We start from the raw sequence: 71,558 nt of genomic DNA on the forward strand, positions 1-71,558 counted from the left end.
CTGTACTCAAGTTTTTGACTCATTACAAATCATTACATTAAAAACAAAAATCATAATTTATCTTATACAGAAATATTACTTATTTAGAAAAACTCAAACCCTTATTCACAAAGTTTTTATACCAAAAAAGCCTGCTTTTAATGTACATGCCAGTTGAAGGCAGATCAAAATTAACAACCAAATAAATATGTAGACAAACAGATAGTAGATATATGTATGTTTTAACTTCAGCTACCCGGAAATAACACAGTTACAAATTTTACTTTTGGTATAAAGCTTTGTTAAATAGGTTCTTAAAGTAAAAATACAATATGATATGACATAACATAACATTATGCAAAAAAAAAAAAAATCAGGTAAATATGAATGTAAATATAAAGAGAGTGTTTTCTTGTTAAGTCCAACAAGTCAAGTTTACTGCTTTATTTACAGCACCAGAGATTTTTCTTTAAATGACAGACTGATTCAGCCAAAGGCTCTTAGCTGCTAAAAAGATGTCGTGGCGTACAGCAGGACAGACTGAGGAGATTCCTCTGTCTTGGCAGGCATATGGAGTAATACATCTCTGTATTAAAAACACATGAATACTTACTATTTTTGTCATTTCTATTTGGCAAACATGGGAAATTCAAATCCATTCTTTATAATTTTAAGATATTAGTTTTTTTCAGGTCTTTCTCCACTTAAAAAAACAACAAAAAACTTATTTCCTGAAGTGATGCGACCTCAATAGCACAACGGTTTGATATCAGGCTGTTGAGAATTGGTTGTTCTGCAATCACTGATAAAACCAAAGGACTGACCACTTCAACAAATCAACAACCTTGCCCACATCTCCACATCCCCCATTTAAACTCGACATGAATCAGAAACGTAGAGACGTGCTTGGAGATGTGGGTAACATTTGTAGACTTGTGCACAAACACATTTGTGTGTTTGCTTTCTGTCCACATATCTTCTGTTCTGTTTTCTTTTTCTTTGTAATGTAGTATTTCATATTTCTATAAGTGTTTAGATTTAAGGGTTTCAAAGATGGATCATTTTTCATATGAGGCATGATCTTCACTTACATACATTTCCCTCTGTAAAAAGCTCTTTCAATTAAAAGATGTTTGACACATTTTGTTTTATCATGGTCGAAACATTTCACCTCTTTTGCCATCAAGATCCTTGGTCATGGCCTAGTGATGGGCCTTTTTCAGATGGCAGGTGCAGACCGGTTGACTGGAGCTGGTGCTGGGGCTGGAGCTCTGCTGCACCTCCTCCCTGTGCTTCGACTGCTCTTTGTGCTTCGGCTCCTCTCTCCGCTTTTCCACCTCCTCCGCCTCCCGGACCTTTCTGACCTCCTGGCGAGGTGATGACCTGACGTCTCTCCCTCTCTCCCCCACCAGAGCCTTAGAGGGCATGCGCAGGTTCTTGGGGGAGCTTTGAGTCTGGACCCTCTTGACGTGGTCGACGGCGTAAGGCCTCTCCTGGACCTCGCTTGAATTCTTGCTTCCACCAGTTTTATCTGCCATATACTTCCTGGGTGGGTGAGGAGGGGGCTTGTAGGCCTCCAGCTTGCGCTTATGACTCATGGCAGAGGCACAGCAGATGATGAAGACCATGACGATGAGAAGAGAGGTCACCACGATGATAATGAGCAAATTCTCCTGCAGGAAATCCACCACCCGGCTCAGGACAAAGTCCTTCAGGCGGATCATGGTGGTGGTGATGGTGTTGGTGAGGGTGGGAGGTCCAGTAGCAGTGGTGATTTGAACAGGTGCTCGGGTGGAGAAAGAAATTGGGAAAAGGAGCTCCAGCTCCGCGTCACCACTGCTGTCCATGGATATGTTGTAGAACATAGGAGCGGAGTGACACACACTACACCACAGTGAGAGCAGGGTCACACAAGTGACGTGAAAAACCAAGTGAGACTTCATCTTCTGAGTCCTGCAATAACAACAAAAGGCTGTTTTTAATTCAGAAAAAAAATTGTATGTTCAGACCTGATCTTTAGGGATCCACTAACACGGTGGTTTGATGCCACTTTAAGAAATACTGTTTGGGACATACGCTTATTCACTTTCCCACGGAGGGTTAGATGAGAAGATTCTGTGCATTAATTATGAAGATAGAGTCACGCTGTGATTAGATTATCTTAGCATGAAGACTTGAAACAGGGGGAAGCAGCTAGCCTGGCTCTGACCAAAGGCAACAGTCTGCCTAACAGCATCTCTAAAGCTCACTGATTAACACATTGTGTCTTGTTTGTGTAATCCACAAACTAACAGTTTAAAAAAAGTGAAGATGAAAGGTTGTGGTTATATGGGGAGACACGTGTAACTATTTCTTGGCAACCACCTCACAGCAAAGACTCAAGCTTTAGAGGTGCTGACAGGGGTATTTTCGAACAGAGCCAGGCTCGATGTGTCCCCTACTTCTAGTCTTTATGCTAAGCTAAGCTAACTGCCTTCTGGCTCTAGTTTCATACGTAATGGGCAAGCCAGAGACAAGACAACAAACAAGTTTTTTTTTTTCCAAAAGTGAAGCAACATTGCATAGTGTATGTGAGTTTTGAGCAGTTCAACTAAAGAGGTTGTTTCTCTTTTAGAGGCGGAGAGAGGCAGTAGTTCACAACTGTAATGAGCAAAGAGTAGAGAAAAGTCAGTAAGGAGTAAACATAATTTGTGCTGCAGATATGTTTTACTTATTTTAATCATCTTGCAACCCCTCAGATTTTTATTGCTACCCGTTGAACCACAATGCTAACTAGTGTCAAGGAGTAACTCATGCAGCAGACACACACTGATAAAATAACACAATGTTTTAAGGGCTGCTTCCATCTGAAATGTAACTCCAGTATCCATCTTGACTCAAGTCTTGCACCAGATCTATTTTAGCAGGCAGCAGAGTAGCCATTACTTATTTGGGGTGGAGACAGTGAGTTTGGTGCTGAAGGCCTTATAATTTGTAAAAAGGAGGGCGGCCACCCATCCACCACACCAAAGCCAGTAGGAAGCTATATACCAGAGGGAGCACAGAGGCGTGGGAGACCTGTGGCTGTGGCCTCTATATTTACACTGGGCACCAGCTGCTGTACACCAGCCCACAGCAGCACAGACCTGATGAAGATATTTCTGCCTCCAGGGAAACCTGCATTTACTTACAGTACAACCTACAAAATAAACTTCCCGACCCAATTCTTCCATTATTCGGTCTCCATGTCTCAATGTGAATTCAAGCTTTAACAAAGAAAAACTGAAACCTTTAGTGCATAGTTCAGTCTGTTACCAATAAAAACTCTTAACACAGTGTGTAATTACACCATGCTAAACTGTAAAGACAAGCTTCTAATCAGCATCATGCTATAGTGAACCTGCTGCTGCTCTGTTTTACACTGTAGTGCATGTTCAACCCCCCTTCTTGTGTGGTCGAACATGCACTATGCACTCTGCTGGACCAGATGGTAGGCCGGGTCTTCATCCTTGGATGTACAGCTATAGGACAGCACTGCCCCTTGAATCCCCATAATTACAGCCATAATTACATTTCCTGTGTTTTACCGCAGGGTCGACATTACCTTCGACTGAAGGCCATCCAGACACTGATATGCAATTAATCCATTTCATGACATCCCCTTGAGTGTCTTTAAATTTACAAAAAGCTTTTACCACACTGTATGATGGGATCTTATGTGAGCTTGTTCACTAACGCTTAGACTGAGTGAAATATTCTAACACCATGTTTTTATGGCTGCATCTTTGAAATGAACATGTCCTGAATGTTTTGGCTATCTACTGAAAATTCAGTCTGATGTACATGGTGGTTTTAAAAAGTCTCAATTAAAAAGTAAAAAGAGGCACATTTTAACAATGTTTGGCCAGACAACACATTTACAATGGTGGAGCTGCTGGCAGAAAACATTTCTTACATAAAACTTTGCACACTCTAAACTACAGGTCAAGGCTCTGAGAGTTAAAAAAAGATTAGTATAGGATAAAGGTCAATCATGTTATTGATCATTTAGATTAAGAAAAACATCTAATGTTAGTAAGGGAGGAATAAGTATCTGCATTTTTTTACGGATTATAATCACAAGTAAAAGTTCAGCATTAAAAATCTTACTCGAACTAGTATTATTATTATATTATTAAGTATTAAAGTATAAATATTAAAATATTATTATTATTATTATATATTATTATTATTATTATTATTATTATTATATATTATCAGCAAAATGTAGAAAGTATCAAAAATGGCCCCTGTGAGTTATAAAGTCATATATCATTTTATTATTATTACAGTTGTGGAGATAAAGCTAACTTTATCTACTTAGGAGAATTTGAATCTATTACAATGCATCATATTTTTTAAACTGACCATATGTTTTGAATGTAAAATCCCAATCTGCAAATTAACTATTGCTGTGAAATAAATGTTAAAATACAATAATTGTTCAGTACAATATTTCCAGCTAAAATATGATGGAGTATAAATGTAAAATCAAAGATATGGGAAACACCCAAGTGAAATATAAGTTCCTCAAAATAGTAGTTTTATCTCTCCAGGCCTCTAAAAACCGTACACGTACTCTACATGTAGAGGCAGAAAACTTAAAATATGAACCAAACGCATCATAAAATCTGACACTTACTAAACATATCGTCAGTTTGGATAAACAGACTGGGCTTAAATTCATAACAAATCTAAATATATACTTACAGTATGTGTTATCCTTGGTTTATCTTCTAGACAGCTCAATGCAGTGCAGAAGACAGAGAGGGAAAAAAGGGGAGAGACAGAGTGACGAGAGGAAAGTAAGAATGAAGAGAGTTTCCGAGCGTTCACCCTCCCTGCTGTGTTATACTGAGAGTTTTTTTTACTGAGCTCTAAAAAGGCTTCTTACTGCAAACTGATGTTCAGCCCTCTATTTTCAGCCTCTCCTCCCTCTTTCTCAACCTCCCATCCTCAGTCTTCATCCTCCTGCTCATATGAAGCGGTCATTTTTATTCTGCCGTTTTTGGGAATTATTATGGAGAGAACAGCCATGCAGAAGTGACCCTGTGTGCATGATGACATTTTATAATACATAGATCACTGAAAAACGTTTATCTGTAGAAATGGCCAGTATTTGGAATAAAAGTGTAATTTACCAGAATATGTGTTGACTCGTTCAAAGCTTGGCTCATTAAACTGACAGACACAGCTCAACCTGAGCTTTCTGCTTTAAAACTAATGGCAAAAATGACCTGCAAAGACACTGCAGTTGGTACAACAGTCCCATGTTTTAGGGAAATGGGTATTTCTGTACTTGGTGGGGCGAGTCCTAAGACTTCTCTGCCTCCCACTGAGTCCTCTCTAATTTAGTCCACGTTGATTACAGCCTGTCTCTACAGGGCATACAAGACCAGCACAGAGAGAAAGCACTCTTTTCATCCCAAAACACATGTACAGAGCGAACATATAAACTCCATGGTCTTTCAGGAGCACTCATCTCTGGGTACTTCTCTAAATATGCGGGGGATCTATTTAAGGCTGCTCATGTCTCCTTTCTTATTTCATTCAGTTATGAATGACAGGTGGTGTGAGATGTTGATATCATAGTTGGTCAGCTGTGAAGAAGGTGACAATTTATAAAACTAGAGGACATAAAAGTACCTTGGCAGTACTGAAAACTAGAGGGAGAGATTCTTCATACCGATGTGCTGTTTCTATGCTTCACACATGGTTGTATCTGCCATTACAGCACATCAAATAGCTTTGTGGCTCACAATAGTCCTGTGTTTCTCATTGATGCTGCAACAGAGACTTGTCATCAAGTGTCACAACTTATGGTGCACCTACTGAAATAGTGTGTTAAGTTATTTTTGGAGGTTCACACAATGAATATGACCAAGCGCAATAAATCAGTAAAGGCAAAACAATACCATTCAAAGTATCATCTCTGCTCCTATTTCTACCAAAGACAGGGTTCCCACACCTTCTTTAACATAAAATTTAAAGACTGTCCAGGCCAGATTTACTCAAATTCAAGAACCCAGCATGACATAGTTTGAGACGCATTTACAGTTTTTATGAACCGGGTGTCTGATGTGACTTGCACCAGAGTCACTAACACAGTTAGTGATGTCTGTTCTCCTCGGTGATGGAACATGTGTGGTTCATAAACGAACATGCAATTACCATGCATTGCCATAGGTGCCACCAAAGATAATGCAACTGATCTTGAGATTGCTACTTTGTTACAAAAAAACATACAAACTTCAACTTCTATTTTTGCACAGTCTTATCCTTTAAAGAGTTTTCTGTAAAGACAACTGTTATATCTGTTAAATCTAAACACACTCATGACTGCATGAAAAGGATACACCAACAAATCAGTACATTTGCAAATTCAAAACTGCAAAATGAGCCCGTTTTAAAAATTCTTTATTAATTTTTCTTATAATCAATGTTTGATACTTGAAGCATGAATAATGAACAAAAATGCTGAGCAGACCTCCACATGAGGTTTCATCCTGGTTCCTTTTTGTCTGATTTTCTTTCTTGATATTCATACGACCTCCAATATAACAGAGGTTCTGTTGTCTCATGATGCATTATGGCAAGGTGCAGGGAACAAAGACAAGGGGAAACATTTATAACCCACCTCCCTAACAAATACCCTCTTCAGCACAACCACAAAACAAAAATGAAAAAAAAAAACAAAACAAAACAGAAAATATGGTCATGTTATTTACACAGCTTTCACTCATTTTTCTAGACCTTAATTACAAACATACATCTATCTTTCAACTGCACATTTCTCCAACCTACAGTGTCCCTTTGGATCGCTATTCACTACTATTCCTCAAAACACAGCTCTCGTGCCAACAGTGCTATAAAGAATCCATAGAGTGGCAGTCTGATATACAAGATAGGGCAGTATAATTTGTCAGATCCACATTTCTGTAGCACTCTGTAGATTTCCAGTCACTAATATTCTAAGACTCACTGTTCAAATGCATCTTGAAGCCACAATGACTGACGAAGCTGTGCGTTCGGCTGACAGCTTATCGGTTTGACATCTTTTTTTTTTTTTTTCTTTTTTTTTTTCTGAATGTTTTGAATACCCGTACCGAGGTGGAAAGTGTCAAAATGTCGGTGGCACGATGTGTCTTACAAACCCCGACCAGTAATGCTGCCTGGTGCATTGTGGGATATCATCCAGGCGGCCAACATACAGTACTTTAGGAACAGGGTCCTTTGAATATAGTGTTTGCACTAAATATAGCACCTCAAAGTGGTTTTAAATTCGGGCACCTATCAACGCTTCCTTTTACTACACAAATCTACTCTCACAACAGTCCCCTACAAACACTTCCATGGTCACCTCTATGGCACTTTCAGGTCTTTACAGTGGTAACAATTGTTGAAGGCAAATAACAGACTGAACCATTACCCGTCTCAGCTTCCCACTGGGAAACAAATCTACAACATCAAGAAAATAGAGCTTTTATCATAGCAAAACAGCTCAGGTTGGACAATTCAATGGTTCATTTTCTTTAAGTAACTAAACTGAATGGGGGGAAATCTCAGAAATAACCATTAAAAAACCCAGAAGTGGAAGTGCTAAGAGGGATATAAGCACAGCTGGAACAAGAAACAGGCTAAAATCAACAGTGAACTATTCAATTCATCCAGGATAGAGGCAAATCTTGGACAATCTACTGTGAGTCCATTTCAAGACAACCCACCAAAGAAGAAACAAAGCAGGAACATCCATAGTGACAAGTACCAAAAAGGCCAAAGACATGAGGCACATATTCACACACAATCTTGGCCTTAAAGGTCGATCATGAACAGTTTCTGTAGCAATCTCCAGTTTTATCACCAGATGGTTTTAAATAGTCAAGTCAATGTGTGATTACTTGCTGCCACTTTGTATCGATTCCTGTTTGGTTTTTACAGAAAACACAAATCTGAGATGGCATGTAATGCAAAGCAACAGTGACAAAAAATAATCCCACTACACTTGACTACACTTGTGTGTTGGGCTAACCCATGAATACTAAACACTGAGGTTGGTGACTGAACCTCTCACAAAAACAAAGCAGGGCTGACAGATGATTTTCTGCAGAAAGGTTTAAAATCCACAAAGTTGGTCTTTTCCATGGGCAGCACATAAAATGTCACAATAACAACCAACCAGTGTAACTGAGTCACTACAGTAGCGTCTTTACAGAATGAGGAATGTTATAGGAGCATTTTTTCCCCACACCGAGACGAGCCAATCAATCATATTTGTGGAATGCATTTGTCATTTTCTCCAATAAGCACACAGTGCATGTTAATGAAGCACAAGACAGAGAGGAATGCATGTTTACATGGACTACTGTGTCCACAGTCAGAATGATGGGAAGTAAAAGGAATGAAAAAAAAGCAGAAAGCGGGTTTTGTGCAGCTTCAACACAGACAGAAAGAATTTGTTATACATGATTTATCTGAGGGCTTGGTGTAGACTGTGGCAGTTAAATGTGTCTTCAGTCAGAATTTATTTCCGTACAGAGTATTGCCATGTCAATCTTCATTTTCTAACGATTCAAATCATTTTAATTTCATAGTAAATTGATGAAGTTCTTCTCCTTGTATAACCTGCACTGAGCTTCCCTGTTTGTATTTTGAATATTCCCACAACAGAGAAAAAGAAATACTGTTAAGGAGGTGTAAACAAAATTTCAATTTTGGCAAAATTTTGGAGTATGCTAACATGGTACAATGATAACCTATTTAAAAAATATTTGGGTCTACAATAGTAAATGAGAGCTGCTGACATTGCATTTTTCTTGGTCATTATTCTTAAATGAAAAGAATTATGTAAGACCTTTTTGTACAAGTAGGCAAAATAAAAAAAATGACTGCCACAGAATAAAAGGAATAAAGTCCTCTGTCACCAAAAAGCAAAGAGTATTTTCTGCTAAATTTGCCACACGTCCTTCTTATTCCACCTGTGTTAAACTGAGGGTCGGGGGCTGGCTAAGAAAAAGTTCATCTGGAATGTTGCTAGGGATCGTTGCTGGGCAGGACTCAGACAAAACACTGTCACTGAGATAGGCAGTGACCGGTCCTGCCCACCCCCCAGCCAAAGGAACGTCCTGAATTGTAACGGGTTGGGTAAAGGGTCTTTAAATGGCAATTTTGGACATTTGCTCTTCAAGGTTGATGATTCGCTTCTCCTGACTGCTGACCAGGTCCTTGAGGGATTTGATTTCTTTCAAGATCTCCTCCAGCTTGGCTTCAGATTTCTGTGGGAGACACAAGAGATGAGTGAGATTTTTTGGCATGTTTGTACACATTGCTATCACAATACTGCTGCAGCCACTCTACTGTGAAACAAACTCAACTACAGTCACATGTGAACCAATTTCAAACCTAACATATGTCTCAATAGTACTCAAGACACCACCCGTGTCAAAAGCGCTCCCTAGTCTTGGACTGCCAAGTGGCAGTGCCTGGTACTCTGAGGGTTAACATGTTACGCCAGCTCTGAAGCCGAGTGGGCTGTGATTACAGAGCAGAACTGCAGAGACACACATGGGCTGGGTCCCAGGCGGGAGGCTGTGTTGTGGGTGAGGTGCGGCAGGACGCCCAGCAGCAGGCGCCCAGAGCAGCAGCAGACCCCTCAGTTTGTGGGTCAGAGAGTGGGTTGAACAACATCTACAAACCACCTCATGAAGACAGCCAGGAATCTGCCTTGCTTCTTCCACATACAATCTGTCTGTCTAACACTATGAGCTCCAGAGAGCCGCATACAAAGAGACAAAGTCAGCAATGAGGGGCATTAATGACTGAGATGGAGGTGGGAGTCAGGAGGACAGACTCTGATGTCTGATGATGTCTAAATATAAGAGTATTAACTGTTTATTGTCCAGTATCCTAATCACATGGGGGGATTTTTGGTGGAGAATCATGAGGCAAAACTTATTCTTAGACAATGATTAATCTTAATAAACACTACAATTTATATATTGTAGCTGCAAAACATGTCATGTCCACTTAGACTTCCTGCTATAATACAGTCTAAAGCTGGAACTATTGATTGATCAACAAAAAAATTAAACAGCAAAATTTGATCAATCATTTGTAAAGTAATTTTTTAAGTAATACTAAACAATTCCTAGTCCCCAAGTCTCAGGTGTAGGGATCTTCTCTTTTTTATTCTTTGATAGTAAAACGAGTGACTGTTTCTGGACTGTTGCTCCAAAAATACAAACTATATTAAGACATCACCCTGGGCTTTGGCGAAATTGTACTGGGCTACAATAATCAGACACTCTTGAAAGCTTAGGAAAACCAAATACTCACAATCGATGGAGTCGGGGAGGCAGACTTGTTGGCAGGGCTTGAGTTCTCTGTGTTCTTAGTCACCTTGTTGTCCAAAATGTTCTTTTTGACCACCTTGAACTCACGGTTCTTGCCCGGGACATAGCCGTTCTTGAGGGAGATAAGTATGGGGTCTCCATTCTTACCCTCAAACCACTCCTCAGCCTCCAGGGCAGGGTCTGGTCCGGCTGTGTCTGGGTACAAGTCATCCTGGAACAGGTCCGACTGACGGGGAAGGAAAGAGTGACAAGCTGTGAGGAAAAGTCTATAACCAGCACATTGTAAGACAAGGCCTCACTACGCTGCCTGTGATTCAACAAGTAAATTAGTGCGTGCAAAGTGGTGACTTAGGATGAGGACTCACCTTTCTAGGCACAGTCATCACGATAGGCTCACACTTCCTTTCATGCAGTTTATAGAACCTGGAAACAGAAAATTCAAACTAATTTCCCAAAAGTCAGTGAATTATTAAACAAAAATAAACACAACTGTCCCCAGTTAGATTAGTGATTGTGTTCTGCCTCCTAGTGGTGAAGCTCGGAGTTCCATATTAGATGTGGTTGACTAAAAATCTAACCCCAAAACAAATTCTGTCAGAGATGATGATTAGCCATACATCTTAGTCTGGCTTACCTTGCAATTTCGCACTTATTGACATCAAGGCCCCTTTTGGGCATGTAGCCCATGCCCCTCTGGGGCTCCTTGGTGGCAAAGGTGTTGAGGAAGTGAACATATGGAGCCTCATCTGTGATTTCAAAGTAACGGATGCTACTGTCACCCTGTCAAGAAATAAGTGTTTTATTTCTGCATTCAGTTATGTGTACATTAGTCATATTTTGCACTGTTATAATAATGCTTGAGTACTTAGAAGGGGAACTTACCTTCCCACAGAGGTAAACAACATTGGTGTCTGGGTCATAGAAGGGCAAGAGCACTCCGTTGCTGGTGTCCATCTCATTAACAGTGATGGGCTCCTCCATGTTTTGCTGGGGGAAAAAGTATAGTGATAAATCAGAATTATGTCGAAGACACTACAAATACAGGAAAGGAAAAAAAAGGTAACGCCTTTAAAAAAAAAAAAAAAAAAAAGGAAGAAGTGGTTGTATTTATTAATAGCTGTGGATAATGGTAATAAAGTTGTGAATATAGTGATAATTTCTAACATGTGAATGGTTACGTTTATACTGTTGACGTAAAGTAAAAGCTTCTTGCTCTACAGACTGAGGTGTAAATCAACTATTGAAACTTCTTCTAAGATCTACATTTCACATAAATTACAAGTGTGAAATGTAGAACCCATAATCATTGAGCAGAAGTAGTGCAGTCAGCATTCATGAAGCAGCTTACCGTGTTCCAGAGGGCTAGCTGTCTCTCACTCATGCGGCTGAAACCTGTGGTGAGGACGTTGCCATCAGCCAGGAAAATGGCCCTCATAGGTCGAGCGCCCTCATGTGCCTTCTCCTTCTCCTGTGAAGTATAGTTTATTGGTCAACATGATGCATGTGTGTCAAAAGTCACTGTTTCCTGAGCAGTTTATTATGCCCACTTTCACCTTAGGAGTGTAGAAAATGTGTATTTTATCTCAACACCTGTTTTAATGTCTTTAGACTATTCTTGTTCAGCCGTCTTCTTGCAAATCACAGTGTAAGCTCTACTTAGTCAGAGTCAGCTACACAGCAATGAACCTAAGTCCAGTGATAATTCAGTGTCAAACTCAAGGACAATTTTAAGGGACCAAGACGCTGACGCCAGGCGTTCACAGCCTCCCTCTATTTCACCACACCCAGATTAATATTTACCTCTCACATAATGTAGATACAACTGAATAAACAAGGAAGTCTCTGAAAACTACTTACAGCAACAATTGTCTCCTTGCGAGGGTCGATGACACGGATGGACTTGTCCTTGCAGGCGGTGCAGATGAGGCTACCGTTGCGGTTCCAGCACACATTGTAAATGACATCAGGGTGCATGTCCTCCAGGGTAATCATGGCCTCACCTGTGCCCACGTTCCAGATGATGATCTGGTTGTCACAACCTGGGGACAGAGAAAGTCATACACATTGTTTTGTGTTTGCTATAGCTTGAAGATTAGTGTTCAAACTGAATTTCTGCAAGCGTTGAAGACTAACTCTGAGGAAAGCTGGATTTCAGTAACATTTTTTAATAACAAGTTCAAGAACACGGAGAGAGTTTTTTTTTTGGCATTTATGCCTTTATTCTGATAGGATAGTGAGAGATAGACAGGGAAGTCAGGGGGAGAGGGGATGACATGCAGCAAAGGGCCATGGGTCAGACTCGAACCCGTGGCCGCTGCGGTTAGGACTAAGCCAATGTGGTACGTGCTCTGCCAGGTGAGCCACCGAGGCGACCCTAAGAGAGTTTTTACCTGCACTAAGAAGGACATTGCGAGCTGTTGGATGCCATGTGATGATCCCAACACGCTTGGAGTGGCCCTCCAGTACCACCACTGGCTCAGACATGGAAGTGACGAGGCCATTCTCAGGAATCTGCCACACCTGTAGAGGACATCAACATGACAGACGTCAGGAACAAAAAACAGAAAGGGATCAAGGAGACTTTCATTTTCACCCTTATGTTCAATAAAATTGAATTGTCAACCCCTAAATATCAACTATTACTGAAGAACAGACACCAGACCCCAATAAATTGTAGTTACTAAACGAAACCTGAGGGGGGCAGCATCAACTCAGAAATCAATGGCAAACTACAGGCTATGATAAACTGACAGAAAGGACATAGAGTCAAATTTAAAAGAACACAGTAAGGTTTGTTTCAGATTCAGTTCTGGGGAAAAGTCTGATTATTCTGGAAGATATGAATGTACATCACAGCATTGTTGCAATATCTGACGTAATTTAATAAATGACAATATTTATGTTTTTCCTTCATTTCATTAAAAAGTTATTTAAATGCAGTACAATACTTTGGGGGTGGCAATTACTGATTGCTTCGTTGAGTTTAAGTCATTATTTATCTACCATTTGGGTTTAATTCATACATGACAGAAGTTTAATGCACAAAACTGACACCGTGTGCGACCTGTGCCGAAAGGAATTCTGAAAAATCCTTCAAATCTGCAAAAAAGACTTTTTGGTGATAAACTGTTGCTTATATCACCATGTCTAGCATCAGCTATCACCTTGCATATCTCACTGATAATCAGTTTTTGCCCAACCCATCACACGACCACAGTTCCATTATTATTCTAAGTGCTAGCTCTTTAGGATCTGTCTTCATTTAATCAACCACTTTTTTTTAGCATGCTGATACATTTTAGAGTACAAGTAAAAAGGGAAACGTATGCTCATGTTTTAAATGGCTTATCAGTGACATGTAATGTGACAATTAAAATAAAACAAAAAAATTCTTTACTGTAAGAAATGGTATAACCATGTACACATCATGGTGCATAACTCTACCAGTCTGTGTCATGGTTGTGAACTTTCCCTTTGAAGATCAAATGTCACAAAGAGCAGAACCATTCATAGTTCCTGTCTCCATAACATGGCTTATACTTCTGCAAACATGAAATAAATAAAGAATTGATTCGGGGTGGGGTAACAGGAAGTCAGGACTTTCAGGTGAGGAAGTGGTAGCCACCTAAACAGGCAGCACACTCAGCTTGGCCTTTCAGGGCCCAAATAAGGACATATGGAGGAAAGTACAACTAGAGTCTCAAAAAAAGTCAGTGACCTCAGCTCAATAAACAGCTAAATCATTTCCCAGCTCTGATTCCTACAACACATATTTGAGCCTAATCTAATCCAGAGGGTGAGGTCTGCACCCATCCCTGAGTTACGACAGTCCTGCCTTTCGCAATAAAAGCGTGTAGGCTCTTGTCACTTATTTGCTCAAGAATGCGTGATGCAGTTTTCCCTCAATTAACAGATCTGAGTTCAGGTGTACAGGCGAACCTTACCATCACTGTGCAGTCCTCAGAGCCGCTGGCAATGACCTGATCATTGTGGGGGCACCATTCAATGTCTAACACCGGGCCTGTGTGACCACACACTGTGGGGTAGGATTTGTCAATGCGTCCCGTCTGTGAAGACAAAGATAAACAACACAGGGTAATGAGATTAGTCTTAGTCTGGACCTGCTTAGAGAACATTGTCCATGCTGGAGGAGTGAGGATGTTTTGAAACAGGACAATTACAGTATAATCCTAAATCCCACCTGCAAAATTAAGCTCTCTCTCAAACACACACACACACACACACACACACACACACACACACACAACATCTAAGAAAAGGCGCTTATACGGATTTATTCTAAAATGAAATTACATGTGAGTGACACAATCTGACAAGAAGTATTACATTTTGAAAATGACCAAAGATCATAATGAAGGCAGACTGAGGCATATTTAATGCATTTATCTATAAAATTAAAGTGAGTTTTTTTGGGCTGTGATTACAATAAACACAGGTCAGAACATTGAGGGGAAAGTGCTGAAGCCTAACATGCATTCTGAAATTCAATTTTAAAGATTTAAGTCTTCTTACATGGCTCATTGATAAAGTATGAGCACAGAAAAGTCCAAACCTTACTGTCTAAAGCCAGAGAATCATCAGTCTTGGTTTGTCCCACCACTGCTCAGCCAAAAAAGAGGCTTGGGTTTTATTGGCACAACACAGAAGCAAAGTGAGATTAGATTTAGCCCCTATTGGACCACCCACAGTAATTAAAGAAAGTTATTAGTGGTGACGTCATTATATAGTAGACACATGCCAACAGACCATCTCCTTACTTTAAAATCGTAACGCTGAATCAAACACTGAACTGTGCCCAGACTAGAAGGCTACAAATTAATTTCTGACGCACAAATACACACATTGGCAAACACACAAACGACCTTTAGTTATGCTGTGCATCCTCCTCTATCCTAAAACCAGCCTGGAGCTAATTTTGACCTCTGAACCCTACAAGCCAGGAGAACCAGGTGCTCTCCCTACATAGTGAGGTGATTTAGCAAACCAAGCTGTAGTGGTTAGGGTGCCTGAGACACACCCTAGTCTGTGAGGACTCCGAGTACCACTGCAGGGCCAGAGAAATGATGTCACTTACTGTGGAAAGAGTCGTGCTGCTGCAGCCCTATATAAAGCATGATGGCTTCCCTAATACTAAAAAAGAAAAAAAAAAAAAAAGAATCACTCACTGCCCACAGCTATTCTGCCATTATACTGGGAATAGCAACAATAATAGGTTGAGAACAACCACTAACTTTAGGACCTGCATTTCCAGAAATGAGTAAGAGGTACAACCAAAACTAGGATTAAACCTAATGAGAACATAACTCAAAGCAATTACTAATGTTAATCCAAACAATAGATGTATGCTCCCGCACAATGCATTGGGCACTAAATAGCCACGCACTATGCCCAAGGGATTTGCAACAGATTTACGACAGTATACTCCAAACACGTTTGGAGATCACACAAGCAAAATGGCATGTTTTGACTAATAAAAGCACAGCATTTGACATCAGTTGGTACGGTGCTTCCAGATTTGCCAGATGAGTTTTTACATTTTTACCCAGCATTTTTCACCAGCCACAATATGCTGTAGCAAGCCACTGCATGTTATGTTATCGTTTCTTTAGTGGCCCCGGGGCACTATTTTTTTCCAGTCTGTTTTCTTGTTTTAAAAAGGTAAGTCTTCTCCCACTGCAACTTACAGATCTTCCGCTTGGTGTGGACGTCAAACAAACTTGACATCAAAGATTGTGCGTATACTAATATTGACTTGCGTTGTATTTTACAGCAGTTTAACAACAAGACAAATTTAATTGCATTTGTCACAGACGTGGGGTGAACTGGCAATAACTGCATGTTACTTTAGTCAGTGAGCCCCGGCTACAAAAGGCAGGGCTCACTGATGCGAGTAGTGACAGTCTCAAAGTTCCAAACAGACCAAGCTCATCCCTAATTGTAAATTATGGCTTTTAAAGCCAAATGATTACATATGTCTTAAAACCTTCAAAAGGACAGAAATGTCAGAGAGATAAATACAGTGGGCAGTGATGATTCTTTACTGCAATTTACTGTCTGCAGTACACTATGACTATGTTCAGAATTTCAAAAGAGCAGAAAATAAAGGTATCCACTTTTGAGGCAAACAGATTCTCTTCACATTTTTAATTTTGGAACAAAACATAGTGAGAAACAAAACCCAGAGGCATGCAGAGGATGGTGGTTTGGGTCTTGGAGGGACAGTCCAGTCCAGGATATGAGTGTCATGTTGCTCAGGCATTCCTGCTCTTAGACATTTCCCTGCCTCTGCTACAGGAGATAATGCAGCCTAGAAGAGTACACTTCAAACCTGCTGCTATTACAGTGCTCATCCACAGTGGTGTGGCTGATGTCACCAAGTAACATGAATCATATCTCAGAGGTCTCATTTTCAGTGAGAGTCAACAGATGTATAAGGTCAGTACAGTCCCTCAGTGGCTGGACATCCATACAAATCAAAGTAGGCGACTCGATGAAAATATTAGGCCTGTAACCATGCAGTCACCTGACTGACATAGAGTTGGGCTGTGACACATACTCCAGATCCAAGTTTAGTGATCAAAGTCCAGTGTATGTGAGAATGTACTCTGTGTGCGTGTGCGTGTGCTTCTACGTGTACTATGTGAAAATCACAAGATCTTGTCTAAACCTCACCCTGACTGCTGAACACACCCTGAAATCTACCCTGAAGCAGAGTGTAAAGAAAGCAGACTTTGACACTGCTGTCAACAGGAATCTATGAGCCACCATCAGTTATCAGATAACATTACCATTAGATATGAGACTAACCTCTCCTATGTAGCTGAGTCCATTTTAAAATTTTACTTTCATTTAGATTACAAATAATTTTCATTACCAGACAGACATGGTATCTGTGCATATCAATTTCATCACATATAGATTTATATCACAGTTTAGTTAAGACTATTCCTGCACATGATTTCCTGAAGTCAGCAGAAACAGGATCTAAAGCAGGAAGTACACAGACTGATGACCAGGTGTAGCAACAGAAACAATAAACAAACTGATCACAGAGATAAGACGAGCCAACACTTCAAATTTATGTGCCACTACACTTAAATTTCTTTAATAATGCTATCATTTTGACTTCACACTATTTCTACAAGATTTATAGATTCAAAGTATTATGAATCATGTTCAGTCAAGTTCAGCATTTACCACACACACAAAACACACTACTCTGAGTAACATAATTGTTAAACAAGTCCTGTCATGTAAAACTGCTACTACCATTTAAACATCAATTGGGGCTGTGCCCTTTTATCTTTTCTAATACCAAGTACTTGGTACATGGTACATTATCCATAGGGGTGTTATACTATGCATTAACACTTAATGAAACACTGTTAATTTATGTTCACATGGCTACTTGTATGCTTTAAACTAACACATGCAACTGTGCTGAAGAATTGCAGCAGATGTTATAGTTTATGTATAAGACAAAAAGGGAGTAGACTGTGACCTGGCCATGTTAGGACATTATCACTGTTTACTGCAAATGCACAGTCAAATCTCATTTATCTGAACCTCAGAGTTCAGTTGGGACCTCAGGCAGACCATGCAGTGCTGTGAACATAGGGGCTTCATTACCAATGGAGGAGTTTAAAGATGGACTTTTCTTGCATGTAATTAGAATCATGTAAACAGAACTTTTATGATAAGCATATTCATGTTTTCTGTCTGTATTTGCAGAAGCCTGGTTGTCAGAGTGCACAAAGATTAAGACCACCTACATGAGCAATCAGCATTTCAACCTCAACACTCCTCAACACTTCGCAGCACATCACACGTTAGCTCCAGTTTAGACATGCTACAAACACTCTGATATGACCTCTTACATAAGTTAAAATTTTCTGCAATTCTCCATTAACACTATTTAATCACCAGAATAAGCTTAAAAAAAAAAGAAAAAAAAAAGAAGAGGAATTCTATACTTCATTAATAAATTGTAGCTGCTACGGTTGACTCATAGCAATGAACCATGAAGCCCAAGTAACACTCGAGTTAAGCTGTGGAGCTCGACCTCCTGATCAACCCGAGCAGGGCAGAGGAGACGACAGTTCGTCCAGAGAGAGACGCGTTCTTTACATTCCACACCTTGGCCCCGGGGAGCTCTGGTATGCATATGGCTAATGAGAGCAAGAGGGCTCCTAAGGTGTCAAATATAGCACCCTTTGAGGTGTTAATAGTGTTTGTGTCTGATATATGATTAGAAATGCAAGGGTCTGAAAAGTGAATAGAATTGGATTTTGCCTCGAGCCTCCATAAACATCTGATAAAATGATACACAAGACGGGAATGCTGTTTGTATGAAGTAAGATCACTGTAATTGTTAGCACTGCCAATTAGGAGTTTAACTGAAAACAACGTCCAAAGCTGCACACAAGGTAGCTCACAACAAAAGCTCACTGCAATGGGATCAGCTGTGCAGATGGGTTAACCTATGGCAACCTACAGCATTCACCCCTCCGTCCCTTCGGAAATGCAGCCCATCAGGTCAATTTGCAAGTCTGAATTTGTCTCAAAATTTGACTAAAACATCTACCAGAACGTCATGTACCAACCACAAGCTTAATGAGATGTCACTCAGGAGAGGCAGATACAGGGTTATAAATCAGACAAATTAATCACAAGGGGACAAAACAGTCCATGAGCCACGTCAGACATAGAAATTTATTTTAATGCTACTGACATTTTGAAGTAAATTTATGTAACTTCTTCCTCAGACTATAGAAAATTGTAAAATGAGAGAGAAAGGGACAGGACAAGAGAGCGTTGTCAAATCAAGCCAATTAGCTACTTGTGCATTTCCTGTTTGTAGCAATTCGAACCTTAGCAGAATATAAAACATGTTTATTTGACAGGAACTAGTTCCACTCTTGCACAGAATCAGCTGATGCTCACCTCTCCTTTTATTAGAGCACAGGAAAACATACATTGGTTATATCAAGTGTAGTTTAAAGAAAACCCGCCTTTGTATTCAGCAGATTTAACCTGCCATAAATTTTTACTTAGTGCTTTGATTAACCAATTGGAGAAGATTCCTCATGTTTTGTAATCAGATCCAAGGTTTGCAAAATACATCAGGATCTTCCACCTTGCCTGACAGAACAGACTTTTACAATACTGCTAAAAAAATGGGCTTTAACAGACTAAACCAGCCAAGCAAGAAAATCATCTCCAAGGGAACCAGCCTACAGGTACAGGAAATGTGTTTAGCAAGACACACAACGTAGAAGTGAGCATCATTTTGTCCAGAGCAAGGGGAAAAAAAACCAAACAAACAAACAAAACAACACCCACACCAACAGTAAGGAGCTAAACTCAGCAGCTGGATACCTAACATGTCCATAACTACACTACAGACATTTGTATCCTTCGAGAGGAATGTCTGACGCCTAGAAAAACAACCAGTTGCATAGCAACAAGTAAGACTGCAGAAAATGTGAGTGAATCACACAGTGATAGATACAAAGCACAACACTGAAACACAAAAAAATGGATGAACAACATTCTCTCAAGGCAAGAGAGAACATTCTTTTCATTCACACAAGAGGCCAGCACACTTCATTTCCTTGCAGCTCAACATGTGATTCACACATGCACATCACTAAAGGGTCTTCCATGCCTGCTGTCCAGTGCTGCTCAGAGCTCCATGGAAATTTCCACTTTAACAAGTCTCTGCATCTGTATGGTTGAGACAAACAGCTGAGGCAGTAGCAGCAGCAGTGCTGTCACACCCCGAACCTTTTCTTAAGATTTACAACGTCTATATGATAGGGCAGGAACAATACAACGGCGCACTACAGGCTGAGTGGAAACCTGAGATATATTTAGCTGGAGAGATTAAATAGACATACCTATACAGATATATACTGTTGTACAGCACATTTCTGGTAGATGGCTAGTGAAACTATATCTGTCGAGGTCCACTATTTCTGAAAACATTTGAGACCAGCCACTCTAGCTGAAATTTTGAACCACAGTTGCTATCAGTGTCCAAGTGCTCCTGCAGAACAAGATATTTGCTAACAGGCCACTGTCCTCATAGTCTAAAAGGCATGATTAGTTAGTGGGTGGTTACTAATTACTGATGACAGAGAAAAACATATTTCCAGTATGCCTAGCGTCATAGCAATTAGGTTCAACAAAGTACTTTCATACACTGTAAGAGGAAATCTAAAAAGAATCAGGAGGGTCATTAACTTCTGTCATCTCTTTGATGACACTGCTCTGAATAGATATTGTATTCCCTTGTGGAGGATGGCTTCTGTACACAGTGTCTCCACATCTTCCTACTGTCTCTCCAGTGCATGCTGTGATACAGTCCAGCACCTGTGGCATGAAAAAATGATCAACTGGAGAAACAGACAGCATATGAAAGAACAGATATTTTTAGAAAGAACTTGGAAGATATCAAAGACAACCCAACTAAAAAGATTATTTTGCGATTTGGTCTGCCAGATTGGTGCATTCATGTGCAACCACAGTTAGTTTGTGAATTAACTGCTCTTTTGCTGCCGACATTTAATACATCAAATGGGTGAAACCGATGCTGTACACACCATCCCTTATTAAAAAGTATCATAGCATTGTTCTAAGGTTCACAGCTAAAAAAAATAGTCTGGTTTATTTAACAATGCTATCAGGGCTCACAGCTGTATATTAATAGATTAGAAATATTATTCAGTAATCCAGCTGTTAAACTGATTATTTTACCAAAATGATTATTTAAATATGGCACTTATATGCAGTGAATGACTCCGTGACAGAGACAACATCTGACTTCAACCTAGTTCTCTCATCTTGGCCGCTCTTCATATTTCGGCCTATCCCAGAATTCACATGTGTACCGACACTGCATGAAGCAGCCAATGGCAGGGCTGGGAGGAAATGGTCTTGGAAGCCTGTCAGGCAGCGAGCAGTGAATGACCATATATGGTAAAATCTGCAGTCAGCAGGACTGAGCGGCAGAAGCGGCAAAGGCAGAGGCGACTGAGCAGTATAGAGGTCTTGGAACACAAGCTGACCTAAGTATGGGGAAAGACCCTGGATATCATGCACACAAGTATTTTTGTGTGAAGAGACAGAGTGCAGCTTAGTTAGCAGCCAAAGTGGTGTATGAGAGACAGAAGAGAAATAATGTGTCACTGTGCACACACCCAGGGATTACTAACAGCAAAGGTTGAGCACAGGATGAATGGTGCATTGAGGGATTGAATCCAAATCAAACACACACTCCACATCTGATCGTCCTTTCAGCACAGAGGCAGCGTTTGAAGCACTAACGTGGAACATGCCTTCTACATTAGACAATACACTATGTGGTGTTAAGGCTGGAGTTAAGTCACGCTTACTAAGAAATACAAAAAAGAGGAAACTAAAGATGCTAACAATTGACAAAATGACTAACACACGGAAAATAAAGATGGTGATGGCTAAAACAGAATAGAAAGCATGGCACTTTTAACAAGGGCATGCTTTGATAACTCAAATAAGACATTTCTTGTAAAGTGATATAAATCAAAACAACTGTAATGATTTACTGAGACTTCCCTGCTCTTATGCTGAGCAGACAGAGAGGAATTATAAGGAATTTTTCACTGAACACTTGCTAGCTACTGCATTCACTCCCACAGCTTCCTTCATATGGAAATCAGGGAATAAATTAGCAGGCATCCAGCTAAGAAAAAGAAAGGGGGAGATTGAAAGCATGAGGGAAGGGAATGACATGTGTTGAGCAGGACATCTGATGCCCTCTCTATAAATCCCTGTGTTCTGACAGGAGGAAGCAACAATACTCATGGCTGTGCTGAGTCACGAAGGCCTGCCACACTAACCTCACCCTAGTGAGTCACACAAAGAGCCAGCTCCATTGGTTGACTACTCAAAATGAGGCTCAGACCTCAGGTCAGGTCACAGATCCACAACATCGACCTCTGAACTCCAGAAGATCCTTTCCATCCATTTACAGACACATACAATTATGACAAATACTAGATTTGCCTGAATATAAGGAGAGGGAGTACAATGCTTTTTTGAAGGGGTCATAATTTTAATCATTCATTCTCCTACCACTATTGCATCACTACAACAAAGACAGTGCACAGTTGCATATGGTTTAATTGTGAAGGGGGAGCATCATCACACTTCTTCCTCCCCCCAGTCAAAGTGTGGTAATGACAAAGGGCTGCACTGGGAGTAAGCGTAGGACAAAGGGCCTGAGCAGCTGGCTGCCCACAGAGACCGGGAGCAACACAGCATAGGCAGATGGGTTAGCCGGACAGATGCACCCTCACATTAGGGATGGAGAGGGGTTGGAGGGTGGGGGTGTTTAGGGGATGTCTGTCCTTGCAACAAAATTAAATCAGACCTAAGTGATTCATACATCAACTGTCCTTCAATCAAACAGAGTTGTATCCACAAGGCCACAAGGCAAACTCATAAAGTAAAACAGACACTTATAGTATAGTTGCCACAACAGCTGATTCAATTTGTTTAACCAATTTCTAATGAAGCAGCAACATCACAATCCTTTTTTATTCAGTTTATTAGAAATGATCTCAGGTGCTGAGAGTACCTCTGTAATACTGATCCACTGCAGTGCAGTCTAGTCATACCATTTGCAAGAACAGACTCGCCCCACTTTTGAGACCTGCATTGCCAGCTGAGGCTATACTGAGATTTCCAGATGGACCTGCTTTGTCAGAAAAATTCATTTGAGAATAGTGTGGTGATAAATTCCAAAAATAGATGTTAAAAGAAAAATGGCAAATAAGTTAAAAGAGGAATGCCCATTAAGTTAAGATTTGAAATTAATGTCATTCCTATGTCCCAGTAGCTGACTTTCATCTTTATGCTAAGCCTTAAAACTGGTTTGGTGGCAATACATACTGGTCACGCTGTCCAAAGTCATAACAGACATACGCAATACAATTCCTAAATAACATGGTATTTCCCTTACGGCTCCAGCTTCTCAATGCACAGTCTGTATAAATGAGGAAAACACTATATCTGAAGGATTAGTCTGTGTCACGCCTGCCAGCTTGAATGTGGGAAGATCTAAAAATCAAGAGAGCTTTTTTTAATCTTTAACTTACGGAAATTGCCTGAGGTTTGCTCTGTACATAAAGATCTCGGACTCCCACCACTTTTTAATTCAGTAGTGAAAGTAGACTTTGTTCAACAGACACACCATTACTGTATTGGGACATGGCATGCAGAGGGCAGCTCATTCAAACATAGACAAAGAGAGGAGGGCAGGAGGAGTGTGAAACCAGTCGAGCTCGCAGCCGACCTCCAGTACAAGCTCTGTATTGAATGAGGTGCTGAGAGGTGTAAGCTGTGTGATGACAGGCCTAAGGATCGGTCCCCTATGCTAGAGTCTTCTCAGATGACATAGCAGTGTACTGGTGAACACTAATTACAGGCCCAGGTTAGATCTGTCAACAGTATTGCAGTACTTATGTCACTCACAGTGTCAGGACCTGCCGCTTGGCAATTGCTTGGAGCTGCCAAACAGAAACAGCAGCAGCCAGCAATTCACCACTATCAACCATAATGGCACCCTAGGGCTCTCTGGGTTACATGCCAGAGCCCCCCCCCAATGGATTCAGTCTGACCTCTGTTGCACCTTAATTAGACCAATTATGACAGAAGGGTTAAAACAAAAGGGCGACATATTCACCCAGCTAACTTGTTTATGGCCAAACACTCTTCAAATGCTGTCTTGCCCAACCCAAGAGTAACTCTAGTTGAAGTGGAGCGATTCCTTATATGGAGGCTAGAATCAGGAGACTGTTCACTCCAGGGCTTTGGAGTAGTTTCTGTTGTACACATGAGGGTGTGTTAAACAGCCCGCTGGTAAACATTAATCCTAAGGTACACTGACATGTAGAGGCAGCAGTTCTGCTTGTAAGAGGCAAAGTCTCCAATGAAAAGTATTATTTGCTGCACACATCACATGGGAAATAGGCTTGTTACTCTCAAAAGAAAAAAAAAAAAAAAAAAAAAAAAGAGAGGTCTTGTAGGACTTTTAGTTTGATGCTCTCTACCTTTTATTTGTTACACGTTTATATTCATGTCCATTCAAATATGATCCCTCAGATAGCATGGTTTTCCTCCTCTTTATGTCATCAGTGACGTGGAGACAATATCACGATTTCCCCCACTCCAATCTAAAAATATCTTGATGAAATTTGATCCACTGAAATCATCCGTAACAAAAACATCACATGCACAACAGCACTCAAAAGGCACACAATGCCTTTAAAAGGTTAACATTATACCATTCAATGCATCATTTTTACCCCCAGTGAAGATTAAATGTGTTACCTTCAAACCAGTTCTCTATTCTATCATGTGTGTAGGTGAAGAATGTAATCTCAAAATCTAGTTAGTGAACATAAATGTTAATTTCACCCCAAACCCCAAATTTTGGTTAGAACAGACAGCTCAATAAGAATTTTGTCATTCTTAACAGTGGTGGCATTAAATGTGCAGTTTCTTCTCCTACTGGTCATTAAAATCATAAGGGTCTTAATGTGCACTGAAAATATCATAGCAATCTGGTATCTTGTCTGTTGTTCACCTTTACCCAGCTGGTGACCAAAAAAAGTGTCATGCAAGCACAAAATGTATACCAAAGTAAACCAAACAAAGTAGCTGATTCACAGCACAAGTGATAAAAACTACCTATAAACACTGATTAACCATTGCGTTGCTAGGATTTCAGCGAGCACTACTGAAGTATCATTAAAAAGCAGTAAATGCAAAAACATGTTTACACACCCAGTTTATCTCTATCTGGTTGTCTCAGGTACCAGCTCTGACTGATGTGCTCTGTACATAATACAGTGTTTACTCACTGTGGAATTAATTATTATATGATACACAAACATACCTTGTGAAGAGGGAGAACGAGGAAAGCTCCGCCACCACTGGCCTCAATGATTATGGCAACAAATTTGGGATTGACTGCACAGAATGCACTGTCCCACGTGACCCTTGAAACCCGGATATCATCGTAGCATTGGTCATTCTTCACCGCCTGGCCAAAGACGTGACGGAATTTGCTCTGCCGTACAACTCGTCTCATATCTGTAGAAAGAGCAGAGATTTAAAATCGCAAACAGTACAAGATAACAAGTATACAGGGTAGAAGCCTGCAAGATGAACTGACACATGCATAGACTATAACAGCTACTTGAAAGAGCACAAAACATCCCATCCAGACACTGCAGCAAAGCTGTTGGAATAGACTGCGATCACGTGTGAGCTTTTTTCCACAACACATTCTCTTTGCAGATGAGGGTGTTTTGTAACAAACCACTACCATTTGCTACTCCATGGGTCTCCCTGGGATTTCAGAGAAGAGTTTTACTACCACAGGTATCGATTCCCCAGTAAAGTAAGCTAGAGTAGAGTAAGCTTCAAAACTGAAAAATTCTAGTCAAACTTTTCAATTCCATAAAGATACAGAATATGAAAATATCAGTGAAACAAACATGCTTGATGATATTTCAAATGACTTCAAACTGTTTCTTATCATCTTCCATTGTGCCAAACATTTAACATCTGAAATACTAAGACACTTTATCTGTGGCACACTTAGAAAGAGCTACTTCCAAAGGAAAATAGGACATACCCAATCCAAACAAAAACAGACTTTGTAGCTGGTTCAGCTAAAATCTTCACCAAGACAAGAATCTGCTGGCAGACAAGAGAGCTTTGGAAAACAAGCCCATTCAAAAGCTACAAGTCCCACTGCTCTGCTTACAATAACAGGCCACTTCCAAAGATAATGGAAAGCTGGCTAGTTTCAGATAAACGACCAGAACCAAGGTCCAGTCTAACCTACAACCTAGAGACAGACAAAAGGTCTTTAGTGGTTTTGTAAACCTCCTCAGATCTTTTTTTATTTTTTGACACAGCACATGGTAACAGTTTCCCAGCCTGAATCACCAACATAACCAAAGCACAGCACAGGATGTGGGACATGTTTTCGAGGTGGTTTTCCATTGTGTGTGTGTGTGTGTGTGTGTGTGTGTGTGTGTATGCATGCATGCATGCATGAGTGTGTGCAAAAGAGAGAGACAGAGACGGAGTGAGAGGGAAAGAATAAGCGCGAGCAAGAAAAGCTTGTATGGCATGTTTCCGACAGGACGAGGATCGCAACACAAGCAGGAAGTTCTTCCTGTAGGGATGTGGGAGTGTCCCAGCCAAACTCTTCTGTAAAACACGTCAGTCGTTACAACCGTTTATTTTTGAGATCTCCAAACCCGGTGGGCGAAAAAGACAAATTTGTTCAAATTAGATCAAACAGTTAATGACACTTAAGTGTTAATCTTCCTTAAACTGAGGAGGAGTTACATCAGATTCGGTAAATCCTCCCCTAAGTTTATCTGGATCAGAAGTGCATTTGTCTAGGAAACGGAATTTGATTACTCCGGGAAAGGCTGACGCATCCAATCCAATTATAAACAGTCTCCAGAAATCCTGGTAGATACATTTGTAGTTAAAAAAAGACTAAATTCATTTTTAAGAAAAGAAATGGATACTCTGACGAAAATGTTTTATTCTCTAATTTCTAAAAACACAGCACATCATCAGCAGCCAACAACCAGTCTTTTGTCACTGCTAAGAAAAACTTACATAATCAGTTACAATTAGTTTTCAACTATGTCAAAAATGGGAAAAGTCCTCTTCCTTACAGTAATGTGATGATGGTCTGGGGCAACACTCAACAAGGACAACTTTGTCGTGGAGGGGTGAAGTTTGTGTGCTACCTTAAGAGCTGTAGATTTGTCACATAGCTTGGTTGGAATAGAAGCTACATGTGAACAGACACCTAAATCAGCTACCTGTCTAGTGGGAGACTTAACAACTGTTTCAAAACAGTTTTTGTTAGGATGTGAGCAGAAACTGCTGCTGCTCCCTTCTGTTATTGGTGGTTTGCAGGTTTTTACTCTGTTGACTGACCACGATTCTTTCATTTACAGCTAATATAGTGAATATTTACAATACGTACATGATCATTTTTAAGCCTTTGCTCTTATATAACTGTCCTACTCACATGCACAGCATGTGTGCATCAGCGCTGATTGTCACGTATCTGCTGTATATCTAGAAAATACCAGCAATTCTAAATGAAGTATGATGTGTGCCATATGCATTAGGCAAGTTAGAGGTGATGTGTGTCTGCCCTCAAGCAGATATTCCTGTCTACACAATATGTTGATGCTGGTGTGCTTTTGTACTAAACTGATGCAGCGGTGAAAACCCCTAGATTATTTAACAATCCACTGATTCTCCTGCCAAATGTATAACTCTACTGAAGTTAGAGGGACAGAGAACAGTTTGCCACGTAATCCTGTTTGACACCAAACAGAAAAATACAAATTTGGCTTATTCTGACTTCAGGTGTTCTGAGCAACTTTCTTGATGAGACCAATTTTCCCACTTTGTTGATATTGTTTAAACAATTCATTGTCATTATATATGATTATATAATTCTGTGGTCATCAGAGAACAATGAGTGCACCTTAGAAACCTCTTCACAGTTTATGTCCAACCTGAGGTGAAACAATGTATGCTGTATTTTCCACGATGGAGAACATTTTTAGGTCCATTCAGGAATAAAAAATTGAAACAGTAGAAATTTATCTTAAAAAGTTATTTAGCTACCAAGCCAGGATTTATTTGGTCCCTGCTTTGTACGACAATACTGGTCATAGACTTGCAGCAACAGCTCACATTTCTTTTCATGATTCAACATGAGATTTAAAAAAAAACCCTTATAACATATTGGGGAAATCAACTCATGAAATTGGAAGAAAGATGAATTTAGCATATTTCTTGAATTGAATGACTGTCGAGTGTCTTACAAGTTAATTGTTATCCACTTACAGCTGGTCCCTACTGTTTGTCTAATGGAACCATATGCTCTCTTGTTGAAGAGCAGTGAGTGCTCTTTTAGAAAGGGAAATGAGTAAAAAAAGGGGTACCAAAGCAATTGCTGACTTATGAGGCCATTGCAAGTCATCAGCAATTTAGTGGACAACAAAAAGAATGGTAATCTATTTTGATCATTTCTGTTTTCAAGAATGTTGTAGCTGCAATCTGTCTCCAAGACATGCTCAGTAAAACAGACATGCTGCTTAGCAACATCAGGTAAATACCAAAAAACACAATACAATAGTAAGAAATACAAACTCATGTCTTAAAAGGTTACTTACACAGCTAAAATGCAAACAACTGTTAAACTTAATTGTATCTCCACGATTGGAATTGTTCCTCGCCTTACAAAACCAGACAAAATTTAATGAGCTCAGGTTTTTCAACAAGATTTTAGTCTGGAAAACCCTGCCACTGACAGTGGGCTGTGTTGAGCAGCTGGAAGCCAGACCAATCAGAAAACTATGGGAAGTGGTTAAGAAGATGATGAGAACAAGCAGAGCTGTATTTGGAGTTTCAACTTTGGCAATTTATGAGGTGTAGTGCAGTTTCATGATAATGTCGCTGAGGAAACACCTTCCAACCACCTCTCTGTTGGATAAAGCCTGGTCTAGTCATCTGCTTGGTGATTTCTACTGATGACACCCCTAACCCACATAAATGCTATTGAGACTTCCCCATTCTTAATACAGAATGAGCAGTGAAACTATCCTGCTGCTCTTGGCTCAGTTTATTTGCAGTATAATAGTGCATTGTTTTATGCAGGAGAACTTTATAAGATATGCTGTTTTATCACCACAACAGTGTGAGTAGCCTAGACAAAACAATCACAGCATTCTTGAGGTTAGTCTGGGTATGCACAACGATCCCCAGTCAGACTATCCTTTAGCTCTACAAATGTTCAATATCACATGTTACTACTGTAACAACCAATCACTCTTACAACAACAAAATTAGGGCTAGTTTTAGGGGCTGGGCGATAAGGCCATAACGTTAAATCTCAATTTTTTTCTAACCCTAACCCTTAAAATGGTTTCCTTTATTAAAACCTTTTTCTGTACATGTGTAATATCAACAGTAAGCTGTCTTGTCATACATGGCGACACTGGAAAACTAAGCACCTAAAGTTTGCTGCTTTTTAAGCCGTGGTTTTGTAATTAGGACGGGAGCTAGCATCAGAATCGCAAAGCAACAAACATTGATCCCATTCCACTGCATGTGTTTGTTTCAGGTGCTGTAAAAGGTTAAATATTAAAATAACTCAATTGTCTGCTTTATAACAGCCAACAGGGTTTCCAAGATCGCTGCCGAGTGGTGAGACTTGCCTATAAGGACTTTGTTGTTTATTTGTCATTATCATAGTGTCTTCAGCGGCTGTGGCTACCATTACTCAAGCTTGTTGTTGACCGGCAGCGACAGTTTATGTTACTGTTGTAACTACAGAGAATACCTAAATGTGACCTATAATATTGTTACAGGAAAAATATGACGATTTCCCTATGCATTATCATCACAACTAACAGTTTCACCAAAAGGTAAAAATTACTTCACACTACCGAAGCTGAATCAGTGTTCCCCAGATTGATTCATGATTCGTTGTCCGTGATTTTCCTACATGTAAAAGTCATCTTAGATAAACTAGATTGCAGACACTGGATATGAAACCTTTATGGAGAGGGTTGGGCTGTATCAGTGTACATGCTGCAGGTCAGAGCCGACTGGGTGGAGTTGCAGCTGATTATGCAATACTGGGTCTTGGTGAGTAAGCTTTGTTGTGTGGCTGAGATGTATCCTGACAATCCATTTTGGGACCATATCACTATTTCTTAGTCACTGGATGCTCACCATGGTTTGATTTAACAACCATTCCCATGTAATTATTTGGTAAGACAGAAAAGAGGGTTCAAATTTGCAGGGCAATAATTTATTTTTACATTTGTCAATGACTATATTTATGTTGGCAGCTTTGCACCTGGACATAAAACAACTACTGTACTGCTTTAGTCCTGGAGTAGGACTCAAATCAGACTCAACTTGAAATGCTGATAACTTAAAGCTCAACACAGACCTGAAATCCTTTTTAAAACTAAGGACTCAAATCACCTCAGACCTAAGAGCTATACATGACAGGACTTGTTTCGAGCCTCCCATGCATACGTTCCTCTTCGGTTCCAAACAGATCTCACCTCCTTCCCTAGATCCTAACCCCCGCCATGGGCAAATGCCAAACCAAAAACTCCCTTATCCAACAGGACTCTTATGTAAGAACATCATTATCCCTTACTTGCACCTGATGAGCTGAGCCTGAAACGAGCAAGCCTAGAAAGAGCCCGGAGGCAGCAGAAAATGAAGGTGAATTCTTGTGTTGTACCAAAGGCTGCAAGCAACAGTTGCAGTTTTCCAATCAATCTCCCAACTAATTTATGGAACAATAAATTCATTGTTTTATATATGAAATGTCAGAAAACAGTCAAAAAGAAAATAAAGTCTGTTATAATTTCCCACAATTCAAGGATCTCAATGAAGCAAAGCAGGGCCTGGCTCAGGTGTTTGACTGTGTTGAGAGAAGAGAAGAGGAAAAGCAGCTGTAATATCGCAGCTGAAGTAAAATCACCTTACCGGAAGTAATGGGATTTTCAATTTTTTAAAAGCAGGAAATTTGTCATGTCAGTTCTATTTTAAAATGTTTCTATTCACACGGCTCTGTGTAGTTCTAAAACCTCTACAGTATTCTGAATATACTTCAGAAGTTGAAAAGCTGAGAGTTTTTTTGGAAATAGGCAGGCTTCAAAGGACAACACACAGGAACAAGAAGGGCAGGGTCATTCTGCTCAAAACCAGCAGAGGCCTTATCCAAACGACCTGCTTCCTGTTAAACTCCTGTGGCTACAAGAGAAATCCCGGGAACTAATAGTAAACACAGTCATTCTCAATACAAAGAGTACAGTATCTATGAAGAGCAACCATTAGAGCACAGGTTTTCCTCATTAAGGGGAGCACAGTGTTTTCAATAAGTTCAAATAAAAAATAAAAAGTGATTAAGTGAAAAAATGACATTTTTATCTGTCAAAATTAGAAAAGTCAAATCCATATGACAACAAAAAAAGACTGCAAAAATAACTGCTCGAGCAAACTGAGGACACAGCAGTGAATGCGGCAAATACATTTTTTAATATCCAGTTTTTATGACCCATCTTTATTCCCAAAAATCAACATCATAATGATATTTTTAATTTGCATGTAATCATGTCAGTAGGGGCTATGCTGAGGCAGTGAAGGGCTGGCACCAGTCTGACAGCCTCACACATACGCCAGAGATATAGAGACACACCTTGGGCGAATTCTATGCTCCTCTGTGCCACTCTCCTGAGATTTACAGCTCACTGATCCAGCCCTAATTCAGGCAAAATGACCTCAACTATCTGTTGGGCAAATCAGATGAAAAGGAGAGCTGTGTACCTTATTGCCTCCTGAACCAGCAGAGCTGACCCTGATGTGCAGAGACAGAAGGAGGACCCTACAGCCTGAGGAAATGACAAACAGGAAGTGGGGCCGGTGTGACACAGTTTTCAGCACCCTTCTCTACATTCCTCAACTCCACTCACATCTGACAGTTCTGTTGAGGAAACGTGGATCCTGTGGCAAACTGTACCTCACAGCGCTGCACCTCACTGTCATAGGTTATTCTGACCGCACTTCAAGAATACAAACACAACTGATGTGGTTGTGGGTTTCCTTGTAATCTTACTAAATAGAAGTCTTGTCATGTGTCAGTAGTATCAAATAATAGACAACCCTAAACTTCAGGAAACAGTATGAAAAGGAAGACAATAATAGAAGAATTTAGGCCCTCAATTCTTGTTTGAGCTCACTGTGTTAGGCCATGGAGGGTTTCCTTCTCATCTCCACCTCAAGTTACAGTACAGATTGCTGCCCTCCATTAAACCAAAGGGAAATTGTTTTGCTCTGACATAAGACTGCAAAAGAGCTACAGAGAGGAAACAAGTAAAAAAAAAGAAAGCTTAGCGAGGGCTAATGTTTAGCCAATGTGCCAGAATTCAATTCCTACAACATTTGTTATTACTGGAACAACAAAGACCTTTTTTGTCGCTTGATCCAAGATGCATCTCACTAACTGAACACTAAGATCAATGAAGCACTTTGAGGTGACTATGTTCCAGGAAAATCTTAATTTCTCCTGTTACTTCATGTTACTGAGTCATCAGAAGTCCTTAAAACTGGGGCATCCACCCTTTGGTAAGCAACTATGTAAAGATTTTAGAGCATGTACATAAATATGAAAGATTATGGTGGGTCCTCCACGACAGGAGACATTTAATGCTGCCTATCGCTGCCACACTGAATTATGTTCACACATTCCAATTAAAACATGGGGCCACCCCATTCTGTCAACACCTATTTGCACTTCGACTGGTTTCTCATTGACAGGGCTCCTACACAATAATATTATCACACATTATTGCCCAACCCTAATAATGAAGACACAGCAATAGTAAAGAAATTGTTGCTTACAGAGATGTCAGGAGATAAAACTTGGTCTTCACTTCTAAGAGAAAACTCTAGACAAGGTTGAGATTTACTAAACTGCTTACCTACAACGCTTGGACAATCAGATCCCTGCTACGGCAGATAGCCAGCCTAACCTGGATTAAAAGTCATCTAACCTGGATTAAAAGTCATTCCCTGTTACAGCTCTGTGAAACCCAGAGATAATGTCTTAATCTGGACAATGGGCAATGCAAAACATGAGTGAACAATGTTTGTTAATGCAAACTCTATAGATAGCTTTTGTGTATATTTACCACCATGTTGTTGGGGGGGCAAAATTGTTCCTGATGTTCTGTGTTTCATAGTGTGCTTGGTAAGAGAGATGTGACATAACTGAAAATCCCAGCCACAAATCAGGATGAGCTGATGTAGGAGAGGGAGGGGCAGCAGAATTAGAGCAGAATTATGACCAGGCCTAAACAGTCTCCACAGCACAGTTATTTTGAAAAACTACTGAAAACTGTGTACTAGTGTCTACCACAGTACATGTGCCAGAAAGTATCTCTATTACCACCTCAGGAGCTTTTATCATCAAAATGCCCACTATAAATATTTCTGAAATGGTTCCTCCAGAGGTTCTTAACCTGAAGGGGTACTGACTATGATGTTGACAGAAAACAGACCTTTTTCTCACAACAGGTTGAGCCTGACCAGGCAGAAAAAGCCCACTAGTCCTCCCACAGCCTTAATATGCAGACAGAGACATCAAGACTTCCAACCAGGAATTAAGTTAAAAATATAAAAAAAACATTAAAAAACAACTTTGAGGCTGTCAGAAGGAAGGATGGTATTTTACCTTGGTAACTGCAAATAGTGATTTTAGGAATAACTGTTTGACTAAATGATTAATCAAGAGACTGTTTCAGCACAAGAAAACACACAAACACAGTGGCTGCTGTACATGACACTTAAAACGACAATAAGCAACTTTTGACTGCAAAGCAGAAGTGTATTCCTGTAAGTTTGTCATCTCATTTGTCAAATTCATCACAACCCAACATTTGTTTCATCTGGTGCCATTTATGCTGAAAATGGCATGTTGTGTAAAGCTGAGATCACCGGCGTGCATACAGCCCTCTTTGGATACATACAATCAGCAAATAAAACAAGGCTCAACCATGTTTCTCAGCAGGTATTATCTGCTACCTGTTTAGTTTTGCAATTCATTTGTTTGTTGATGCTTTTCATCATTATTGTTGTTATTGCCGACTTCCCTGCAATGTGGCTGCTAGCATCATCTTAGTGGCCACAGCCCAGGTCAGAGCTGGCCATGTGTGTAAGATACATCCCTCCAACAAATGGTAGACTAATACGTCTACAATACAGGGGGTATGGCATCTGATAATAAGTTATTGGTATTTTATTGTCAAAGTTTCATATTGTAACTTTAAAGACATAACAGCCATTGTGGTCACAGACTTTTCTTTCCCACACTTTGCTACCCATGTCCCCCCTCACCCCCACTACACACACACACACACACACACACACACACACGCACAAGCGATGTCGCCTCAGTGCTCTCCATACACTGGCTGCCTTTTTGCCTTTTGTCACCAAGACCGCATGAGACGCCACCTAAATCCCCTTCCTGTAACCAAGGCCACGGACCACCATTGTAATCAGATTCCAGCTACATTCCAGTGCTTTTTGCAACAATGAGATAAGGTGCTGTTTTTTCACCTCTCTCCAACCCCAAGTGACCATGCAGTTTGCAGCCTGCTCAGTGTAAATGCAACTGGAACGCAATACATTATGCTCCACTGTTTCTAGGGATGCTATTGTATTCTTTCATACTTTGTAGAGGAAATTAGATTTGCAGACACAAGAGCAATGAGGCTAAAAGTCAAACTCAATGCTTGGTAAAATGTAGACAGAATCAATTACCAGCTCCAATCAAAATCCTCAAACTAGGTAAAGATTATGTAGCTGTATCAATAGCATGTACAATATTTCAACACCATAAGTCAAATGCTTAGGTTTTGCCTACTTCCTCATTCCAAAACAGGAAAAACAAACCCCTTAGTTTCAGACAGAGGAAACATAAATGTGTCAGAAAATATCTGTTTGGTGTGATGCTGAGCATGCCTTGAACTGTACTCCAGTACTAACCCCCTTTCCAACTCTATCACTTTCTGTGCTGTGGGTCTTAAAAGGCTAAATCCTAAACTTCTTATCCAACTTGAAAGTCAAGGTTTAAAAAGAGACCACTTTAAAATCCTATAAAATTAGTCACAATAGGAAAAGCTCTGGCTTTTTTTTTTATGAATGTTTATGTGTAGGGTTACTTTTAATATAAGCAGCTACAAAAATCAAACACACATCTGCCTGGGGTTTTTCCAAACATCTTTCCTATCAGGTGATAACAAAACAGACATAAGAAAAGAGGACAGATGCCAAAATCTGATTATTTCTCAGCTCTAATAAAACAAAATTCCTAAATATTACAGCCTGGATATACAAAGCACGATCCTTCCTCTTCCTGATGAGCTACTTTCCCATCTCCCAGTGAGCAAAGTACAAACCACTGCTCCTTTTCGACAGATGTTGTCAGCTGTGGTGGGAATGACCAGTGAAAGAAATAGTATTAGTCTGTGAGCATCTGCTGGAATTACTAAGCTACAAAACATAACAACACTGAAAGAGGAGATTCAACAAAACAGGGAGGGCATCTGAACTGAGGTTCCAAGGAAAATCAACATGTAAAAACACACAAAAGACAACTCCACCAAGTAATAACGCAAAAGACCCTATATTTGTATGTATTTAACATAATTGTGGCTTGTCAAATGTCGAGGTTTGGTTTGTGTTTCTGAGTCACTTTTTAGTTATAATATTATTATTTGTTCCTTTGTTATTTGTGTATTTTAATTAAAAAACTGGTACAGTTAGGGGGTTGTGACAGTGTCCATTGTCTACTGCGTAAACAATTAGTAGCACAGATTTAGGCATGTGATCCTCTTCATCCCACAGGCTGGTCCAAACAAACACTAACATGCTAAGCAGGTGGTTAGATAATGACGTATTTTCCCACCTGTCCTTAGAAAAAAAAAAATCTTAAATAAAACAAATTCCAAATATGAATCAAAAGTCAGTTAAGTTTGTGATACTTCACTGTAAAAGTTTCTGACAGAAAGTCCTCTTGAAAGAGTGCAGTGAGATAACATCTTGCACAGACAGGACTAGACACAAACTGAGGTATGTCAGACATGTTCAAAGAATGCAATCTTTGAGTCCAACTGAGATGCAGAGGCAAAGCTCTTGACTAGTTATTGAGCTTCTTTCCATAGGATGTTGATTATTCCGGCAGAGCGATATGGGAACTAACTGTAACAGGAGAGATATCAAACTACTACTGAGCTACTTACTATCTAATGTACACATTCTTTAGTCCACAAAACAAAGCCCAAGCCTGACCTGCGACTTCTGAACAATTTCAGCACAATAATGAACAATGAAATGAGATGGCCAACAGGGAACAGCTGGACCTAACTCAACACTGACAGAATAAATGTAATGAATATGCTGGATACTGGATATAAATCTTCATGATCTTCGTGAAAGCCAATTCAAATGTTAAAAATGCACTCAAGAGTTCACCACAGCCCACACAAGAGCGCATTACCACAGCTGATAGGAACCAAACACTCCCTCACATCTCATGCTTAGTTTCCCTCTGCTTCCTGACCCACTTCCTCTCTCAGCTCAGCCATAGGAAGGCAGGCTACGCACTTCTAAAGACCTTGTACTGCAGTACAAGCAGCCGAGGTTGATGTGTCTGGAATGGGTAACAAGCCCAAACACAGCTGACTGTCAACCCTGGGGTCGCTCCCTCAGCCTTCACCTGCTCTGCATCCCACAGCGAGACCCAGCAAGAGAAATTCCTTCAACTACAAAGCTGATTACACATGGGAGTTAAGTAACCTAGTTCAAGACATGGGCCAAATATGCAAATCATGCTGCCCTTTTGGCACATCAACCGTGCATATTACAAATCAAACTGCTCTATTGTCATGAGCAAGCAAATGAGCTGATGGTGGCACACAGACAGAGGGGTCACACAGAGGACCATTTGGATCATTAGCCAGCCATTAGGGCTCAACTTCAGAGACTATTTATGACTGCCAAGTGAGGAGGAGAGCACCGTCAGTATGATCTCCCTACAACCTTCAGTTTTCGATAAAATTCCAACCACAATGACTTCCCCAGAATGGTACTGGTATTTGAGAATCATATTACTCAAATATCTAAGGTAGAACCAAGCCAAATTTCAAGAATGGGACAAATTCATGAATTATTAATTATTACCTATTAATTATTGTTTGTGAACTAATTAATTGTTTCAGTAATTTTATCAAAAAAGTGCCAAATGCCTTCTGATCCAGTAAACCAAATGTGAAAATGTTACCGTTTCTTTGTTTGATGTGATCGTGAATTGAATATGTATAGGCTTTAGACTGATGGTCGGACAGATCAGGGCATTTGAAAATATCATCTCCATTTTTTCCCCACTTTCAATAGAATATATAATGAATCAAAAATATTAGACCAGTCAATAGTGAAAATAATCTTCGATCTTCGACACAGTCCTACTTGTGACACACTCGAGGATTAAATGTCCCTGCCCAACTACTTATTAATGTGCAAACCCATTTTAATTACAACGCATGTGGTCGAATAGTGCGGACTTTAATTATGAAATATTTAGGCATATCAAACTAATCAGGCAATTAAGGGCCTTTGAATACAAGCCATACATACAAGTAAATAATGTTTAACTAGAACACAATTAAACCAAACCTTTGTTTTTTTCTGTGTAATTACAAACAGCTGTCAACATAGAGCTGGTGGACGCCATTTATAAGCAGGAATACACTCAGGTGCAGCAAAATTATATTTGTCTGTCTGCCCTCATTATAACTTACTACTAGAGAAGGTCGAGGCAGTACATGCACAGATTAAGCAAAATTTCATACCAACAAATCTCCACGTGTTCTATGTATAACCAAACAAGCAGAGCTGGTGGAGGACGTACTAATCTATGCAACTGGGCAACATTTGGAGTTGCAAGCGCGAAAGCAGCAACCATTTCTGTGTTATGACCTTTTTCCATTTATCTTCCATACCAGTGTGTTAGTGGGTCATATCTGAACCTGGCATCTGGATGAATGTTGCGCATACCGGGTTTAAATCAAATTGGGGAATTTCACCATTAATAACTGTCTGTGTAAATGAAATAGTTGATTCTTTGATTTTTTTAATGTTTAGAGCTAATGATTCAGTTAGAAGAGACCATGTTAACGAACAGGATGCGAGGGGCCAGGGCGCGGTTTGTGCTGCCTGCACCTCCGTCTGTGAGGATCTATCGTTTCGGAGATAAGTTTTCCTGCCGCACTATGGTTAGCTACCCCACCCCGCTCAATAACGTTCAACAGCACATTTCAAGTCGTGCACTGACCACGAAACCCACCCAACACCGACAGGAACGAAAACCTTGCTTGAAAAACAGGAATTTCTTTGGTTATCGGTCAGAAACTTTCCTGGCATTGTCAGTAAGTTAACTGCCGTTGACGGCTAGTGCTAGCTTAAAAAACACAGTTCACATTATATCCCGATTCATTTTAGCTAGCGCATGCACTTTCTGCTGTGGGTGGACAAACGAAGACCGCTGCAACCAATTTAACGGAGAAAAACAAGTTTAATCATCATAAACATACCATTTAATTTGTAACTTACCTTCTGAGAGGAAAATGAAAGTATTCCCGAAAGCCGAATGATATAACACAGCCCGACGAGTATCCCAATTGATTCCTCCCTGTGCCGGAGCCGCCGCTGTGCTGACACCACTCGCTCTGTGCTCTTTCCCCACTCCTACATTAACCCCGCCCCCTCCTTTGGCTTGGCCAGCCCTGAGTGGATCAGTGGCCTTTGACGGACGGCTCCATCAGCCAATCAGAGAGACTTGTTGGATAACCAGGGCGCAGGACGCACGCCTCCTTTCTTCAGGTTCCCAGTCACAGAAAATCACCTTCAATTTTGTGTTTATTGTGGTTTATTAATTCCTGTGATATTCCTATTATCTGTTTGCTGTCTGTCTATTATTACTTTCTACTGTTCTATTATAGTCACAACATTTAGAAAAGCACCATTGATTCATCAATTAATAGGTGTTAGGTAGTTCTCTCTTTTAATGATAGACAAATGCGTCTAACTAATTCATGTGACAACATTTCTAATGAGCCAGCACGATCCACAGCACAACATACTGATCAAGGTGAAACAACAATAATTTGGTTAGTTGGGTGTGGCTTCATATATGTATGAATATATGTATGTATGTATGTATGTTTGTGCTATTGTGAGTGATGGGGGGTCAATTCATGAATAGTAAATATGGAGATATAAACATATATATAAGGCTGTATGGTTCTATGTTAGTAATGGTTGTGTTAGAAAGTCATTCCAAGATTCCACATCTTATACAGGATGCTTCAAATGTCCAAAACTATCAGCTATAATATACACTATGCATTGAAACAATCATGCATGCTTATACAATAATAGTGTTCTAGATATCATTTTACAATATTAAAAATATATTTAAATTCTCCTGAAGAACACAATGTACCACTAGTGTCTTACAGCACCACAAGATGGCGATATTTCACAAATCCAGAGTGATGCAGACTTTTGACAGCAGAAAACATCTGTATCCCATCATCCAATCTATTTTTCTTCACCCTCCTTCAGTCTTTTCGACTGGGCTTGATGCAAGCGTTTGTGGTGACTCTGGCAGCCTAACATCTCAGGGCCCATGTTGGCCCACTTGTTTGATTGCTTTTTCAATCACAAATGACTCACTAATTAATTTACTTGCTATACTTTTATTCCCAGCGTGTTCTGCACTACTTGCAGTTTCTCCTTATTTGATACTGAAGTATATATAGCAGTTAACTAGATTTAAATGCCCTTACCTTTTCTGACTGATGGCTTCCTCTCAATTGCCTTGTCTGGGGATTTCTGAGCTGAGTCAAAAGCGGCCTTCATCTGTGCCACCTTCACCGACTGGCCCTGCTCATCAGCCTTGACTTCAGCTGGCTTTGGCCGGTCCTGGTGCTGCAGCTTTTCGTGCAGTTGAATTGTCTCCTTTATGAGTTCTGAGACAGGCCTAGATTTGGGAGTGCTCTGGGATTTATCTCTCAGTGAGACACTGCCATCTCTCTCTTTGCCAGGTTTTTTATCAAGTTGGTCTGTGTTAGGTGTCATATGAAGATCCTGCTTCATGCTGGTTGTGACCTCTGGGATAGCTGTCCCACCTGCAACCAAAGCTGAGCAAGCATCCACAGCTGGTGTGGCAGTGTCCTCACTGGAGTTGTTTACCTCCTTTTTCCTCACAGACTGAGTATTTTCCCTCTCAGACCCAGATGACCTCGAATTAATCTTGCTCTCATTGTCACGCTTTGTTTTTAGAGGTAGTCTTACAGTACTGGTGTCTGTCTTCTCAGCAGTAAGTAAATGGCAGGACTCTGCAACTTGCCCATCACTTTTTGTGGGTGGAGGCTTTGCATCAGACACTGGGGAAGGTGCAGATGCCTTAGTGATCACACCACTCACTTCACATGACATTCTTTCATGTGAACCGGCTGATTGTAAGTTGTCTGAGGACAGATTTTTAGAGGGGCACATATCTGAAGAAGCATCTGTTGGGTTAATGTTCTTCTCTGAACTCTGACGGTCAGCTTTGGAATAATGTGATTTTGCGAGTGCGCTGTCACACACAATATTTCCAATTACTCCAGGCTGGGAACAAAGTCCATCTGAGTCCACACTGTCAGCGGTGTCTGTCTGTTTCACGTCCAAGTCTTTAATGTGTTGATCCTTTGCTGCAAGGTTTGTTTTCTTTTTTGAATCTGCAGAGGAGGGTAAAATGCCCCTTACGTCACATTCTGACTGATCAATCCTATCCCTGGGTATGTCTGTTGCTGCACTGACAGGCATCTTCTTTGCATTCATCTTCACGGGAACATCCATGTTGTCCTTGTTGTCAAAGTCAACCTCTTTTACTTTAGAAAGAATTGGGGTTGCCTCCTTTCTGTTTCTCTTCAGTAGCTTCTCCAAAATAGAGCTGGGCTCTATGGCTGAGACCGGATTTGATACTGAATCTGAGTCTGTCTTTTCATTTGTGTTTGTTTCAGCTGTGTCCGTTTGTAGATAAGGCCTCACTGACTCCCTTTGATCATCAGTATCAGTGACCTTTAGTTTTCTTGAAGAGTGGTCATTCAAAACTGGCGTCACCTCACATGTTAGTATTTCCTCTTTTGTGTTATTTTCTGTTCTCTCTTTTGGACGTCTACAGTGAATGGTATCACTCATGTCTAATAGAGACTCTTTCTGCAGATTGTTTTTCAAAGGATGTTGGGGTTGAGCTGGAGGCGGTTCCTTCCTCTCACTCAAGCAGCCCACTGTTCCTGCACAGAGCTTAATATCTTCAGATTCAGCCATCATGGTCTCATTCTGGTCTTGAGCGGACAGCAACTCGTCTCCTGCATGAGCTCCACATCTTCTGATCTTCATCACCACAGAGCCCTCTTCAGTGTTGTCCAAACAGTTTGTATCCTCTGAGGTAACAACAAGGCCATACTTTTCATGTGACCCTCCAGCTGAAAAGTTTTCATCTTGTTTCTCCTCATGTGGGGAAGTTCCTTCATCCTGATACTCCATCTTGATGTTTGAGGATGTTCGAAACTTCTCCTCAGTCTTCCTTTCCTCTCTCTTAATTTGATTGAACAGCTTGTATGCTGTGGCTCTTTCCTCAATCCTCGCACTACTCATTTGGTTCTTGTCCGTCTCCTGTGGAACCACAGGAACGGTCTTGCCTCCGTCTCCTCCTCCTCCCTCCTTTCCTGCAGCCCCTCCCTGTCTCACCTCCCTTGCAGCGAAAGGACTCTCCCGCAAATTTACGTGCTTCTCACTAGAAGGTAGTGTTGGCTCGTGGCCGGGGCTCCTGTCCAGATCCTGAGTGTCTGCCTCCCCAGAATTTTCCCCGGTGTTACCAGTCTCCTCCTCTCGGGAGCTTCCTCCCTCCATGACATCACCTGTGTGACTGCCTGCACCTCCAGAGTCAGGGCATGGCCTCGTCTCTGATCCTTCACCGAGGGCCTGTTCTCCCCCTTCAGGTTTTTCCTGGTTCTGTCCCATACTGGTCTGTGGAGAACAACATGGTGTTAACCTCACAACAAAAGACCAAATCCTCCCAAATCATGCCACATGTAAGGAATGCCAGCACAGAAGTATTTTTCTTTTGCCTAGACTGATCTGTGCCTCTGTAATTCTGAACACCTCTAATATCCCCTGTTTGAGTAAAACACTGAAAAGTGGAAGCTGCTGAAACAGTAGAGGAGAAAAGAGCAGACACCTGGGATTAACATCACAGTCTACACATTATAATTGGTCTTAGTCTTGGGAACAGACCATGTAGCATGTAGCAAACAATTCATAGTCACACAGGAGCCATATTCATGAAGTGGTGAATCGAAGTATCTTATGACTTTAACTGCTATAGTATACTCTCTGTTGGGTTATTCATGCACTTGCAATGTCCACACCAGCTCAACTTTAGGACAAATTACAGTCACAAGATAATGCTACAATCTGAATTGTGAATTTCAATCCTTTGTTTTGGACTGGTAAGTGATTCAGCAGCATTATTTACCTCGTACACTGTGTGTAATGTTTAATATTGTTTCACTGTTATCACTAATGCAAACTGAATTGATTATTTGTATTTAACACATAGAGCCTCGTCAATACAAATGTTGATATGTAAAAAGCTGTGATCACTGTTTCGGGATAATCAGCATCAAACAGATCACACTGACTCTGACTAAATGGTTAATCCCTCTCTGTTACTATTGAAGGTTCACAAAATCTTATGACAGTCTGTCAGCAAGTCTCTTTCCCACACTTTGCATTTTAAAACTCAGTTTTGTCACACATCTTGTTGTCAGAATTTTTTTGCTGATTTGCTTTTCATGTGATCTAATTAATTGATTAGGCGCCAGTCAGTCCAGTCTTTTCATGTTCCCACATGTTTGGTATGAGGAAGACATACATGTTAGTAAAAATTTTCCACACACTGATTAAAAAATAATTAAATCTACAGAGCCCTGCATAACAGTAACCTAACTTTGATTTTGTATTTATTTCTCCTTCTCTGAGCAGCGTCATCTTGTGCTGTTGACTAAGGTTATTGCTCTTATGAGGTTTATCTGGATGGTTATAGCGCCGATGATGAATAATAGTCAGTGAGTATTAGTAGAAGCATGAGAAGGGGATTTGTTATTGTTAAAGGAAAACAGAACATTAAGCATTTATATATAACATGTTGCAGCAAACAACTTTTCCACAAGGTTGTCTACTTGCCTAATAGTTTAATAAGTTTTCACCCACTAAACTGCAGCAGTAAGCAGGGAAGACAGCAAAGCACAATGAACAATGATCTGGACCATGAGTCTGTTTTCCTGTCTATGGCCTCATCCCTCCATCTGTGTGACAACATATGACTGCTGTTTGTCTTATCATCTGACAGGCCTGCATCCTGGCCAGACACATGGCTATGGGAGAGTTCATGTAATCACACTGCAATGGTGGCATAGCTGTGTGGCGAAGATACAAACTTGTTTTTGAGAGTGAGAGAGCGAGAGAGAGAGAGCAGAAATTCATGATAACATAAGACATAAAAGACAAAAAGATAAAACATGGGGAGATCAGTAAAACGGATTACAGAACTGTGTCTTCAGATCATGTGGACTCATCAGGTTAAAGCCAATGTCAGAGCGCAGTGGAATTTGCGTTCATTGATTATCCTCCACCTACTCTATCAGGCAGTGTGGGGAACCCCTTCCCTTAAGGCCGTCCATCCCTGTTAACAACTGGCCCATTATCCTGTATCATCCTCCCTGAATGCCCAAAGCTGATCACTTGATCACCATGTGCTCTGCTGCCTCAACATACTCAGACATACAGGAATTCATACCGGTGAACCAGTAACCTCTCACAACCAAAGTTTCAGCATCTGGAAAATTGAGAACTAATCTTTGCCATCTGCTCTGAGCTCTGAGTGGTACAACACAACATGCTTGGCACAGGCCTTGCTCGTGACAGATCACCACTCTTACAATGTAATGCATATAATATTGATGACCTATCATATGTTGCGGCTGACACTTACCAGTAAGGCGTTGTAGCCGAGGCGATTGCTCTTCCTCTGGGCCGACAGAGTGCTCTTTGTTGGTTGTTTGGTTCTGTTCAGTCCTCCCTCCAATGCACAAGCAATGGGAGCCTTATATTACATCCATGTGATGTCACAGCACATTTGACTAACACAATCAGGGGAAATTCGGACTTGTGGACTTGTGGCTTTACTTTTTGCTGCCTGAAGAAGTCTTGGAGAAGTTGTTGTGGATTGAGAATGTGTTAGGAGTATGATCCTGAGCTGAGATTTTAAGATACATAAGTGGTAACCTTTTCACCTTGTATCCAATTTAAGACATGGGAATACAATTGGATGTTATGGTACGTGGCCGGTGTCCAGACTGTTGCATAGTGGTGGCATGGGCTTCACAGTTCAGGCTATTTCACTCCAGGAACATAGTTAAGATATGGAGCACATGGTAAAAGAATAGTTGTGTCTGGGATAAATGGTGAGTAATTGTAGCCAACCTGTGTATGTCCAGGAGTGTGGGAAATGATCTGAAAAATAGCTCAGACCTTTTTTTCTTTTGTTTCTCTTGGTCTCTATAGTAACATCCAAAACAGGATACGTCCTCAGATAATAAAACAAAAGTGGAGGCACAGCAGCCAAGAATTCACCGGCAGAAGAAGGGGAAGAGGGGCCAGCCCACACCCAGAGCCTGCAGACTGAAGGCTGCTGTGTTGACAGACAGGCAGCTAGTCGTCCTCCAGTTCTTGCCAACTGGTCTTTTTGTTTGAAAAGTGTTACAGGTCACTCTCAATCTTGTCTAGACAAAGCCAATTTGTCTGAAATTTAAGATCATCATTAATTCAAAACACCCCACAGACTTCTTGGCACACTAATGATGAGTTTTATGAAGCTTCTTATTTAGTCCCACTGTCATTTAAATGTTTACAAGTTCACAGTAGTCAGACACATCAGTTTTCCATTTCACATTTATACCAGTCTCAGTTTCCTCTACATGTACAAAAAAACAGAAGCTGAAATGCTTTATACCAGTGTCGACTCACACACAAACAACATTAAATAAGATCTTTGCCGCCTCAGTGCCCCCACCACATGCTATACTGCACACATTCACTATACAGACACGCACAGTCACATAGGCCGGGAGGAACAAGAGCGTGTAACTTAAGTAATTCACTGATGTCATGCAAACCATGACGGGAAGCCAAATGTTATATAAGCTGGCTGTTAGAAAATGGCTCTCCTGCCAAAGTATACAGATGGGGGCACAATGATGTAATGTCAGGATACACACACCATCATAGTCGAGTCAGTGCACAGATATTTAGTTTTGCCTAAATATCTGTGTGTTGTTTTTGCTCATTCAGTAAGATCTTGAACACCACATCTGGAGCATTCAGGCTGATGCAATATATAATCTCACTACTGTTCTTGCCTGATTTAGGAATATTTTGAACAGTTTTGAATGAATTATGCTCAATAAAGTAAGAACAAAACAGGATCCATGGTATATTATGTAAAAGAAATGTTTATTTCCATAATTAACACATACAGTACATTATTTTGACCAACATAAAAAGTGCAATATGCATTCAAACTACAGCAATGTACAGTACAAAAGTTACTGCATACTTAAATATAAAAAGAAAATGGTTACAAAACTGTGAAGTAACCTATTGTGATCATTGTCACGTCAGTGTGACAAAAGCTTTAAAACTCATTGATGATATGAGCATAAAAGCTTAACAGCTATGAGCCTGACGACTCCACTGAGTCTCTTTCGTTTCTCCCAAAAGGTGCAAAAAGATGTGACAGCATTTAAATACGTACATGATTGACATTATGATTCACATATTTTGTACAGCTTCAATGGTGTTTCCAATTTGTCGAGACAGCCAAACAACTTTGGTCTTTCACATTTCAAAAAGCACAAATGAGTTAAAAATGTTGGCAACCCTCAAGAATGAAATTTAAGGTGTAGAAGGTTTGGTTGTGAAATGTTTCATGTTTTCTCTTTATATCTTGTCAAAAATGTTCAGATAACTTTAGCTCGGGAAAAACCCTCACATACATTATATGATTTGACTGCCGTAAATCCTCAGTTCCTGTCACACTAGGCGTTTGTTTTATGATTTCAAGCCATGCAGCGTGACTCCTCACTCTGCTCTCCCAAGAACATCGTACATTGTAGGGAATGATGAGGTCAATAACATTACACTAATGTTATTTTGGAAGATAGCTTGCTGTGTACCAGTATTCACTCAATAAAAAAAAAGCAGTGCAAAGGAACAACAAACTCAGAAGTGTTTCTGTTCTGTTTGTTGAAAACAGTGAGCATGCCTCTGGCAAAACAAAGCCACATCCTTCTCTCGCCACGTTCATCCATTTCACTCACTCAGAGTCTCACATATAGTTAAGCATTAATGCACTAACATACATCTCTGCATTAAAATGAGTTCAAAACTGATTTCCTCACTTTAACTCCACATCAGCAAATGAACTGAATAAAACTCCAGCCCAGTGTTCATCTGAGAAAGAGCTTCATGAATGCAACATGAGGTAACCATTAATTTTACTACCCTCTAGCATCTAAAACATAAACTGTGCGGTAAACAACTATACATTTATTTAACACTTTGCTTTCTGTCAAGCTCCACTGAGGGACTCAAGTTCATCAATGTAGGCTACTACTTTGTACCAGACAGGTAAAAATAATCTAAGTGCCAATGAATACCATGATTTGGTACATATCAGGTACTAACAGCTGTGAAGTTAAAGGTTATAGAGCGTCCTGTACCGTCTCATCCTGCAGTCTAACACACAGCTCTGTGCCTCTGGTCTCATAGGTAAGGCACTTGTTTGTCCGAGAATCAAACCAAGTTAGAGGTGAACTGATGGCTTTACACACTTGTCAGATACAGCAATATGACTTTCATCACTGTGAACAGCAGTTTGAGAAACAATGTGGCAAAGGAGAGTGTACAATCCTTATAACAACAGTTGGCATTGTTTTTTTTGTCTTTTATTTATTTTTGTTTTGTTTTAATTTGTTTGCTCAGACTCGACTCTCTCCTTTTTCCAGAATCTGTACAGCCCTCTCCGGCCCTGCAGGGTGACAGATGAGAGGGTGGGTGGAGTGTATATAACCTCCACTTGATTTGTCAGCTTCTGGGCTCACCTGGTAGTGCTTTCTCTGGAGTGTGCAGGTCCTTGTAGGGCCGGGGCAGAGCAGAGGTGGTGGGGGAGTCCCACTCCAGACCAGTGTCTGGCTCTGGTGACAGTGAGAGGAGCAGCAGTGTTCCTGCATCTGAGGAGCAGGCTGAACACAGATCCTCAGAGGAGAAGTTGAGGCTGCCCAACTTGGCCAGCGAGTTGGACCGCTTCAGCCTCGAGGGTACGGTCAGGCCCGCCAGCCGCATGCGGGTCTCGATCTCCTGCGCCCTCTGGCGTACGAGACCAGGTTTCCCCCTCACGCTGCGTAGACTGTCGCTGCTGGAGCTGCGTGTCAGGGTAGAGCCATGAGGCGAGGAGGTGGGTGTGAGCAACCCAGATCCCACCACCCCCAACAAGGCTTCATTGGTCAGTGGCATCACCAGTGGCTCTAACCGCACTTGGCATGGTGTCGAAGACTTAGTGAAGTCCCCAGTGAAGCCTGAGAACTCCTCTTCCTCCTCATTGTGAAAAGGGCTCTTCTTGGACCTTTGGCATGCGTGCAAAGGCTTCAGAGAGTGCAGGCTCTCCTGAGATGACCCTGAAAGTCTCTCTAGTCTCTCTGCACGCCGGCGGACCAGCCCAGATCTCCGCAGCTGTAGAAGGGTCTCCTGTTGTTGGCCAAGGTAGCAAGCCACTGCAGGCTTTTCTTCCTCCAAATCCATTCTCATCAGCTCAGGGAGAGCTTCTGAAGCAGCTGCAGCCTGCCCTTTGTCAAGCTCTGTCTTTACTTCCAACAAATCACCACTGTCCTCAGGCTCCACTGAGTGCAGTGATTCTCCTGGCTGCTCCTCTCTGTCGAGCAGAGCTGTGGGTGTGGAGGCAGCACAGTTGGCACAGTCACACAGAGAGCCACAGGGGCGCAGCACTCCCATTGAAGATGTGAGGCCTTCAGAGGAGGTATGGGACTGTGGGAATGAAGCACTTGGGACTTCAGGAGGACTGGGGTTAAGGCAAAGCTTCAAAGCCAGGGTTGGAGAATCGTCTTTCTGATTGGAGTTTGAATCCCAGCAAGACAGCGTAGAAGGATCAGCTGGAAGAAGGATGGAAGAAGGTTTTTCCTAAAAATAAAGAGAAGGGGGAAAAAAATAAATCAAACAAATTTCTGCAAATTGGTTTCACGAAGTGAGAAACAGCATTTTCATTCTAAAATGAAAGTTAATCATATAAATCAAACTTACATTATGGTTACATGGAGGGCTCAAATGGTTGTTGTTGTTGGAATTTTCATTCAGGGTTGCCAGATCCATCCCATTGCCCTCCGTATCGCCTTCTACCTCAACATCTTGTGTTTCCTCTCCTCCGCCTCCATCCCCACCCCCTCCATCATCAGGCTGCATAAGTACTTCCATTTCTGCCTCCTCCTTTTGCACCTCCTCCTCATCCTCCTCCTCCACTGTGCTGAACTCCAGCCTCAGACGCAGCTCCTCCAGGGGCTCAGGGCCACGACTACAGGTCTGGGCGGCAGTTCCCTCTGCTGTAGGCCCAAAGTGGGGGAGGGGCAGGCCTTCACGTCCATCAAAGGCCTCATCATCTAGCAGAGCGTCCCGCTCCACATCCTCAATTTCTATAAAGACTTTTTCCATGCCAAGAAGGGGTGGGCCGCGCACAGGAGTTGATGGTTCGCTGTCCAGTGCTGAGTCAGAGAGTCGCCGGAAATAGTAGTTGTTGTAGGCGGGGTCGATCTCCAGAGCAACAGTCCTGCACGGGGAGGGGCATGCTGCACCTTTATCAGACAGCGCCTCTTCACAGCAGGGAGACATCCCTGGCTCAGGAGTCAGGTGGCCTCCCTCCTCTCCTCCACAGCACTGAGACAACCCCTGCTGTCCCTCTGCCATTTCACAGTCGGCGTCTGGATGCCACAGTTTGTTGTGCCGCTGTTTGCTGGAAATACAGAAACATACAGACAGCGTACAGGAGGAAAGCAGGTCAGCTGAGAAAAAGACAACGAGCAAACATCATCGCGCACACACACATCAAGTGAGGGACTGTACCTGGCATCCAGGATGCCCTCGTACTCTGCCAACTGTCTCATGAAACCTGGATTTGGTCGTGTGATGCTCCTCTTTTGCTTGACAAAGTTGTAGGCCTTCTCTAGCGACCAGCCGTACTCCTTCATAGCGTAAGCAATGACGGTGGAGGCAGACCGACTGACACCCATCTTGCAGTGAACTAGACACTTTGAGTGGTTCTTTCTGTCGGTGAGAATTACGTAATTTTTAAAGTTACTAAATCAAAGAATATTAAAATATTAAAAATATTAAATCATGTCATAGAAAACGTAACTTTCCTCATGTCTTTTCAACATGTAGAAGAGTTATGTTTTTCTTTAACCCTCCATCTTTGTTTTCTCTTTCAAAATCAGATTCTACGTAAATGTGGGAAATTGAACAAGCAAGTCTCCTGTGCAGATAACACATCTTTGTATTTTACTGATAAAAATACATGAGCAGATTGCTTTCTGTTCCACTCAGGACTCACTTTGCTTTAACAATGAAGTTGTATGTGTCATTCCAGTGAGCCAGCAGGTCAGTGGCATCCTCATCATAGACACGTATGTTGTGATAACTGAATGTGCCTGGAAAGAAGTTGTCTATCTCCCTGGTAACGTTGAGGATATAGCCCACCCTGGGAAGGAAAGAAACTGTTAACTCATCAACAACATTCTTTCTTGGTCAAATCATAATAAAAAATATGTTTTGTGTGTGCTTATCTTAGCTCCTCCATAATATAAAATAAATCACCCTGTCTCTTGCAGCTCCTCCAAATTAGATGCATTCCATTCGGATCCCTAAAAACAAATGAGAGGAAATACTGTTTAGACTGTGTAGTGAAGAGTGTATTTTCGAATATTTGTAAGATTGTTCTTTCTCCAAAAACAATTATTTCACAGGGAGGATTACTCAAACACCAGTCTTCCTTTGGGATGGGAAAGAAAAGGGAATCATTTTATCTCAGTTATTCACAGGAAACAACAGATGTAACATATGTTTTTGTCAATGTAAGAGACAGTATCAGCTGTCCCACCAGGTAGACGTGGTCAAAGATGAGAGTGGCTTTGTCCATCTGGCCCAGGATCAGCAGCATCTCATTGTCAATGAACTCTTTGTACTCCTTCAGGTTGCAGTTCATGTGCTGCTCCAACTCTGTACGGATCTGACAAAAAATGTGTACAGCATAATTTGATTTGTGTGTACGTGAAGAGTTTTTTGTGTTGTTGTGAGGTACTCTGTCACAATCACTGGTTTGCTTCAAATTCTTCTCCCTAAACACTATGGAAATGTTCTGTAACAGACTGAAACACAACAGTGCCAGAGTTTGGATGGGTACTACTTTTTTAAGTTCCTGTTTGCATGCATCAAATAATGTTAACAGGTATTATATTCATATAATAAGTTGTAATATAAATAGTGTCAATCAGATTCCTGTAACTAGGAATATTTCTAAAATATTATCCAAGAAACATGCAAAGTAAATTTGAAAAATTTCCACTTCAAGGTCAGTTTGAAAAAGAGTACAACTGAGTTGTGTCTCCATCTTCAGAGAATCCCATGTAAATGCAGCAAATGCAAATTAAACAAGACAGAAATGCAAAACAGTGGTTTATTTCAGTGTGTGTGCGTCACACTCTATATTTACCTGTTTGCAGGTGACGTTTTCGAGGTCCTGGCACGTCATGATGCTTCTGAGTTTGGCTTTAATAAGGCACTCTGTCCTCTCTCTCTCTGAAGGCCTATGAAAGATAAAAATCGCAGGACTCATTCAATAATAGTTGTTTCTGAAATGTCTGAATCTGATTCATTTGATTTGTGTTTACTGACTTGTCGACAAACATGGTGGGTGAGTCTGGCCGTGTGGTCTCCAAGTCCTTCATAGCATTCCACTCGTTGATGCAGCTCTGGTCTGAAGCAATGCAGCTCTCATAATAGCCCATCCAGGTGAGAGCCATGCCTCCAGGGAAGTAGTTATACCTGCGTGACACCTCACATGCCTTGTGCAGCACCTGCAGAGCTGACCTAGATTGTTGTTGATTTGGAAAATTAAGGTCAAAGTTGTAGATGACTGATGTAAATCTGATTCTACTAGCTATACCAAAAACAACCAAATGACTGTAGTACAGTTTGGCTTCATGCAGCTCTGTGTATATGCATCTTCATGCCAGCAGGTGGCAGAATAAATCAGCAATGCCTCTACGTGCTGCCTCACTGCAGCAGAATGTGTCTATCAGTGGAGTATCATGACGCTACACTTGTTGGGAGACAGCCACGGTGGCTCCAGAGGTTGTTCATTACTCACCACATCGCTTGCACTGACACCGGTTTGAAGACATGAGTCCGACCTGCCGTGTTCACAGTAAAGCCCCTGAGGAGCAAACAAAACAGATGGTCATTCTCTGAGCTGGAGCACCATGAAGCTACAGTACGTGTGTATCAAGTTCATCCCAAGTGTCAGGTGCAGATGCAGTGTTGGATAAAAAGCAGATAAATATCACTGGGGTTAAAAGCTGCAGCTGTGGTCACACTGACAGAAAAAACTCACCCATCTCCATCCAGGTGGATCTTTGTATCACTCCACAGAGGTAGCACCATGCCGATCGAACAGCTTTTGCTGGAAGAATGAAAGTGAGAATTAAAATTAAAAGCCTGGCAAATAGAAGAAAATTCTACTTTTGTTTGGAATGGCTAATGTGCAAAGTGGATAAGATAAATAGAGAATAAATCACGTGTAACAGTAGTGCATATATAGCAGATATAGTCTGAGGCATAGCTTTGTGGGCGAGTGTTGTTCACTTTTACAAATATACATAAACAGTTTGTATGTCGTGTCAATGAGTAACACAAGGTAAACAAAAACATCAGTTCATACATGGAGCTCTTTTAACCTTTAACAGGTATACAGCGAACAGTGATCATAACACCCCTGCATGTTGAGCTTATTCGTACCAGTCTTTGCTGGTAAAGTCGATTCCTAGTAGGATGTTCTCCTCTGTGTCCTGTCGGCCGCTGGTGTACACCACCACCATGTACCGCACACGATCAGACCATGCACTCTCCAGCCGCACTGCCTGCACAGGGTACAGACAATTGAAGTCAAAATGTTTCCTGTTTTTTGTGGCAGTACCTAAGAGCCAAAATAAATTTCCTTACTATTTAATGGATATTTTGTCTGGAATGTAATTACTTTTGGCATACAAATGTTTACTTTTAAATATATTAAACCATAGCTAATTCAAATAAATCTAGTGAGGTAGGCCGGTGTTAAAAGCATACTCCCTTTACACAAGTGCAGAACTCTTGATTGTACATACAAGCAAATGCTCCAGAGAAGCAACACTTGGCCAATCGACTGTGCTAACCCTCCTGCTAAAATCTGCGCCGAACAAAGTGTCACAGTTGGATGTGCAAAGAAATCTGGGACAGAAACTTGATGTAATAGGGTAACTGAGTCCTCAGGATGAGAGTGAGAGTACAGAGCCGGTAAACATAAAATGAAATAACTCACACCAACGCATACACGCACCATGGAAACATTAGGTAATGCCCTCCTGAGTGTGCTCTCATGAGCTAATAATTACAGTGAGCAAATAAGCATCGTAAGTACACAATAAAATGCATTCTAGAGGGTCTGCTATGCCAGGTTGTTAGTCAGTGGCCTTTATGAGTGTATGTGTGTGTGCATGTTTTTGTTTTGATGTGTGCAAATACTTATGTTGTCTCTTACCAGTTTGATTCTGTCCTCTGAGCGAAGAATGTTTATCATCACCTGCAGGTGTTGAGGTAAGTCACCTGTTGAGGAAGATCATAAAGAAAACTAATCAATGACGAGCTGTGGCGTTTGGTGTCAGTGGTTTTAAATACCTCGTCATACACATTGATACATGTTGACTTGAAAGAGAAGATACAGGGAGGATTAATTCTACTTTACTATGACAACACTGAATAAGAATATAAATGAGTATAATGCATGCTGGAGTCTCAATGAGCTTATTAAATTAAAATCAATGCTATAGTCTACTGCATACAGTACATATGTTACACTGCTCCCTAGTGTTTAACACTGAAACCAAAAGTAAAGCCTCCTCCTGAACCTGTTCAGTGACTTTTTTTTATTATCAGATGACATGTGTTGTGAACTGACTGAAGAGAAATGAACTGACAATAAATTAGCCATTTGTCAGCCACAAAAACACAATACAAGAACTTGTCCTTTTATGTTACTCAGTGCTCCCTGTGCCAAGATGTCAGATATAATAAAACAGGGTGTGGAGATGGACCAATAGCAATGCATTGTAGCAGCTGACAGAGTGCCAACTAGTTTGAAATATGTCACAACAAGCCAAACAGACAAATCATGACATACTGACTGGTTTTAACAACAATTAACAGGAAGTGCTCGACTCTCATGTACCTCACAGCAGCATGTCTCTTCAGAAAAATCTAAATGAAAAAAGCTTAAAGCAACATTATCTCCACAATATGCGACTGATCACTTTGTCTCATGTGGGTCAGGTTGGGAAACAATTTTACAAACTTACAAAAATACGACCACATGGACAAGAATACTGAACATAACTTATATACACATTAATACCAGAACTTCTTTCAAGCTATCAGATTTTATAGTCTGATAATCATTGTTCTGAAAAAAATGTTGCAAAATATTTAACTTTACATTTAAAGCGGAATGAGAATGAGCCTCAAAGGTTTGGCATACTAAATAAAAACATCTTCATTGTTGAATGTAACATGTATAAACTGTCATAAAACAGTAAAAATGTAAAAAACAATTATTTTAATTTTGTCACATTGTGCCATAATGGTCCTTTAATATTAAATATGAGATAAGTTCAGAGTTACAATCCATATGAATTATTCCCTGCTGGTTTTCAAACATATTTCCTACAGCATCCAGTGATTACATTTGATTGTTAAATGAGCTGAAACTCGGCAGATGACTTTATTCTCTTCTTGAACTAATTTCAAGTTCTGCACATAGACTAATAAAATAAGATCAAAGAGGATAAGGTTTTAAAAACTATATACCTGTTTCAATGTCTCACAATGCTCCACTTATACGTTGTTTGAACATGTTGGTCTGCTAAAGCCTATTTAGGCATTATTTGATGCTACAAATGCTGTGAGTTTCTGTTCATAGCTGCTAGAGGAAAGATTTTGCAACCATTTAGGTGTGTTTTTGATGGTTTTGATGGACATGTGGCTCAAACTGTTAACTGAGAAAAGTCAACTGAGTTCATGGCCTTAGTTCACATGCCTCTATGGCAGCCAAGTTGGCATCTGTTCTGAATAGTAACAGCTGCAAGATGTGAGAGTCATCCACAGAAACATAAATATATCCACAGACAATTATGCATCATGTGTCCATGTTGATGTGAATAGTTCAAACAGTTCCACTTGTAGCCTTAACTGACACCACTGGGTTTCAGTGCTGAAAAAGGCGATGTCTGAAAACAGTGTGTATTCACTGATTCTTCCACTGTGAAACGGCTCACTTGAATGTAACACAAACAAGACATTCAGAAAGTCAGTCTCTCAGTCTCTACATTAAAATGACATAGCGCTGGTCTGCACACCTCAGTATGGCTTTACAGATTACAGTGTTTTCTGTATTTTTTAACGTTGTGTAATATTCATTTTCAATTTTTTTTTTCTTCAAAAAGAGAGAGAGAAGCAGTGCTCCTCTTGGTAGGGCACTAGCTCTTAGAGCAGGAATACCTTTATCAAACACATTGCATAAGTCACCTCACTGTCTCTTTTTTCCTAAAAGCCACAGTTACTAGGAAATGACACAACTATTTCCCCTGCCAAATGTTTGAGAGCACAAAGCAGGACAAGCAAATATGTGGGCTACCTGACAAAGTGGCTGGTAGAGTAGACAAAGCTGCCAACCCCAGCCATGACTTGCCAAATGACTTGGCAGCATGCTGGTTGTTGGCTGGTGCTGAATTCCCATCATGCCTGTGGACTGTCAGGTCAGCCTTATGTCTTTAAAGAAATTAATTGTGTCTTTCAGTTGTGACATTTTAAAAACAGCCGTTGATAAAAGACACTGGCCAGTTCATTGTTCAGTCCAACTTGTCATGTGACATCAGACTTCAATCAATAAAATAAATACTGTTTCACTGTTCATTTTTTATACTATTCATCATATAATCTATAAAACAATGTCATACAGGGTTTGTTGAAAACAGTCATTTACATTTACATTGTGTTCCCTTTACTCACTAAAGTTAGCATGGTGATAAAAGCAGAGAACCCAAGGTAATACAAACAATAAGAGCCTACTAGAATCGTGCTACCATGCGCTGGATTTAAGCACTAATCTGCCTAAGCTATATGTCTGGAACATGCTTATCAACGAGGCAGCCTCCATCCTCCTCACCTCAGCTACAAACATCTACTGCAGTGTTAGTGAATGCAGCACTTGAACTCATCACACAGACTGCACTGTATAACCTGGACGAGAAATCTGAAGAGGAGACTGATGAGACTAAAACTATAGTTAGGGTAAATTATGTGGATAACAGGGTGTGCTTTTCTGGGTGTCTTGTGGTTCTCACCTGCATGTTTGTGGTGAGGATGTACTTTCTGGCCCTGGTGACTGCTCCCCTGCTGCAGGAAAAGAGCAGCACCCTTCACCATGAAGAAGCTCTCACTCAGGCTGCAATAAATGGGAGAGAGCAGTTACAAGTACTGAAACATGAATGTTATACATCAGACTCCACACTGCAGAGCAACAGCTCAGCACAATTGTTCCAGCTTGTTTATTGGACAGTTAGGCTGAGAAGTACGACGCAAGACAAATGAAATATTCAATTCAGTTAGTAGACACAGCCAATGAGGGGAGCATAAATCACAGTTCTCTGCTGCTGGTGAATTACCTCAACAGCTGAGTGGAAAAGCCCAGCTGCCACGTTACAAAGGCAGACCTCAGGTCTGCAGCACCCATGAATCAAGCTTTGATCCTGAATGCTTATCTGTCTTTTTTCTGCTGCATGGGCTGCACTCACTCAAACTTGAATTGTCAGGTCTCCGATGGCTGGGTGAAATGCAACAAAGTAAATAATTGACCTAACTGCAGTTGTTTGTGAGGCTTAACTTTCACAGTGACCACAAAGCAGCAATTATCAGTTCACACCTGCCTGTAAAAGTCCTGACTTTTTCAGGCTAGGCCTTGGAGCTGTCAACAGATGACATAAGTAAGAAGCTGCAATAAAAAAAGAAGTGAGGTGTTCTCCTCCAGGCTGATTTCAATTATTCCATTTCATTGAAAAACAACATGAGCACATTCATAGATCTACCTGGCAGCAGGGTGGGACACATGCACCATGTATTCTGTGTGTTCAGTGTAGCAAATCAGGACATCATTAGGGAGGCACAGAACTGATGAGTGACAGCAACAAAACAAAATCCATACAGATACTAAAGATAGACCTATCTTTAAATATGGAAATCATTGTATTGGTATAGTCACAGTATTACTGGCTAATGTCAGCCTAAAAGAGCAATGCTGGTATCAGTGTTTATTAATGCCACCTAAAGATAGACATGTAAAAAAAAAAAACTGAACAGTTTTGCATCCCCAACAAATACACAAACCACTGACCAAATGCCTCTGTGTTAAAAGGGTAAAATTAAAGTCCTTCATCTAAATAACATCAGCGACTACAATTTCCAACATCAGATTTTTATATCCAGCTCTGAAACTGCTCCCTCACTAAGCTCTCTCTGATCACACTTTCAAAACCCACATACAGAAGAGCAAGCCTGGGCCAAACAGATGATTTTATGGGAACAATGGACTTCGTTTTGTGCACCTCACAATAAATTCCCTCCGCCCCCAGCACCACAGAAACAAAGTTCCACAGTGACTAAGCATGGGGGTGGACACTTCTAAACAAGAGCTTTTGTCTCACTTTTTTGTTTCAGCCCGTTCTCAGTTTGAGATTTATGAGGCTATCAGGAGGGTCTACTGTCAGGGGGTGATGGATAATATGAGGCAAAAGTGGCAACACCAAGAATAAGAAGAGGGGTACGGCCTAATCACTGCTTAGTACTGTGTACAAATCCCTGCTTTCCGCTAGTAACCCAACTTTCAGTCCACAGGTTTTAGCCTTTGATACTTGATACCTTCCTGGAGAAAAAAAAAAACCTTTAAAAGGTGAAATTTGAGGATGTGTGAAACTTGTCCTTATGTGTAAATCAAGAGCTGTCCCACTGCTTCACAGGCCGTACTCAGACATCCTAATTAAACAGACTTAGCTCTACTGACTCTTGCCCTGCAGCAGCCTGCTATCAGCTTCTCCACAAACACTAGGGCTAAAAATACATGTGGTATCAAAGCAAACAAAGACTATGGCAGAAATACCTGCCAGATAGCTTCAATGATTCCACATGATTGCAGCCTACAGTATCTATACCTCCTTTACAGACAGAGAGCAAAAAAATAAACACATCAAGCGACAGAAATATCATTAATACAATGAGCTGTGCACCACTGAATCTCAGCTGAATGATAACGACAACTTATTTTGATTAAGGGTCACTGTTTCTATCAACTACATCACTACTTGGGACAAGTTCAGTGACTGATTAGGTCTGCTGGCCTAACAGATCATAGTATCTGTTGCGAAATAATTCAGGCAACATTTAAAATCTTAAACTGAGCTAATAAATTAAAAGTTACAATATAACAACAAATCAAAATTTGTTTCAGAACTGCTTAAAAAAAATAACCACTGAGCTTAGAGCATGTAGTCCTAACCTTAGTCTGATGTCAAATCTCATCAGGGGAGGACCTTGTGTCAACCAGTTTTTATCATTTTGATAAGATAAACTAGACTCACATGCGGTTTATCTCACTCTGGGTCAACACAGCATTCTCCACAAAATAAGGTAGCATCTTCATCACGGCCTCCTGAATGGTTTCTACAGCCAGATGCATCCTGTTGACCGGAACGAATCCCAGGCCTCTGCAGCACGTGCTACCTCCTCTTCATCAGCCTCCAGAAACAATGAAGGAGCAAAAGAGTGCAAAAGAAGAAGAACGATGGTTTCAAGTGTTGGCCCGCAGCTTTTGAGTGACAGACTGAGTGACAGCCTGCACTCATCTGTGCTGCTCTGTGAAGAAGTGCCGTCTGCTCAGATGCCACTCCCTCTGCTGCCTCCTCCTCCTCCCTTCATCTGAGCGTCTCTGAGTGTGAGTCAGACTCCTGCCTGGAGGGACGTACTGCAGCCTCCACCCGCTGCCTCAGGCAAACCCTACTGTGCTCATGTCCCCCGTCCTTCAGTCTGTCTTGTCTGTGTCACACTCTTATACTAAAGGTCCACATTCATATAAAAGGAAACTAGAGGAAATTTTGCTCTTTCATTCATGACAAGCACTTGTACTCTTTTCTCAAGAGACAGAGTGTGAATCACATGCTTTTCTTTTTCTTTGAGAAAAACTCTAGAGCAAAAAGCCAGATGCTTACAGAGGACAATGAATCTAATAGAATTCAAGATGTGGATTTCCCCTTCATTCTACATGAACTCTGTGATTCTTTGCTTTCCTCATCCATCAGGTCTGACTAAGTACAAAGTGAACAACAGGTTTCCTCTTTAGCCAGAGCAAAACATGTCCACTTGTCCAACAGAAACCACCTCTCCAAAACCCGCTGAGCGTCGCTTTCTCTCCATGTCTTCCTGGGGAAAAGCAAGACCATGCACAATTGGAGGAAGACAAAAAAAAAAGCAGAGGAATTTTGGCACAAAACTTCTTAATGGGATGTCTCCATGTGCATGCCACTTTGGGGGTCAACAGCATCCAAGGTAGTGCCTCCAGGGAGCTTAATACACGGGCCAAGCATGGGTGGAAAGGGCAGTGAGAACTGGCAATCTCCCAAAACTCCCAAATCTCATTATACCCAGGCTTATAAGGGAGGGATTATCTTGTCTCTCTCTCCTTCAAGTGGCCAGCGCTGGTTGTCACTCACTAACATGGACCACAAAGAAACCACAGCGTGTTTCTTTAATAGAGAGCACAATGGCATGTTATGGACAAAATATACTTTATGTCTCTTGCATCTGCCACACCAGTGACTGATCTTTGTAGATGCAAAGAAGGAAAGTAAAACACAAAGTTAATGAAAAGCAACTCTGGAGTACAAACATGAAATTCTAGTCTCAAAGAACTGTTGAAATGTAGCCTGCATATTAATATGTTTGGGGCCTGAAAACGAATATAGGCTGTAACTTTCTTTCTCACTTTCCCTCTCTCACTAAGCACTGACACCCCCCACAAGTACACAAAGAAGTGGCACAACGCTGTTAATCTAGGAGGATTTGCTGACAGACATTAACAATAGCTCTGCGACACAGATAACAAGATAGCTCTCCTATTCTTCTCGACAATAGTACGTCTGTTACACCTGGTCACTGGCAGATACTGTACTCTACAGGCTGACGTATGTTCAGTCTGCTCCAGGTGGAAACTTGGACAGCTCAATGTGTCAGGTGCATTTAGGAGTGGATGGACCAGGTTGGATACTGGAGCTTCCCCTGCATAATATGAGCTCAAGCTGTAGAAGCAGCAGGCAGGAATGACGGCATGTCACCGAGTTAAGGAATAGTATACTGCTGCAACAGTAACAGATGGACCTGGATGGGGCCAAACAGGACCAGATGTCCTCTAAGCCACCGAGTCACCAGGTGTACTGGTTATATGAGAGAGGTGCACTGGATTACACAGAGAACTCACAACAAAGAGGCTACACAGAGGCAGCAACCACGCTGGTTTATTCATGGTCTCAGAGTGTGTTTTGCACACATCGAAACAACGAGCAAAAAAAGCCTCCTCTTGGGGCTGCCAGTTGCATAATTCTGGCATTTTCTCACTTACACCACTGAAAGGGGGTAGAGACAGAGAGGGAGGGGGCAGTACAGGGAGGAACAAACCTCCTCAGGTGTCAGTAGAGAAATGGAGAGCCTGAATAAATGACATCATTGTGTTACTGAGGAAAAATTTATCAAAAATAAATAACTAGAGCTGGTGCTTCTGTTGCAGTTTGTCTATCTATGTTTCTCAAATCCACAGGGAGAACTTTGACATTTCATGGCATTTAAATCATTCATCAACCAGTCTTGAAAAGTGAGTTTAAATGAACTTCACACGAAGAGTAATAGTGTCCTGGTATGTATTTTTGCTGTTTGTGGAGCTCATAATCTGCTGATCATTCATCTTACCCACATGCTGTATCTGCTTCTTGCCCAACTAAAGTTGTAAAATGATATCATCCTTGGTTCAGAGCCACCAACACCTGCACAGTGTTTATGTTAGCCTCTGTCAACCCTTTGGGCTTGTCATCTTTATCAAGGTCAGCCTGGAACAGCAAGCACAAATACTTGGCAGCTGCGTAACTGTCCATCAACAGATGTAGCTATCTATCAAGTGTACTAGATCAGTATACACTGGTCTAAAGAGAAATATATCTGTCAAATAAAAGATAACTTAATGTGCCATAATATTATGAAACATGAATTTACTGGCAATTTAAGTGAATAACGTGGCATTCCAGCCCCTCATAAAATGGAAGCTATGTTGAGGCAAGTCGGGACTCACATTATGCACAGATCATTCTCACACACATGCATTGCTTAGGGGCATCGCATAGGCTGTTGCATGAGTGAAAAGAAACTGAAATAACGTATTCGCTTATCTTATCAACTAGTTCACAGTTCATAAAAAATCACAAATCTCACAACAGCAAATCACAAAAATTATAACAAGAATCCACATGAAGATCTACTTTGTCACCCAAGTCAAAATCCTGGCAAATCAATAATATATATATGGGATCAAAAAACATGTCAGCTAATACAACAGTTTCAGAACAGAGACATCATATACCACAGTTGTTACACAGTCATTGCATTTCAGTGGATTCATCTACGTCTATACGTTATGGGTGGTTAATTAGATGAGTCTGCAGAAAACTATAATACAATGTAACTTTTCAATATCTAAGAGACATACTTAGATCATATTGATTTCAATCTGTCCAAAAAGTACCTTTATATTGCTGTTAATACACAAGGTTACTTAATAAAAGTACAAAGTGGAACTGTCAGTTCTTTCTATTTCAAAATAGCTCTTTACTGTAAAGCCTCCCCAGGGACTCTGCTACAGCCTTTGACAGATAACTAACTTTATAAGGTTTTAACACAACTGCATCACCCTGTCACAGTCACACTCATTTCTTATTCAAAGAATCAGAATCCAATGCACAGAACATAAGTTACTGGAGCCAAGCAGTTTCTTGAAATATTTTACTATCCTTGAAATGTGGTTTGGCCCATCATATTATCAGGAACACAAACACACAAAAAGTTTAGATTGAAAAAGCATTGACTGCAACATCAAGGGCTGTCATGCACTCACTGGATATTTATTGTTGTTCTTGCAACATACTTTAACACAGCTGGCAGAAGAATAACAAAATACTGTGACTCATTTGATTTGTCTTTGTAATGTACAAATGAACATTTTATGGCTGTGCTCATCCAGAGTGAAACAATGGCTGTCCTGCATGGTGAAAAGGGAACATGTGTGAACACTCTGATGGTGCTTTGTCTTTCTGCGTGCTATAACCAAAGTCTAGATACAAAGCATTGTGCTACATTTCATCTTTTGATCGGAGACAAAACATGTCATTTACGCATATGAATGACGGAAAAGAGGAAAACAAGCAAATGTTCACTTTTTAAGCTATAACTAGCAAATATTTGATTAAATAACCAAAAAAATCAAATACCAAAATTATAATCACCCTTCTGTCAATTCATGTGAAATATTCCATCAAAAGTTTCATGAAAAAGCTAAATAAAAAAGCTGGGGAAAGGCCAAGTGAGTCAAGTGATGATGCACGATTGAAGAGCAAGTTCATCAATCTAAGTGCTGATAAAAAAAACAGACACGCCTGTCAACTTATTACTTGAGAGATTACTTAGTATAAAAAGGTTTTTACAGTTGGTTATTAGGAATTGATGACTGCCAATAAAACAGACAGACAGGTGTTTTATTACAGTGACGCTCAGTTGTTCTCATTTGTTCATGCCAGCTAGTCTGCAAGATGCAACCATTCAGTCAGCAACACCTGTGTATAAAATTTGACCTGCTTTACCACGTACTACCAACGTAAGTGCTAAACATAAAATAAACTTACCTCTGATTTATTCGCCGTTCATCTTCACTCCCAAAATCCTGCAATGCAGATAACAGGAAAAAAATTAATGCCACATCCATTTTGATGATATTAAAACAAATATTCCCAGCCTGCCACGTAGACAGAAGCTACAGGCTAATCTATATTTTACCAAAAATAAACTGATAAATGAAACCGACAAGGAACCAACAACTGAAATACTCAACATAATGTGTGTAATGTTCAACAGTATCTAAATATAGTAATTCCTTTAAAGCACAAGTGCAAAAACAAAGATGCTACGTCTTTATGTTGGTATGCTTTTCAAAGCAGACACCACCACTCATTTAATAGCAGCCACACCAGCAACAGAGGCGTGCAAGTTGTGGGAGCAGCCTCGACTTAAAAGTTCATCAGCATAAGACGTAAGCACATAAATAAACACATTTGGCTCCACAGACGTTAACATGGTCTACAAAAAATAACATGGCAAGAAAATGATAGCAAAGGTGTATTGGGAGGCTGGTGACAAGGCCGTGTGAATATTTTGACCAGTTCAGTTCACACACCACAGCACCCAAAGCAAAAAGTATTGCTTCGGTTTCTTCACAAATCCTGCAATTTTGCCTGCAGAAAACAAACCAAATTCAACATCATTTGGGGGTTAATCCAGCAAAAATATGTGTATAGTTGGGTGAATGAGGATGGAAAATACAGGAGAATGTCAGTTGGTAGCTATGTCTGGTGGGTTTGCACCAAAATACAACGGTGAGATCAATTTTGCTTCATTTTTGTGGAGGCCCCAATCCATTAATCATGATTAGATTTTTCTAAAACTCACAAAGTCCTCTTTGACCCATTTTTAGAAAATCTAAATCTGTGTTAAACTATAAAGTGGTGGATTTTTTTTGTATGATAAATTAAAAATACTAAATACTTAAAACCTCAAATGGGAGAGTTTATGCGTTAACATTCATGAGCAGACTCAATCATTTATGAACAAAAACCCAGTTGAGACATCAAAAAAACCTAAATGTTCATAAAAGATTAAGAAAAGATTAGGGGCTCTAAGACATGTTTTTCAGTGTGAGCAAAATTGTATAGCCACCTGTGTACAACTGAAAAACTAAAAAATTCCAATTTTTTGGATGGACAGAAGATTATTATTGTGCAAGGAGAGCATGCAACAATCCATAACTAGGTAAATCTCAAAAGTGTATTAGGTGAAATAATCTCACACATTAACTGCCTCATGCCAGCATGTCGTAAATCCCTGTTTACCTCCGCTCTCCTTTCCTTCCCCTCCTACAGTAGTATTCCTCCACCCCACCCACCCCTCATGAGTAGATGACATCATAGCTGCAGTAGCTTCCTGCCAGCTTTATCTGTCACACCTCACCATGATGCTGCTGGACTACACCACCCTCTCCAGCAGGACACTTAAGAACAGGGACAAAACCCAGTCAATCCAGCAAAACAAATTATTTTAAAAGAAGCAATCGATTTGCAATAAACAGCTACTATGTCATGACATTTATGTGTTGCATGGTTATGAACATCCTTGTGAAAACAAGGACTATTTTTGTCCTGAACACAGCTTTAGCTCAGACACTTGTGGCTGTAAATAAATGCAGCCATAGATGTCAGTTCTGGTTTCTCTGATGTGGTCATGCAGAGCAGAACAAGGTGAGCTTTTCTGTTTCTAGCTGGTAGTTAGCGCCCTCATCTGGTAACTGACGACTGTGCTTAAACATAGGAAGAGGGAAGTTATCTTTGAATGATTATAGTTTTGTGGAATAGACAAGTACTTTTCTTGCTGTGAATCCACAAAACAATAAATCTCAATGTGTGACTCTCTGCTACCAAAGGGAAGTAGAAGCAAGCCTTAAGGTTTAATCTTTCTCCCCCATATGGATGATTACCAGTCTGGAAATCTCATATTGTCTTCCTATACGTTTTGGACAGACCACAATGGACCACAATGGAATCTGACATAGAAATATCCTGACTGTTTCTAATTGCTTGTCTACTAAGGAGAACACAGCCCACACCAACATAATAAAACATAAAAATCTCAGATGTAGCATTAGTAGGTTAATGTGACTTTAGCAGTACATGTTTTGTGAGAGCCCTGCTATTGTTCTGCTGATGGTTTGCCAAACAGCCTGTGATATAGTTAATGTTTAAGAATTTGAATTTTTCAATGTCAGCCAGCCACATCATAAACAGCTAACGTTAGCTACAGCTTATATCATTAATAAGGCACTTGTCACACTAAGCTAGCGCTATAAATTAACGCCAAACAAATTTAACAGGTGTGAGGGTTTTTATAATGTAACCACGTCTTTAAAAAAATGCAGTTTAACAGCTGTATTGACATATGTGTTGACCAGATATATCTGGCTATCAGTAACGAAGACGTTTGCTAGCTACCGTTAGCTAATAACCTAGCATAACACGTTAACTAAGGGTGCTAACGTAGCTTCAATCAGCGGCCCTATCTCCCGCAACATCTCCCTCATCCCCAGCCTGTCTACCAACACCTCCCCACACCGGAGCATCGTTTTAGTTCACCCGGGACCAAACTGACCTCCCCCGCGGTCGTGGTTGCTGTGCTGGCGGTGGAAGCGGCGCTCGGGGTCGGGGACCGCTGCAGAGTAACCAACGCCATGGCTGGAAGCTGAGGATGATGCACCGGCCGGCCGCTGTGGCCTGGTGAGCTGCTGCTAGCTGCTGGGCTAACGATACATACAGCTGACGGATGGAGGGAGGGAGAGAGGGAGAGAGGGAGAGAGAAGAGCTTTGGTATCCTGCAGGAAGCCTCTCTGTGCAGGAAGTGCTGCCTTCAAGGCCCCATCCAGTCCGATGGCACTTTTGACTTTAGAGTAATAAAATAATAATGACTGAACAACAATATAAGGCACTGCAAGTTCATTTGTATACTATATTGATATTTCAATAGGACTTAAAGGACCTTGAAGACAAGATGCAAAAGAAACACAAGAAAGTATAAAAAAAACACATTTAAGAAAATAAAATAATACAGAATGATAATAGGCCGCAGTTATGCAGTTACAGTACAATGCAATATGTGAACAAATACCCCAAATTTGATGCAATAGGAGGCAGTAGCAAACAGGAAAGTAAGAAAATAATAATAATAATAATAATAATAATAATAATAACAATAACAACAACAACAACAACAATAAGTAAATTTCAAAGTAAAGATTAAGTTGATGTGTGTCCCAGGAAATCTGCATGGTACCTCTGGATATTTCCCTAGTCACTAAATGTGAAAGCAGCAGCCAAACTAGTTGTACTTATAATATTTAAGGCAGAGATAGTCCCATCATTGGTGCTTGTTGTATCAGTGTCAGCATTGTAACACTAGATTGGATGTACTTCCTGCACACACACACACGCACACGCGCGCGCGCAAACAAACACACACACACACACACACACACACACACACACACACACACACACACACACACACACACACACACATTAATTCACTTTTAACTTGATAGAGCTGACCATGTGCCGGGTCGCTGCTGTCTCCGCCCTCTCGCCTGTGGCCCAGTGAGTAAGTGGGTGCGAGTTGTGACAGACTTCGACAACTCCTGTAGTAGCGACTGCAGACTAATCTGAAGGTAAAGACAAACTTTCTCGGACATTTACAGATTGATCAGTTTTATCAATGCTGTACTTACTTAGGTCTCTTACTTAGTTTTTAAGGTCAACAATTTGCTAAATTCGCTAAACCAAGATGCATTTTTGACCGACATGTTGTCCGCTGTGTTACATAATATACTCTCCCATTATAAACTGCCCAGATCGCGGATGTAATGCAAAGTTGCAGTGCATGATTCAGGGAACCCTGCAATATGTCTGAGATAGTTTGTCTAATCATATCCAATCTGGTGCATCAGAATACAATACAATACAGCAATGAGCAAGATTGTCATGTCCTCAAAGAAAATGTTGGTCAGTTGACACATAGGATGTCATAATGGGTGTCTCAGGCCTAAATGTGTTGTGTGTCTTGTGTTAATTCAGACATGCGGGTAGCAGTGATTGGAGCTGGAGTCATTGGTCTGTCAACAGCTCAGAGCATCTATGAGCAGTATCACTCAATTGTCCGTCCACTGACCATTGAGGTGTATGCAGACCGCTTCACTCCGCTGACCACAAGTGATGGAGCTGCTGGCTTCTGGCAGCCCTACCTGTATGATAAGGGCAACGTCCAGGAGACGTAAGTGCATTTTCTTTATCTGTCTCTTGATTTTCTTCTTCATATACAAAAAGTAACCACTACTTTAATGCTGTATTTGTGCTCACCCTCAGAAAATGGAATAAAGAGACATTTGACTACTTGCTGAACCACCTCAGTTCACCAGAGTCTGTAAATATGGGTATATTCCTTCAGTCTGGCTACAACCTCTGCACTGAACCAGTCCCAGTGAGTAGCACTTGGTCCTTGGAGAATGCACAGTAAATTTGACTTCAAAGATAAGATGAGACCAGGATCCTTTTACAGCTTAGAACAAAGGTCCTGTGCAAGGAAAAATGTAGCTGCAGTTACAATGTAATCAAAAATAACTATTCATAAATCTATCACCTACCAGTGCAATATCTACCATAAACACAGTCCATTAGTATTCAGCAGCACCGTAACTAGAGCTTTGTTCATCTGCGCAAAGAATGGTGGCCTGCAGTGGTTGGAAAACATCAACAGAGAGGCCTCGCTAAGGGTGGAATTTTCACTCAGACTCAGGAGTTAATTGGGATTCTGTATCCTGTGTGGTCTCATAGTAAGTGACTTGTTTTTCATTGCAGGATCCCTCATTTAAAGACATTGTCCTGGGCTTCAGACAGCTCACAGAACGAGAGCTGCAGATGTTTCCTGGATACAAGTAGGTTCTAGCTGAAACTGCATCAAAGTAGTTACTTAGTTTATCTGTTTCATATTAAACATTATATTCCCAGATCTGTTTGTAAGACACAGCCACAGACATCCACATATGAAGCGTATTTTACTGTGTATACTGTGTGACTGTAACATATTTGTCTCTTCTGATATCTCCAGTTATGGGTGGTTCAATACTGCTCTCATGGTGGAAGGTAAAACATACTTACCTTGGCTGATGGACTGGTGAGTGCTTATCTTATTTCTTAAGTGACTTGTTATATCAGCATTTTTTAACCAGAACTTAACAAGTCCTGAGTTGAACTCAGTTCATCTTAGTGTGGCACCTGTTTGCAACATTTATTACCCAATAAAAAACTTGAAAGAAAGCTCTCGATTGCTGTTATGTACATATAGTATTCACGTCACTTGCTCAGAGATAAATAAAGTTTTATCTTATCTTACATTTTCAACACATGGTCTTGGTTTAGCTCGTCTGTCTAAAATTCTATAAACTACATACTGTGTTTATCATTTTGTAATGCTGAGTGATATATACAGTATATACCCTATTTAGTGGAGTAAAAGTATCCCATAGTGCAAAGTAAAAAGAAGTGCACAATTAGTGGTCACTAAATAAAGAGAGCTAACTACCACCATGCATTGTGCAGTGTTATATGTTAAAAAGGCAAATTTGGACAGCTGCTGGATGACAGCTGCTGGATCCACCTAACTGATGTCCTGTGATGTTTAGGAGAACTGGTTCTTCACTCAAAAGTTTCTTCTTCTGCAGTGGTATTCCAGACCTCCTAATACATATCTGGTTTTCTGTTATTTCCAGGTTGCAAAAAAGGGGGGTGAAATTTTACCACAGGAAAATAGAGTCCTTCAAGGAGGTTAGTGAGGGCTTTTCAATATTATAGTTGCATTTTTAATATAGGTTGTTTTTTTTTTTTTAGAAATACTGGTTATAGCCACTAATCTTACAACATTTACTACAAAATGTTCACAAGACTCACAAAATGTTATCTCTCGTCATATTTGTTATCTCTTATCGTGTATGCCTGTTTTTAGCTGGCAGAAACTGGGGCAGACGTGATCATAAACTGTACTGGGATGAGATCAGGAGAGCTCCAGCCGGATCCAGACCTGAAACCAGGTCGCGGCCAGATAGTGAAGGTGAGAGTGAACAGCCTAAAGTGTTTAATTATTGTTTTTTATAACCAACTATAAAGGCATAGTGGAAGTAGCAGTTGTGAACCCTGTTGTTCCTCTGTGTTTCAGGTGGATGCTCCATGGTTGAAGCATTGGATTCTTACCCACAACTTTACAACAGGAGTCTACAATTCACCATACATCATTCCAGGGTAGCGGTAGTGACACAACACACTTGTAAACAGTGAACTGCAGATGCACACAGACATGTCTCTGTACAGAGTCTTGCACATAATGCACATAATGCGTAATGCAGTTCTAAATATTGCTCCAATTGAATTTTCCATTTGAGGTATGTTTTAAAAAAAAAAAATTCAGTAGTTGCAGTGGTTACAGCATGGTGATGCCTGCTGTCACAGCGCTGTTATTTTGGGGGTTGATTTGAGATTGTAGCATAGTGTAGTCAGAAAACCACATCTGTTATCGTGACTGAAAAGAACATGTGTGTCTGCAGGAGTCGTCTTGTGACAGTCGGTGGAGTTTTCCAGATAGGAAACTGGAGTGAACAGAACAACTCCACTGACCATAAGAAAATCTGGGAAGACGCCTGCCAGGTCGAGCCCAGTCTCAAGGTTAGGTGATACCAAAATGTTGTTTGTCAAAGAGGCCATAACAAAAACTTAATGTCTCAACAGTGATAAATAATTTACCGCGAGTCTTCAGTAGTGCTAAATATTTAACATTTTTCTTTTGATATATTTAGAATACTTATTCTGTAAAACATGTTTGTAATAAGGAACAATTTGGCTCTGACAGAGAAAACTTTGGTTTTAAGTGAGTTACGTAAAAATACTGTAACATGCAATACAATAATTCAACATTTGCAACATTTTTCTTAATATTTGGACACATTTTCAAGGTTCAAAGGTGGGACAGCTTATGTCATGTTGTTGTCTACCCTCAGCATGCCAGGATAGTGGAGGACTGGTCCGGCCTCAGACCTGTTCGGAGTAAAGTCCGACTGGAGAGGGAGACCATACATTCCGGTGCAACTACAATAGAGGTAAACCATAACTGTTAATCAGGACTCTACATATGAATGTTATTGTATGAACTTCTAAAACATTGTGACCCCCATTCAGGTGATACATAACTACGGCCATGGAGGTTTCGGGCTCACCATTCACAGAGGCTGCGCCCAGGAGGCAGCGAGGCTCTTCGGTCAGATCGTAGAACAAAAAGGCAACGGTCCAAGAGCTCGCTTGTAAATTTGTGTCCTGGAGTAATGAATGGTGCTTTCCTTTCTCAAATTTCCACATCAGTGCCTTGTATCCAGCGATGCACAAACTGCTTTTGTCTACACCATCATTTACCTTTGGGTTCAAGCAAGCTAATGTATATGTAACATGAAAGGGGGACATTGTTGACAACTGTTGTTGTCTCTGTTCATTATTAATTAAGGTAAGGCTTAAATCCGAAGGAGGTTTGGGTGATATAAAAAAGGACATAATGTGTACATATCTTTGAAAATGAAAAAGTAGACAAATCTACTGATAGTGATTATTAGATTTTTTCTTTAGTAATAAATAACAACATGAATCCACTGGTCTTTTTGAAACATTATTTACTATAGTATCATACACATTTACATCCAGTGCATTTACAAGAATCTGTGCACACAGACACTTAATGTAGCACTATCTCTCAAACACTGGCAGCTAAGAGTCAGCTTGCTGGACCTGTGCTAGTTGATCTGATTTTTTTTTTTTTTTTAAACAAAACTTTGCTCAGTTTGTCACTCGTAGTCTGTCTCCACATCACCTTTGTTACAAACAAAAGCAAAGACAACAACTAAACCAGGTATCGATACATTATTTACAGAAAGACAGAAAGTAACATCCTGCTAAATGGTTGTATATGCATGTGTAGGTCCACGTGTGCACAGTCTCAGAGTAGAGTAAGAGACGCAGCACGGTTTATAAATCATAATACCATACAACACCATAGACTCATATACTCATGTCATTTTTTTAAATCATGTAATTTTTTTGCTAACTAGGGCTGAGTCAGCTTTGAATGATGAAAATATTCAGATTTAAATTCCCTACTTCAATGTTAACTTACACAATGTTGTCTTCAAATGCAGTCCAGAATCTGTGGACTTGTTCTATTTGTGTCATAATTATGAAATATTGCAGAGTGTACGATGTCATTATGCTCTGATGAAGACTTTGGCAGATTTGTCAGCTTGTTGTAAATAAACAGCGACATAATGATCCAGACACGAGGCGGTATTTTTGTTATTATTAGAGTAATAACTCCCTATTCCTCATTTCTTTAGCAGAAAACAAATATCATCCATGGTAAAATGTAAAATAATACTGACACAAGAAAAAAGAACATAGTTATCACTGACTTTAAGAAAGTTGGTGACTGTACAGTATGTCTTTTCACTGCCTAGACCCAAGTGAATCTCAAATGAAGCAACTCCAAGCTTTATTTAATCGAATGGTCTGTTGATTTGATGATGTGGAGCTGTTCCAGCCATGTACTTTTTGTAAAGCTGAGTTTGTAATTAGTGTATTTTTTACAGGCAATTTGTGTTCACAAGATAATGATCTTTCTTATCTATGTATGCTAATGGAAGCAGCTTTTTCATTGGGTTGAGAGGAGGTCTCTCAACCACAAACTGAATAGGTAGTTTTAAGGCTCTTTGAAAAGAAGATAGTGGTTTGAAGCTAACACTTAACACCTTCACCCTCTCTATTCCCCTTAGCTTCTCTTGCATTAGAAAAGCAGGATTCAAATACTTTGTTTTAAGTATTTGAATTCTCACTTGTTCAAGAAGGTTTCACATTGTGTCCACCATTTGCTCTTGCACTCGTGCAGGTCATTTGGTCTTTCCCATCACCCTGTGTGCAGTTATAC

At 40.6% G+C, this 71,558-nt stretch overlaps 4 protein-coding genes across 5 annotated transcripts in view; 1 reads left to right on the plus strand and 3 right to left on the minus strand.

Annotated features, from left to right (window-relative positions):
* Positions 1-1,181: 1,181 nt before the first annotated feature.
* Positions 1,182-3,511, minus strand: tmem119 (transmembrane protein 119). Its single transcript, XM_022752429.1, has 3 exons — positions 3,426-3,511; positions 1,279-1,863; positions 1,182-1,248 (listed from the first exon to the last, which is right to left on the minus strand). The coding sequence occupies exons 1-3, from the start codon at positions 3,509-3,511 to the stop codon at positions 1,182-1,184; spliced, it is 738 nt and encodes a 245-aa protein (XP_022608150.1).
* A 2,887-nt stretch (positions 3,512-6,398) lies between these two features.
* Positions 6,399-38,781, minus strand: LOC111226685 (coronin-1C). Its single transcript, XM_022751966.1, has 11 exons — positions 38,667-38,781; positions 25,309-25,505; positions 14,291-14,413; positions 12,737-12,866; positions 12,204-12,385; positions 11,695-11,814; positions 11,229-11,333; positions 10,981-11,126; positions 10,712-10,769; positions 10,330-10,572; positions 6,399-9,269 (listed from the first exon to the last, which is right to left on the minus strand). The coding sequence occupies exons 2-11, from the start codon at positions 25,501-25,503 to the stop codon at positions 9,150-9,152; spliced, it is 1,422 nt and encodes a 473-aa protein (XP_022607687.1). The 5' UTR covers positions 25,504-25,505; positions 38,667-38,781; the 3' UTR covers positions 6,399-9,149.
* A 6,909-nt stretch (positions 38,782-45,690) lies between these two features.
* Positions 45,691-65,231, minus strand: ssh1 (slingshot protein phosphatase 1). Of its 2 annotated transcripts, XM_022758560.1 has the most exons (15): positions 65,151-65,231; positions 62,582-62,619; positions 55,940-56,040; positions 53,083-53,147; positions 52,305-52,426; positions 51,901-51,969; positions 51,658-51,723; positions 51,183-51,377; positions 51,001-51,094; positions 50,389-50,517; positions 50,106-50,152; positions 49,843-49,989; positions 49,356-49,556; positions 48,543-49,245; positions 45,691-48,422 (listed from the first exon to the last, which is right to left on the minus strand). In XM_022758560.1, the coding sequence occupies exons 1-15, from the start codon at positions 65,229-65,231 to the stop codon at positions 47,313-47,315; spliced, it is 3,168 nt and encodes a 1,055-aa protein (XP_022614281.1). In that variant the 3' UTR covers positions 45,691-47,312. The 2 variants fall into 2 exon arrangements, with proteins under 2 accessions (XP_022614281.1, XP_022614289.1); XM_022758568.1 differs by lacking the exons at positions 62,582-62,619; positions 65,151-65,231 and adding an exon at positions 58,226-58,339.
* A 911-nt stretch (positions 65,232-66,142) lies between these two features.
* dao (D-amino acid oxidase) overlaps positions 66,143-71,558 on the plus strand; it is a 5,606-nt gene continuing 190 nt past the window's right edge. The window contains exons 1-11 of the mRNA XM_022756724.1: positions 66,143-66,219; positions 66,626-66,821; positions 66,914-67,028; positions 67,406-67,482; positions 67,656-67,721; positions 68,317-68,371; positions 68,550-68,654; positions 68,760-68,842; positions 69,145-69,262; positions 69,595-69,693; positions 69,773-71,558. The exon at positions 69,773-71,558 is cut by the window's right edge and continues 190 nt beyond it. Coding sequence (XP_022612445.1) covers positions 66,628-66,821; positions 66,914-67,028; positions 67,406-67,482; positions 67,656-67,721; positions 68,317-68,371; positions 68,550-68,654; positions 68,760-68,842; positions 69,145-69,262; positions 69,595-69,693; positions 69,773-69,898 — 1,038 coding nt within the window. The 5' untranslated portion in view covers positions 66,143-66,219; positions 66,626-66,627 and the 3' untranslated portion in view covers positions 69,899-71,558. The remainder of the gene's footprint in view (positions 66,220-66,625; positions 66,822-66,913; positions 67,029-67,405; positions 67,483-67,655; positions 67,722-68,316; positions 68,372-68,549; positions 68,655-68,759; positions 68,843-69,144; positions 69,263-69,594; positions 69,694-69,772) is intronic.

The sequence above is a fragment of the Seriola dumerili genome, unplaced genomic scaffold (genome assembly GCF_002260705.1).
Source record: "Seriola dumerili isolate Sdu_G_001 unplaced genomic scaffold, Sdu_1.0 BDQW01000017.1, whole genome shotgun sequence".
Taxonomy (NCBI): Eukaryota; Metazoa; Chordata; class Actinopteri; order Carangiformes; family Carangidae; genus Seriola; species Seriola dumerili.

Excerpts from the sequence above, each read along its gene's own strand:
- tmem119 (XM_022752429.1), bottom strand. The coding sequence starts at position 3,511 with ATGGGGATTCAAGGGGCAGTGCTGTCCTATAGCTGTACATCCAAGGAT. Across the intron at positions 1,864-3,425 it reads CTGGTCCAGCAGAGTGCATA|TGTGTGTCACTCCGCTCCTA; the intron begins GTGCATGTTCGA and ends ACTGTGGTGTAG. Across the intron at positions 1,249-1,278 it reads GAGCCGAAGCACAAAGAGCA|CTCCAGCCCCAGCACCAGCT; the intron begins GTCGAAGCACAG and ends GGTGCAGCAGAG.
- LOC111226685 (XM_022751966.1), bottom strand. The coding sequence starts at position 25,503 with ATGAGACGAGTTGTACGGCAGAGCAAATTCCGTCACGTCTTTGGCCAG. Across the intron at positions 12,386-12,736 it reads CAATGTCCTTCTTAGTGCAG|GTTGTGACAACCAGATCATC; the intron begins GTAAAAACTCTC and ends CTCTGTCCCCAG. Across the intron at positions 11,815-12,203 it reads GCAAGGAGACAATTGTTGCT|GAGAAGGAGAAGGCACATGA; the intron begins GTAAGTAGTTTT and ends TATACTTCACAG.
- ssh1 (XM_022758560.1), bottom strand. The coding sequence starts at position 65,231 with ATGGCGTTGGTTACTCTGCAGCGGTCCCCGACCCCGAGCGCCGCTTCC. Across the intron at positions 51,724-51,900 it reads ATCCACCTGGATGGAGATGG|GGGCTTTACTGTGAACACGG; the intron begins GTGAGTTTTTTC and ends TTTGCTCCTCAG. Across the intron at positions 49,990-50,105 it reads GAGGAGCTGCAAGAGACAGG|GGTGGGCTATATCCTCAACG; the intron begins GTGATTTATTTT and ends TTTCCTTCCCAG.